This window comes from Cyprinodon tularosa, unplaced genomic scaffold (genome assembly GCF_016077235.1).
Source record: "Cyprinodon tularosa strain WSP-4 unplaced genomic scaffold, ASM1607723v1 ctg284, whole genome shotgun sequence".
Lineage (NCBI taxonomy): Eukaryota > Metazoa > Chordata > Actinopteri > Cyprinodontiformes > Cyprinodontidae > Cyprinodon > Cyprinodon tularosa.
Window position 1 is genome coordinate 304,306 of NW_024038990.1, and position 72,089 is coordinate 376,394.

Sequence of the window (72,089 nt, forward strand, 5' to 3'; positions counted from 1 at the left end):
GAACTGCATATAAATTCATTTGTTTACATCACTTTTTTTCATCACATTTTTTTATCACTGCTGCTTACCTGCACTTTAAAATATTAAATAGTCTAGAGAGCTGTACTTAATGAAATTTCTTTTTGTTTACACTTGTGTGTACAAAATGAAAAAATAAAACCTGTCTTAGTCTCTAAGTCTAATATATGTGTGTGTGAATATTGGAAAAAAAAAAGCCAGTTTAACAGGAAGGTTACTCTACTTTTGTCAAGTTGGATGAAGGTTGGACAGGACCCAAATGCAGACACTGAAGCTAAAGGTGGTTTCTTGCTGATTTATTTATCCAAAAAGGCAACAGAAGCAAAAAATTGCCCCCCACACATAAATCCTCAGGATCCACAAAAATACAGAGAACCAAAAAAACTCACCTGAAGGGGAAGAAATGAGGACAAACCTGCAACAGTGACTGAGCAGGAGGTCCATATATGGGAGAGAGAAACAAAGGCCAGGCTAATCAGTAGATTGGGAGCAGGTGTGAACAGAGGCAGACATCCCAAGTCTCCAGGAAGTTCCAGGAGTCTCCCTGATGTAGATGATGTAGATAGCATCATGCATCGTGTGCAGATAAGAACTACTGCGATTGCGCAGACAACAAAAGAGAGTGGGGAGGAGGTTACTTGTGAAACCTGCGCAGCATGTCTGTCCAAAGCGATGCTCTGTTCAACCAGCCTTCCAGGCGACTGGTTGTCAGAGATCGCTCATTGGATTGGATCGGCCCGATAAGTTTCTTTGGGTTACTCTCTGGCAGTCACCTAGTTACCACTCATAGCTGTGCATCCTGGGAGGTTGAATCCTCGAGTAAAAAACAAAACTATAGGACTAATTTTACAGCAGAATATGCTAAAGTATATCCACGTCTAGTGAAGGTGAGGAACAGTGGCAGATCTAGACCAAATGTACCAGGGGGTCAGGAGGGGGGCAGCTTGTTTTCATGGGGGCACAGAAAAGCATGAAATACATAATGCGGGCAAGAGATTCAAATATATGAAGATAGTTGCATGAAGTGAAATTTAGGTTAGAAAGTTAGGTTCAATAGAAATTCTATTTGTTATGAGGTCAATATACATTTATAATTTAGGAATTGGACATATTTTTGACTTAATTTTAGTAAAAACTACTGTTTTCTATAAAATTTGAATTAGAACTCATAGAAAAACTGTTAAATTCATCTGTAAAAATTATAGGATTTCTTTTATTTGTTGTTAAAAAAAAATGTATTTAGCAGATGAAAAATTGGATTGTATCTCAATCCCACTAAAGCTATCACCTTATTGTTTTGTGTTTTGTTTTGGCGGGGGGAGGTTTACTTCTTCATACCCCTTTTCATGCAATTTACTTAATCTATGTCCTTTCACTAGCTGTATATACCGACAAGTTTATATGTTGGAGGGTTTTGTTTCTATTTATGTTGAATTTTGTTAGTTTGGAAATTGGTGTTTGGTTTGAATGATGTTAATTTGTCTTATTTGTGTTTTTTGTTTATTCATTTATTGTTGTTTGTCAAATTGTCTGTCTGAAAATGTCTGTGCATGGTTTATAACTTATTTTTGTTACTGATTAATTCTAAAAGCTTGTTCTAATTGGATGTTATTTCAAGGTTTTGACACCTTTACATTCAGTTACTGAAAAAAAAAAAAAAAAGTGATCCATACTTTTAAACATTACTCTTTACACCTTCTATTTTATTTATACAACTCTTCCAGACAATATTTATACAACTCTTGGACCCAGGTGAGGAACAAAGGAAACACTAACCCGTCAGCTAGGCTTTCTGGCTACAGATCCTGACCAAACTTCCCTGGACTTTGGAGATGTCTCACTTTTCCAAATCAGAGCTCAACAAGTCAGGCAGAGTTAGGGAAAGAGTTTCTAGCAACACAATGTGTTTGTTTTTCATGATTTATGATCATTTTACTTGCTTTACTGTTGAGTAAAGAAGCCAGAGAAACTAGCAGCATACTGGTTGCTCACATAATGCTAATACGCTCTCATCTGTTTTTTATAATTGTAAAACAAACTATTTGGAAAGGGTTTTAAAAACCATGTTAAGGTTAATATGTTTGTGTTTCCTGGTTATTGTGTTTATGACAAAATATGACCAGAGCCTTTTAAAAGATTCCCCTAATCTCTGCTAGGTATTAGCTCCTTAAAAAAAGGTGGTTTTACCTTTAACTATTTGCTCAATTATCTAAACCTGTTTTCTGATATAGGCAAATCTTTTAATTAAACATTATTTAACCAAATGAATTGTATCTACTTCCCTGGATTTGCATTGTCAATTGGTTTGAACACATTACAGTTGCTCTAAATCAAACTCTTAAATATACCTTTTCATTCTCAAACGTGTAATCCAAGCCAAACTGTGGTATTGTTGCATTATTTTTTTATTAATTATGGCTTTCAAATTTTTTCTCTGTCTACATAACAGCTTAATTTAGTTGAGTTTCACGCCTTTAAAGAGATTCTGTATGTTTGACTTGGAGTTGAAGAATCTTTGGCAGCAGATTCTTATATTTTGAATGAACACTGTTGTAAATGTTTTCCATGTGTGCAGAGTTAGCTGTTTGAAAATGATTTAAATCACACTTTGTTTTCCTAACACACAGCCAGTTGGTTGCGTTTTCACCGAACAACATTTGGTAGTTATTTGACTGAAAATATTTTATTTAAAAATAAAGTTTTTCATCCTCATATTTTCAGGCAATCACTACATATACTGTAGATGTATAGAGAAAAGTACACTAACTCCACCAAGATGAGCACTGTGTATTCTACAGCATTCATTATAAAAGAAACTGAAGGTTAAGCAAGGTAAAACTTCACCATCAAGCAGAAATAATTAATCTCTTTAGGATATTATCAACTCTGTGTATACAGTTTTATGATATCTTTATAAATCAAATAATTAATTCATACCTTTCATAACATTCTTTATCACATCATAAAGCAGTGCAGGTATACATGAGAAAATAGCTTCTGAGCAAGGTGATTATATAAAATAGTGAGATATATTAAAAGCAGGACATAAAGTCCAGATATTAGTTTCTGTATTCCCATTTCAGTTCTTGCCCCCATCTCCCAGAGTGACTGTACATCCCAGAAGTGTAGGAATGTGTGAAGTGTGTGTTGAATGTCGATGGGCTGAGGAAGTGAAGTGTTTCCCTGCCACTCTGTGTGGCCTTGTCAGTCCGTGGCTGAGCCGAGTCCCTCTGACATGTCCTCTGGCCCTGCCCATCAATTATAGATGGAAGCAGGTGCCAAAGAGCTGCGACTCCGAACACACAGAGTATCAGTCACAGAAGGCGGAGAGGGCTGGGTGAGTACATAACAGCGCATAATACAGGATTATGGAATAAACAAAGCTCTCACCTATTTAGAGCTATAAGAGGGTTTATATTGACAGCACAAGTTGGAAAATTGGCCAGAAGAAGAGCTTTGGGCTTTACTTTGTTCCCATCAGCAGAACTAAGAGGTTTGCTCTTACTCTCATCTGTTACTGATATCAAAACTGTCTGCAAAGTGGAATAAAAAGTTTGAGTGATGTATGCGGGAAATCGTGGAAGCATCAGTCAAATGCTTTAAACGCTGAGTCTTCTGTTCACAGAGACTCGTTAATCACAGAAGAGGCTGTCTCGCTTCAGCCTCATGAAGCCCCCTCGGCGATGATGGGAAGCATAAAACTTTTCCTTTGCATTAAATTCGCATTGCGAACAAAATCTAGGTGGTAACCTTCAACACGGCAGGCTTAGTGTGTGTGTTGGTGCCATTAACGGAACAACTTCATTGTAATGAACATCACATACGCTTTAAAAGCTTTCTCCCTGCTCATCAGCAATGCTTTTATGAAGATGTGAGCATTAGACACATCCAGGGAAATCGCTGCAGCTGTGCATGTTTTTTTTTTTTTTTTTTTCTCCCAGCTGACAGTATATCGATCTGCCTCTTGTTATATTATAACATTTCTCACTGTTTTATTCACACCATTAGACAGAAAATAGCACCATTGTGAGTTCGGCATCATTTTGGTGCCTGGAGCGTTAGTGCCTGTCCAGATGGATTCCCCTAAATTAACATTTTCTTTGGTTTCTTTCATATCAGTTCCTAACGAAGAACAGCACAGGGGAAAACAACAGGGGAACATTTCTTCTGGATGGTGAAGCTCGACGTCAAAGAGCAGAACATTAATTTTAGCACAAAGACAAGACAGATACCTTAAAATCTCACCTTTAAGGATATAGAGAACATACTGTCTCATACAGAGGGGTAAGCAGATAATAAAGATAAATAATTCCTTTGTAGCATGGCCTGTAATTGTAAAGTTTTCATATTGCATAAAGGTGAACAGTTCAGCTTGGCTACATTCAAACTGCAGGCCAATGGGGCCCAAATCAGATTTGTGACCCATATCAAGCTTTTGCATGGCAGTCATAGTAGCCTAAGTATGATTTTTCTTGCCCCTAAAACAATCCAAATTATTCACCATTTGTTATTTGGTACTTAAACGGATACATATCTGATAGTATGTCATGTTGCATTTCATCAGACTCCCACATTATGATCTGGGGCAGCAGCCGCTGCTTCACAGAAACACATTGTAAATAGTTCTGCTCTCTTTTTCCTACCTTTCTTTGTCTTGTTATGATGAGATCATAAATTTGCCAGCTCCCATTGTTCAGCAACTTATAAAAACACGGAGATACTGACATCTGTTATGACTTCCATAAAGAAGTGTGTTTGCCAACTGTCCAGACTGGAGTCTGATGTTGCCTGCATTTAAATAGTAGTTTTAATGACCATGCAAAAAACTCCAAAAATTAATACCAGTAATAACTTCAAATTGAGCATCAACACCTGCAGTGTGATTGTAGCCCTTCTTTGCTGCATTTAAGTGTTTCTTTCTCCTGAATCTTTTTTTAAAATTATTATTTAGCTCCATAAATCTCCAAATCAACTTTTATCAGTTTCCATGTCCCTACTGAAAGAATTTGAAATACACATCAGGATGCTTTCATCACCATGTTTCAATGGAGGATAAAAAGTGCCAAAATTAAATAAATAAATACAGCATTAAATAAATAATTAAATGTGTCAATAATTAATTAAATGTGGAATTAAATGAATAAATGTGTCATTCATTAATTAAAACCACGTCACTAATATAAAGTGCCACAATTAAGTAAATAAATACAGTGATAAACAATTAATTAAATGTGTAATTCATTAAATAATTAAGGAATTAAATATATAAATGTGTCATTGATTTAATAAAATATGTCTTCATTTTATTAAAAAAGTATATATAATTATTTCAGTGTGCATTTAAGTATTTCATAGTCTTGTGTCGCAGTGCATCGAAACCATTAAAAGAATCTGTCAAACTCACCCATCAAAGTTAGGGGGCGGTTATCTAACACCTGATTGGTCACCCTGCACATTAAGGCAAAGCAAATCGATTACAGAGACTGTGATCCACAGGTTGTAAACAAACTCTGATACAGTAGGTGGCGACTCGATTCGCGTTAACCCCGCCCCCCTCAATGGGCACATTGTGCTTGGGGTAATGAGCAGCGTTAGTTTTCAATCACATACATATGGGCCAAAAATTTACATTTTGATCCTATTGGACCAGATCCCCTACCCCACATTGCATCAATGTCCCTTTTTCTTGTGAGATGAACTCTGAAGGTCATTAGTTGCTCTGGATGTTATTTTGCTGTTTTCAAGTAAAGGTGAATGAATGCAAATTTAACTCACACTTATCATTATCCAGCTATATATTTGTTTCCCTATTTGCCAGTTTGTAGGAAGTCAGAATCCTGCTAAAGGGCACATGCATAATAAATACTCATATGAACATCTTTATTTTAAAGCAAGCACACTTAAAGTATTCTCCACACAGATTTTGTACATTTTATGCATCCAGATTTAAAACCATGAGGCCTCCAATATCTAACAAGGATGATTCCATACTCCCTCTCTGCACTCTCCTGCTTGTTATTATGGTTGTTCTGTTTTTTTTTCTACTGTCAAATTCTGACTTTGGGTCTATCAACTGCTGGATATAAAATAAAAAAATGCCTAACAGCAGCGACAAATCTGTATTCAGATATAAATGAGTGTTTTTTCAAGCCTCCCTTTCTCAACAGGGTAGCTAACAGGTGTGTTTGATATCAGAGGCTACATCTTCCAAGGATTGCATTTGATTCAATGAGTCGATGCAATCAACAGGTTTTCCTAAGATAGACAACTTTGAATCAATTTGACTGTATGATCTGATGAACTGTTAAGTGCCTTGAGATGACATGTGTTTTGAATTGGCGCTATATAAATAAACTGAATTGAATTGAAGTTGGGGTATATGTTGGTTCTTCATGGTATTGAATCTAAAATGTTTAAAATACATGTGGAGAGTAGTTTACGTTACGCTGCTATGAGCATTTATTTTTTCATGTACTTTTTTTGGTAGAATTCTGACTCCATAAATTATGTTTATCTTTGACAATAAACTCTAACAACATCCAAAAAAGGTAATAAAGTTGCCAAATGGGAACCATATCAAGCTATGGATGGATGTCACATCTCATAACACGCAACATTACTAGGATTAAAGAAGCTGGTTATGAAAAACAATGCAGAGCTTATGGAGAAACAAGTTTAACAAAAATCTTTTGGTTTAATCCACAAAAACACCTGCCTTCATTCTCTACTACAATACCGTAAATTTTTGTCAATTTTACTAGTTTTTGCTCCATCTTTAACAAACAACTTAAAGTAATTACAAAGCATAATTGACATGCCAATGGAATTCAGCTGGTGACCCTAGTTTTCACTCCCTTTTTATGAGATCAGACTTGTCCTTCTTTCAAACTTAAAATCCAACCATCTATCATAAAACATGCAGACACAAAAGGACTAAGAAAGAAGAATACATATTTTCCTCCTGCCTTTTGATTTAATACATAGGATAATGAAACACTCTTTAAAACTGTAAAAACAACACCTCGCTGCTCCTGCAACAATACAAATCCTCCATCATACATTTAAATTAGATCTTCTTAATGCATAAGATTATAAATAATGAAGTGATTAATCCCTTTAACCAGCTAAAGTAAAATAGAAGGTTTTCGTACAGATTTTAGAAATCACCTGCAATATTAAACAATGTATATATGTGTGCATACAATTAATACATAACTAGAAAAGAGGAGGAATTAAACATTATATGCCCTGTGCGTGGAAAGGTAAATTACTCTGTCTTTAATGCACATTCGAGTTAGCATGAAGACACCATTGTTTTGATGTTCCAAAAGTCAGCTCAACAGTGCCAGTGGAGTGGTGGCCTAGTGGTTAGGGCATTGCATGTGAAATCCAGAGGTTCTGGGTTCGAGCCCCACTCCCACAGACTGCTGCTCTGGCTCCCTGAACAAAGACCCTTTATCCCATGGGTGCAGCACAATGGCCAGATGCAGAGTTAGTTTTGCTGCTCTGTACTTGTGACACTGTAATGACAATAAAAAGGAGAACATATTTTTATTTAAATGTGTGGCAGTGCAAATGGTGTGCTGTTATGCAGATTTGTTCTTTTAGTTTAGGTAAATGCTACAAATTTTGTGCAACTGCCTCGCATAGATGCCATCCAAGATATTTGGATACTTTGGTGCCCTTTAAACTTTTATAAAAAAAGAACAGCTATGACCTCCTCATGAAGAGACTGCCAACAATCTTTAATGAGCTGTAACTCATAGACTCATAGAAATATTAATGGGTAAAACACACCCATTATATTGCTCAAAGGTGCAGAACATAATGAAATAAAAACAGTCACTTGCACATTAACAGCCCAATGAGTCATGCTGGACAAACATAATCTATGATTTAATTTATTCTATGTTTTTTATGATATATAGGTGGATTTCCAGCTAAATCTGATTATTTTGTGTGAATGTGGACTTTTAGCACGTCTGTATTATTTTATATTAGGACACTGGTAGAAGAGGTCAGATGGAGGGACAAATGTCCACGACCAGCCCCATGCAATGTTTTCCACAGAAAGTTGTTGCTTTAAACAGTACAGTAGGAAAAAATATTAAGTAAAGGTAAAAATATCTTAACAGAAAATTATTTAGGTAAACGTATATCTCACTCATGACAGGCACATCTAAGCAGAAGTCAGAAAGTGTTTCTTAATAGTTGACATTTCCTTACTTGGGTAAAAACAATGTAGGTAGAATCAGTAGAAAATTCCCCTTGCGCCCTGAAAACAACATGGTATTCAAACAGTAATGTCCATAAAAACTCAGAATACCATATAATCCATCCTGTAGCCAGGGGAGAGGTGGCCTAGTGGTTAGGGCATAGAGCTTGGAATCCTGAGGTTCAAGCCCCACTCCCACAGAATTAACTCTTAGCCCCCAACACTGCACAATGGTGCCCACTGCTCCCCAAGAGGATGGGTTAAATGCAGAGTTCATTTCATTTCTCTGAATTTGTAAAAGTGTAATGACAATAAAAGCTGGAGAAAAAAAGTGTAGAATAACATGCCTCCACCACTGCCCGAGAAAACTAAAGGTGCTTTCTGCAAGAATACAATAAAATGTGTCCACTCTATCTTTGAGATAAAAAAAAACCCTAAAGTGCATTGTGTCAAAATAATTTAACAAGCAAAACACAGGAAACTTCATGTCACTTTACCAACAACAAATAAACAGTAGTTTAGTGGTAACTAGGGCTTATCAGATTTTAGGACAATATTTTGAATGAAGAATAAAGATATTAATAACTCTTAAGAGAGCAAACCACCCAATCACTGACACTCTGGACAATCAGAGGTAATAGACAACGATCATCTGACAGGAGATGGTTATCTGTGCGGGTCACTTGCCTGGTTTAACACTTCAATCCATCCTCTCAGAGAAAGGCAGGATCCAGCCAATGGACTGCGATACGAGTTGCGGCGCAGAGCCGCCCAGAGTGTCCCCGATGCAGCAACCTCAGTGAGCAGCTAGGGATCCGATCCAGGTCAGGGATACAGATCAGACAAGAAAAGTTCTGGAATCCAAGAGTCCGCAGCCCAGTCAGGTGTTCCGATCTGAACAGAAACAGACAGATCCAGGGTTCCACGAATGAACAGAGCATGAAGGCAGGTCAAAGTTCCATGAGTCCAGCAGGGAGCTCAGACAGACACGCACAGATGCAACAGGCAAGCTCAGTGGCTGAGGGAAAGAGCCAAGACATGATACCAGGATAACTGCAAAACTTTAAATTGGTCTCCACCTAGGAGCCAGGACACCATCAGGAGACAAGACAAACACAAGCGGAATATAAAGCAACAAATGCAGGTGGATGAAATGAGGAATGATTAGGAACCAGGCAGAGTTAGACAGGTGAATGAAGTGAACAACTAATGTCAGCTATCAGGGCAGATCATGACAGCTATTACTACTATGTTTTTATGGATGTAATATTAAAAAAGACAGGTTTTCTACACTTCCCAGGTCTTTATTGTTGGTTTGCTTGATGCAAACTGATAAAATTATATCTCAGAATAAAACTTAGCACAAGGAAAAGGAAGCAACACAATTAGGTTTAAATAAGTTGCATATTGAATCATAATCGTCTATAGATAAATTGTCCACCAAGTCTCTTACTTTTACCTCTTCTGTCTCAAAAGGCAGTCTATTTTTAGCACAGTTATGATGAAGAATGAGTGTTTTTCCATACCAATCGGTGGTCATAATAATATGCCGCCCTATTAAATAAATGACTAAATCAACGGAGAAGAATCCATAAATACAGCCTGCTTTATATTTACAAAGAGTTCATTAAGACGATTAGTTCTCAACATCTAAAATTTTACAAGACCAGCATAGCCCAGACAATTTTTGGGAATTATTATGCATTTCCTAAATGAGCCTGTATTAATGTTATTTCACTATCATTCTATCTATGCTCTCTGCTTTGTTGTTCTAAGCATTGTGCTGCCTGTCTTATTGCATCAGTAGGCGGAGGCTGGACGATAATTGCTGTGGACACGATGAAATGGACAACAGAGTGCTGAGTGGCTCTAAACTCATATAGACCTAAGTGGCTGTGGTGGCTTGGCAAAGTGCTTATGGAAGCACAGGGGAACCTCACCCATCTCCTGTTTCCTCTCTCCACAAATCCAGCACAGTAAATCTCCTTCATTAATTCACACACACACCGCCTCTCCTTTTTCCTTGTAATTTCCTTTTTCCATAAATTTCCCCTTCTCCTTTTCCCTTCCCTGCTTCCATTTTGCCACTGGAGGCATGCTCATCATTTCCAAACTTTGATTCATTTTCTTCTTGTCCTTTTCTCGATCTGTCTTGGCCTCTTCTCGACAAAGTGAAAGCAGACTGCTCCTGCACCTTCTCCTCTCTTATCTCCTCATTGTCCTATCAGTCTCCATCAGGGCCGACTGCTGCCACTTCAGACCTGTCTGTCCATGAATCTCCTTCCTTATTGTCTCCTTCTCCTTCCCCTAAACAGTCCCCTTAGCCCTTTCTTTGTCTTTCTGTGCTCTGATGAACAGGCATACCCCTACATTTACAAAAAATGCTGAGATTTGCCCCATTAAAGTCTTTTAATGCCCACCTATCAAGATAAGGCTTTCCAGATGTTCACATTTTCTGATCATTAAAATACTTAATGCTCAGGCATGGAAAACTGCAGACAAAATGCTCAATAGAAATGAAAAACTTTAAGACTTGCCTGGGGATCATATCCATTGGAAATATTAAGCCAAACTAAATTCAGTTTTATCATCTGTGAATGCATGCAAAGTGAATGCATATGGCACTTTCCTAGTCTCAATGACCGCTCAAGGCATTAGAGCTACATTCACTGATTGGCATTCACACATTTATACAACAATGAGCAAATAGCTAAGCAAGTCAGAGTTAACTGATAATATAAAATTAAAGGTATAGTGAAGGATTTACTCAAATTTTTGAAAAGACCCGCCCTCTCCGCTTTAAAAATGTATGCATTAGCCCAATGGGCTCTATGCACAGCTCCACTACTTCCTGAATTTAAGGCAGCTCCTTCGTTTCCTGTCTTTCATTACTGGACGAACTGATTAATCCAGGTGTGTCTGGCCAGTTACTTAGGTCATACACACTTGGATTAATGAGTGCATCCAATCATGAAAGACAGGAAACAAAGGAGCCTCCTGAAGTTCAGGAAATGGTGGAGTTGTGCATAGAGCCTATTCTCTAGGATGTGTAGGGACGCAATGATAAGACTGTTGCTTGGATGGATCTCATCTCAACCATATTTATATATAAAAAAAGTTTCAGCGCAAATAAGACTACTGGTACATAAAAAAAATCATGACATTGCATAACTACTAACCATGCAATATACAAAATGAATAAACTTATTTTCCCTGAAAAGTTACAATATAGAGGTAGGTAACTTCTACTAGCAGTGATGTGAAATGGATTTCCCCAAATACCGTGCCAAACTTTACCTGTTGAGTAGAGACTTTGCAACCGAGGCATCAGTGGGAAGCCCGACCTGTGCTTTCAGTTGTTAAAGATTTCCTCTGTGTCTACACCTTGAAGCTCTATCTCTCCAGTTTTTTTTTCTGAAAAGAGATCATTTGGGAAAGGCTCTTTCAATAACACTTCATTACTTATATGTATTAAATGAGACATGACAAAAGATTTTGACATAAATTGTAACCTTACTCAGATCAGAGAAGTTGCTTAAAGTTTACAGAAGGCAACTGCACACCTGTGGGCTCACCTCTCAGGAAGTGGCCCCGATTAACAGTTAAAAAGGCCTTTTATGCATCTCCAGTCTGCCACATCATCACATTGTTACATTATAAACTTTAGCAGATGAGCAGACATGAGTAGACACAATATTACACTTTGTTCTTAGCTGAAGGACACCACTCTCATTTCATTCCCAAATCTTTGCCTCGTACAGAATGAAGATTGTAACTGTATATCTGGACAGAGGAACTAAACTATTGGGGAAACTATTGGGTCCTGACATGCTATGCATGTCAGAACAGGCAGCTAATAATAAGATGTAATTAACTCACACATTATCAACACAGTGTATGCAATCATGTGAAAGAATCTCCCCAAAAACACTCTAGTCTTGTTTTTCTCTTCTGAGTCCTTTCTCTTCTTCTGATACACTTCGTAGACACTTTTTCTCCTACAACTCTCTGCCAACCTTAAAGAACAGCAGTGAGAAAGGAGAGCTCCAATGACCGTCTGAAACTGTAGCATTAACGTGTGCATGGGCAGAAAAAGACAGCTAAGTGAGGACCAGCACGCATTACGGTCTTATGTAAACACATCACTAGAAAGCTTGACAATTAGGGGGACCACTTGTTTTGATGATCCACCCAGAGAACATTATCAACTATATATTTAAAATCAAATAGTGAAAAACCATTTAAAGTGACAGTGAAACACCGTTTAGTCGTGACTCATCGACCTGACAGATCAGTGAAAATATTTTGACCCTGATGCTAACCGTGAACAGCCTCAGTTATAAAATTGTAAAAATAAAAAATAAAAATACCAATAAGAGAATCACTTAAGATTTTTAATACTTAGCCTATAACCAAATATTCATACACAGTGTAGTTTGTGTAACGTACAGGATATTGGACCCAGGAAACAGCTCAGACAGGTCAGTGGAATGCAACAGATTTTATTAATAATGGGAGGCGCAGGGGGCGTGCAGGCGGCTCTCAGTCAGGAAATCCCCTGTGGCGGAGACAACAGGTTAGTGATCAGCAATAAGAGAACTAGAGAGGGACTGAGGCTGAATCACTAACCTGTTACTGGGTCTTAGAGTGGTCCGGGGCAGGAGTCCGTATGATGAAGGGGCTTGTGGAAGCGGTGGCCGTTGAGTGGCGGATGGTTAGCTGAGGACTGAGGCCGACGAGCTCCAGAGACAGTTCGTTTATGGATTCAGAGATGGGATCCAAGCGAAGGTACAGAGGGGCAATCCATAAGAGAGGTCCAGGTCCGTTCGAGGGTACGTTTACTGGCAGGTTGAGAGAAGCAAAAGAGTTAGGCAGACTCGGTTACTCACTGACTGAGTGGGGTTCAGGCTCAGAGGCATTCAATCCAAGGCAGAACTGATGCAAGGGTTCAGAGGCAGGTCTGGTTTGGATTCTGGACAGGCAGTCAGGATCAGATAAGGGGTCAGACAGGCTCGGAGAAAAAAAGGCAAAAACAGGTCAGGTAACAGGTAGGCAGGCAAAATGTAGAAAAGCTGGAAGGTACTCAATAGTTGGTTTGAGACGATCTGGCAGTGGGAACAGATCCAAATGAGCTATATATAGAGGTGGGACCAATTAGTGATAATTGCAGGCAGGGTGGAGTGAGCAGGTGTGAGGAGTTGGAGATTAAGCCAGCACCAGTGCCGAGATCGTCACAGTTTGCACAGGATCCGATTTCAGTAGTTCCTTTATTAGTGCCAGTAAATCAATAATAACCTGTTCCCTGTTGGTTATGTTACCTGAACTAAATAGAATAATTAATAAACATAGTTGTGAAATTATTAATTTAAAGTATATTTAAGATGCAAGTATTTTAGTAGGGCCCCTTCTGCTTTACTTCAATTCTCTGAAAATCACCAGACTATAGAAAATAATGGATGTGAAAAATTTTCCACATAGCTATTGATCGCTTATTGTTACTCAGTAACATTTACTGCGCTATAAAAATTCAACATTTTACAACTTTGTGTTAGTTAAATCCAGTGTTGGGCACGTTACTTTGAAAAAGTAATTAGTTATAGTTACTAGTTACTTCTCCCAAAAAGTAACTGAGTTACTAACTGAGTTACTCCACAATAAAAGTAACTAGTTACTAGTAAAAGTAACTATTGCGTTACTTTTGGGTTTCTCGCCCCCGTAACCCTCACCATCCAGCCCCCACCTTCTCGCCGTGTGTTTCCAAAGCCATCTGAATAGAGTGGATGACAAAGACAAGAACCTGCAGAGAGTTTAGCATTTATTGCAACTCAACGTAAATGACATCAGGGGGGAACGCCATGTGAAGTTTTTTAACAGGACATTCAGATCTGGTGAAATTCATAACTGGGAATGTCTAATTCAGAAATCATGTGTGTTTGGGTTGTTATAGATACTGCAACATCTATCTATCTATCTATCTATCTATCTATCTATCTATCTATCTATCTATCTATCTATCTATCTATCTATCTATCTATCTATCTATCTATCTATCTATCTATCTATCTATCTATCTATCTATCTATCTATCTATCTATCTAGATCTATACTCTGTGTGTGACATAAAATATGGATCTCCATCCCTGCCACAAAGGCCATCAAATAATGTTTAAAATAAAAAATACAGTAGGTTGAAAAGGCAGAGCATCCATCCATCCATCCATCCATCCATCCATCCATCCATCCATCCATCCATCCATCCATCCATCCATCCATCCATCCATCCATCCATCCATCCATCCATCCATCCATCCATCCATCCATCCATCCATCCATCCAGATTTCTCCCTTTCTCCATATAGGCTTTCATTTTATCATTCACGCTCTCCATAGTTCTCCTGTGGCGCGAGCACAGGGCGACAGTTGCGCGCCTTTAGTGAGCATGCGCGTTTCCTGTCGCTTGTGCGGTGAATCGTGCCGCCTGCGCTGTGCGGAGGTGCAGGGGAAACCGTATCTGATGGGGAAACGCAGCTCGGCGTAACACCGGTATTTCCATGTGGAAAACGCTGTTTTGCTGCTGGAGTCATCCTCACTCTCCATCTCTCTGTGTGTGCTGTACGTTTACACCCGCCAGCAGAAACACCCACCTACCCAACTGACAGACGGAATCTCACTATACATCAGCCATTCTCATCCACCCCTCTCTCATGACAAGGCGCGCACGAGTCCTATCATGAAAAATGGTTAATTGTGCGACCTGAGTAACGTGCAGTAACGGGGTGTCTGCAATGGTAACTGCGTTATAGTTACAGTCAAAGTAATTAGTTAGATTACTCGTTAAAACAAGGTAACAGCGTAAACCTACGCTGTAAACCTACGCTGTAAACCTACAACCTACTGTATAGCTGCACCTATCCTCATCCAACCCTGACAAGGGATGCATGTTCAAATTCTTTCAAAATCTCACTCCAAGGTTTGGTGAAAAGTTGGCAGCCCTGAGGTCATCATGCATTCTTACGCATCATCATAAAGTTTTTGCTTTAGTATTGTTCTACCCTAAACTTTGAGTGTAAAAGCTGATTTATACTCAGAAACCAGGTCGTCTGCGTGTGTGTCGCAAGTGAACGCAAATGTGCCCCCACCCTTTCCACAGACACTCTGCTGCACCCCTCCAAAATTGTAGGTGACCGCAGACAGGAGGCCTCTGATTGGTCACATCTACATCTGCTTTAGTGTTATTCTTCCCAATGGTTGACCTCAACCTGCTCTCTGTAACCAGGTAACAGCAGATAGAGGAGTACAAAATACCATTTATGTATTTAAAAACAAGCTCCGGCTTTGCCACCCTACCTAGCCATTCTGTACCTCCTTTGCACCTCCTCCCACCCCCCATTTAAAAAGCTCTAAATCCACCACTGTGGAGAGATGGTTCTCTTTTTACCTCCACTCCAGTTTCTCCAAGCCCTGTTATTCTGTGAATGCTGGGATCCTTTTCCAGTCTTTGATTCATTGGTTTGTGGACATTATTCATCTAAGGGAAAATAAATAGGAGGCCCTTTCTGAAGTAAATTGCGTGAAAATAGAGAAGATTTAGATGTCCGATATCTTGTCTTCATATCATAAGTCAGATTCACACATCCAGTTTGCACAGTAGGGATTTTTAAATAATTTTTTTGAGGTAGCCAGCAGCACTTCCTGCATGAATGCCGCCCTCTTGATCTTTGTCTCCCAATAGGAAAACAAAAAGTTACAATCCAAACTTTAGTAAATTTCCATAAATATGCACATATTACAGTGGTGTCTTTAATTTTATCTTACATGCACACATTGAAAGTTTAAAAGGAAATTCTCCACAAGTTCATCTCTTTTTACCTCTTTTCAGTATAGCTGGGAAAGAGTTATGGTGCATTGAAAAAAATAAAAGGAATGAAGAAAAAATAATTAAAGTAGACAGCTAAAAAGTGAAATGGGATATTGGTGAATGAGAATTATTAATCAAGAGAAGCAAGTAAAGAGGGCATTATTCGTACCGAGATAAAAGACATCTGACACAGAAGCACAGGTGGACGCACATGAACAGGAGGAATCAGTGAATTACGAACCATCAAGCCTTCGCTGCAGAAAGCTCATGCTATAAATCATGAATCATTTACAGTCTCTTTCCCTCAGGAGCCTGTGTTTAAATATTAATGCTCTCCATTCAGATCACAGCCACCCTGACCTGCATAGCTAGGTCTGCTCCCCAAGGACGTGATATACGCATCATTCCTATTCACACACACAAACTTCCAAGCACACAAGTACTTCCACTGATCATCAATAGGAGCTGACAGAACACCAAAGGGTTAAAACGCAGCTCTTTTCCAGGTGTGTAAACTTCCTGAATACTTCTAATGTTTTTTAAATTCCAGCAAAGCCTCTCTTTCTGGAAACATTAATTGTTGTAAAGAAAGCTCGACGTCTGTCCAGAGTTTTATTTTTATTTTATTTTGTTCTTTAGTGTTTTTTTTTTACTGAAAGGTTTAGTATAAGGGAGGGAGAGACAGTGAAGCTTTGCAGTAAGTGACCAAGATACCAATGATGAGGAAAGTAAAGCTGCTTTTCCAATGACAGTTTCAGCCCTGCACATCTCCATTCTACACAGAACTCTTCCTAAATGGAAGAGCTCTACCAATTGCTGCAGAGCTTCAATAATAAAAAGAAAAATGATAAAAAAAAAAAGTTAAACCTTAAAGCGACAGTGAGTCAAAATTTCACCAATTTAGAGGTGTACTGAACGAATTACAAAAAAAATTTGATAAAACGCTAGTTAGAACTTCCGTAAAAGTTCAAAAAACTCCACTGGACTTGGTTTCCAAGATTTGAAGACGTTTCGCCACCTCTCCAGGAAGCTTTTTCAAATCAAATTGGATTCTCAGTGAGTTTCAGTCTTATGTAGACAAGGCCTTGTATCACTTGGAAACATGTAAATGGTAACCGATGAATGGGTTGTTTGGTTCCATTTTTAGCCTGTAATATCTGAAACCTGTCTATGATTCTGAAGGTGTCATGATCTGGCCTGTTTGCTCTCCCTTAATTAGTAATTCCTCTCACCTGCTGTTTTCCCTCCCTGCCTCAATCATAATTTATTCCCCTCACCTGTTTACTCTTGGTTATATTCAGTTCAGCCTGAGCATTCAGTGCCAGATCATTTTTTTGTCTTTTTGTCAGTCTTTCTGTTCAGTTTTATTTTATGGTTCGTGTCCTGGATCCTAGCAGCCTATCGAAAGAGGGTTTTAGTGTTTGTCTCGTCTCCTGATCATCCACTGTTCCTCCCTCGCGGAGTCCTCTGGGTTTTTGGTTCATTATGGGGGAAGGTTCAGCTTTTATCCAGTAAGCCTGGCTCCAGGGAGGAGACCAGTTTAAAGTCCTGCTTCAAGTTTCGGTTCCTATGTCCTGTGTCGGTTACGCTCTTCCACTGAGGCTGCGTGTCTACTGTACACCTGATCCTGTCTCCTCCTGTGCCTGACCACCTGGTCATGCTTCTGGTCCCAGTCAGACTCTGAACCCTCCTGGGAGCCTGTGGATGCCTGGAAGTCTGGATCCTGCCACCTGTTTCTGTTCCTGCCTGATCTGGATCCTGCCTGTTTCTGTCTGTTCCTGTCTGTTCTGGATCCCTCACCAGGATCGGCTTCCAGCATTAACCTCTGGGACTGCAGCACTGGGGACATTCGTGGTCTGGACTGTTAAACCAGGTAAGTGACCAACACAAATAATCTATATCAGTTTATTGTGGTCACTTACCTGTGTTTCCTCCCTAGAGTGTCTGAGATTGGGCGGTGCCCCGCCCCCCCGCCTGCAGTGTCCGCGAGCCACAGCTCCGCTTTTGTTTTGTTTTATTTAATAAATGTTTGAACTTTCCTACTGACTGTCTCTCCTTGAATACTGGGTCCATCTGTCCTCGTTTCATGACAGAAGGTTGGTTGTTAAAGGGCGGGATTGTCGTTAAAGGGGGGGATCGTCTCCTGGACACTCATCGGTTTTCCATTTGCATGTTTCCAACCAATACAAGGCCTTGTCTATATAAAGACTCAAACTCACTGCGGATCCAGACATTTGAATTGAGAAAGCTTTCTGGAGAGGTGGCGATGTCAGGATTTGGTGTGGATTGAGGACCCAAAAGCAGAGGCAAGTTGGCAGAGGTGAATTTTGGTGGGTTTAATGAGGTTTACAGGTACGGAGGCAGGAATCAAAGATCCAACAAAAATAACAACGAACCAGAACCAAGGAGACATCAGGGGAACCAAACTCTAGGAGCCAGGGAGAGACGAGGTAAGCAGACAGATGTTAGACAAGGATCCAGCAAACAGGAACTGAAGAGGGAGGCTTTTAAAGGGGACAGAGACAAAGAGAGGGCTAACAAGAGGATTAAAAACAGGTGAGGACAGAGCAGAAAACAGAGCTTGGGAAAGAGGACACAAGAGGGCAGCAGAGGACAACAAATGGAAAACCAAGACTGTGACAGGCGAAACGTCTTCAAATCTTAGAAACCAAGTTCAGTGGATTTTTTTGAACTTTTACGGAATGACTATGACCTGGATGACTGAGAATCTTCATCAGCAGCTTGTTAGAACTACTACGGACCCGTAGAGTGACATTCTCCATCCCCTTGTCCAATCAGCTAAAATGAAACAATACAATAAATCTTTGAAAACAGGCTTGGAATATGCCATCGACAGGGCTGTCAACTCTCACCCATTGGGTGTGAGACATCTCAGTGTCTTCACACACTCTCACTCCATATTCCCAAATTTTCATGCTAAGAAATTACGGACATAAAAACTCAACTCGATTCCACTTATTTATATATAGAAATATCATGGCGATAAAATCCAGTCCTTGTTTTCAACACAACCTTAGTGCAAACACAATGACATGCCAGGTTCATATACAGCCTGTATTTTTGCACCAGCACACCTGTTCACCGTGGGGACAGCAGCAGAGGTCAGGGACCTGCGCCAGATATTGAAAAAATACCAGGATTTCTGAGCAGTTATTATAAAGTACGTCATTTTAATTTGATCTTATTTTATCTGGACTGAGTTAATTCACTTTGTAAATTAATGAAGATTTTAAGCAGTCTAGCACTTGAGTAAATATGAATAAAATATACAGCATTTAACTAAAATGATTAATATGGAGACTGAAGTGTAGGATTAAATCAAAAGGTTTGTTTTCTCTATACCATGTGCTTTTTTTTTTACTGAGCTTTACTACTTGTTTGCTCTATTTTTAGTCCCAGTTTGAGTCTATGTTTTGCTCACAAGTTAAATTATTATTGCTCAGTTTAGTTTAATAATCTCCTCTTGGATTTTAGGACTAATTAAACCAATAATAAACTAAAACCTTCCAGTTATGCCTCAAAAATCAATAGGAGGTCCACAAACAGAAATGCCTGAGTCCTTCCATCAACTCCTCAGCTTGATCACAAGCAGTTCCTGGATTCTCTGGCTGGCAGTTGGATCACTCCTTTTTCCTCCTCCACGCCTGAGTTAACCTGTCCGCCCTCCACAGCAGTCTTCACAATCTTCAACCTGATCTCATTCAGTTGAAACCTCTCTCTGGAACCTGGATTACTCCGAACATACCCACAAAGGAACCAAGACAACTCACATCAACCTCCCTTCTGAGTGAAGGAAAGCTTCAATTCAATGTGTAGACGACTCCGTGTGCCCTCCCCCTAAGGACTCGTACCACTTTTTGAACTATTAATACTGTTTAAATGAACTTGATTTATCAGATTTCCTGTTCTCCTGTGGTTCTGCATGTAGGTTAGGAAACTGGAAACCAACATGACAGGCTGAGCTGCTGGACGTACCTATAGAATCCTTTAGTCATTCTGATTTAGCTGGTATACCGTCCATTTCTTTTTTCAAAAGAAAAAAAAAAAAGGATGCCCGTTCCTCAAGATAACATCTGGAAAGAGTTTGATTTATTACTTAACTGCTCTTGTTGTGAAAAAAATCAAGAAGCTCCAGGCGGATCCTATTGTTTTAATAATTTTAATTCAGTTGATTGCATTGAATCATTGACTCGAAGGCAATCTGTCACACCCAGCATGCTTGTAGCGACAGTAGAGAGGAAAAACACCCTTTTAACAGGAAGAAACCTCCAGCAGAACCAGGCTCAGTGTGAGTGGCGATCTGCCGAGGCCGACTGGGGTTCAAGGAGACAGAAGCAGACATACAGATATGAGCAAAGATACAACAGGAAGTTATCAACCAGCTCCACAGGCAGCCACGTTCAGGACAGACACAGTCAGGCAGACGAGCTCCAGGCCAGCTCCCATGTCAGAGGATGAAGAGAGCACATCCTGTTAGTGACAGTCAGAGAAACAAGACTACACTGAAAAATTGGACGAGCTCAAACACCTATAAAAAAAGGTGTTGATGGCAGCAGCACAGCTGATATTTTTCTCCAGGATGGAGTCACAGCCAAACAGGAGCAGACCAGATAAAGCTAATATGAATAAAAGGAGAGAGATCATTATGGAAGTAAATATGTGCCATCAGAATTTGAATAAAAAATACCTCTGAAATTTGAATGTTGTATATTAGTGCTTACTTTTTCAGTATAAAAATAAATTCAGAATATATTTTTAACCTAAAAAAAATTCAATGTCATTATTTGTACATTAAAAAAAATTTCAGTGTAATTTTTTTTACATGGTTGCAATTTTCAGTTATTAAAAAAATTCACATTCCTGTTTCAAAGTGATCAAATTTTCAATATACATATTTTTCACAGTTTAAAATTTCAGTGTTAAAAAATTCAGCATATAAAAAATTCAACTTTTCAAAATTCAAATGCAATATTTCCGTTGTCCTCCAATTCAACTTGCTCAAATTCACTGTCTCAAATTCAGCGTCTAAAAATTCGCTGTAAAAATGGCCAAGGTTACTTCAGGTCACAGACATTAGCAATGGATGTCCGATTCCAACATCCACCTAATCACGTGACACAACCGTCATATCGAAGAAGTACCAGTATCACCCAGGCTGGCGACCATGGAGGCGAACTCAAACCCAACGGTGAGTTTAATGCTTTCATATTTCTGTAGTATATTTTATTTTGCACATGAAGTTTGATACATTATCTTAAAGCCTGATTTAAAACACTGGTTTGGGCCGTTGTTAATGTTACACCGTGTAGTGCCGGCATATTACTTCTCGCTACCTCCGAGCTACCCCCCCCCCCCCACCCCGACCCAATTTCGCCCGTTTTATTTCAAAAAGAAGTAACATTTCTGGAGATGCTACCGCTAATGTAGTAGGGGAGAGTGGGGTAAGATGAGCCATTTTTTACTTATGTTGTTCTGGACGTAAGGGAAAATGACACAGAAATAGAATGAAAACGTATTATTTTATTTTAGGATGTCTCCTATCAAAAGAAATTATCAGAATGCATCTCTGACAAAGCTGCCCAAAATAATGACTTCTCAAAAAAAAGTTCTCCTGTGGCTCAACTTGCCCCAGGTAAGGGGTAAGTTGAACCAAGTAAGTGGGCAAATTGAGCCATCTTGGGGTAAAATGACCCTCTAGATTTTAAAATGTAAACATGGGCATATTGTGCTAACAAACAGTTTGAAAAGTTTTGAACAAACCACCGGTTAGTTTCAAAACCATTTACGGTAATCAAAAGAACTATTCAATATTCCAACTGTCAAGGTTGCGGAGGAACATGAACTGTTGCTCCCTCCTTGCAGTCCCTCTAACCTTTTGAGGTTGAGTTAGCTTCTTCAGCACATCACTCCGTGGGAAAGATGCCTCATCATTTTCCTTGAATGCAAAGGTGGGTTTCTTACTGCCAGTGATCCCTCGGATTCTTCTCAGAAATCTGGCACTCACTTCGTTTCCTGCAAGGCTGTCAACCAAGTCAATGTAATGGTGGCTTCTGCATTTGGATGCAAATTTTACGATGACAAAGTCACCAACTACCAGATCTGAGACATCTGGTTCACTTCTTTCATCGCTGGAACTCTTGTGCTCAGAAGTGTCTCCAAATGGGATGGCAACATCACTCTCCTCAGAGTTATTTTCTACTGCGATTTTCTTCTGGGTTTGTTTCCTCTTCAGCATTCCTTTCTCTGTTATGGTTCTTTCTGTTTTGCCTTTCTGTTTATTTTGCCTTTATTTATGGGCACTTTTGATTGCCTGCTTTTCAGGTGTATCAGTCAGGATTCTTGTCTTCACACGCTTTCGGTTTGTTTGTTTCCGGGGGTTCTGACTTCTGGGTAAGGGTAGAATGTCATTAGGAGACACATAACCAGCATGGTTGGGGTGTGAAATTGTGTCACTTGGTGAAGCACATGCATGTGCAGGGCCTGGTGAAGGTAGCTCAGCAGAAAGGGAAGTGAAACCACAGGTGCATCACCTGCAGTTGCAGGCTGCTGCTCCAGGTTCGGCCTGTCTGACACCATGGATGGCTCAAACTCTGCATCAGAAAAGATATCTCTGTTGTAAGGGAAAATCCCAGTGGATCTGAATCCAGAGGAGATATTTCGTGGTGCCATTGCTGACAGGAAAGCATCGCTCACACAGCCAGGGATTTGGTATATGCTGGCTGTTTTTCCTGGGTTGGACCTCATCCAACCATCGAGAGATCTGCTGTAATAGGTCTTAAATGGACCATACACGCACTTATCCAGAGGCTGCATGCAATGGGATGTGTGAGGTGGAATTGTGAGCATAACAATACCACCTGTTTTTGCTATCTTCAAAGCCTTCAGAGAAATGTGGGCTTCATGGTTATCCAAGATCAGCAGCAGTGGCAGGTCAGGGGAACACTTGGTCTGCTGAACCAGATGTTCAAGGAACTCAACGAAGGTGTCTTCATTGATCCAGCCTGATCTGGTGGAGGTACCAATTGACCCTGGTGGTGCTCCTGTAATGAAGTGGTCTTTGTATCTAACCCTTGGGAAGATAAACGTGGGTGGGACTGCATTACCAGTCGCATTGACTGCACAGACCACAGTCACTAGTTCGCCTCTTTCTGCAGATGTGATGGCACCCACTTGTTTCTTTCCTTTTTCGGTCACAACCTGCTTTGGTGTCTATACTGTTGTTACTCCTGTTTCGTCAACATTATATATCATGTTTGGAGGGAATTTATGCCTGTAAATGCTTCTTTATGTATCTCCTCAATGTTGACCTGTCAATATTTCTCTCTTTTGCCACTGATCTGATGGACTTTCCAGCCTTGACATCATTGGCTGCTCTTTCCAGCGCTTCAAGGGGTGTTGAGCCCCAGTTTGTTTTTCTCTTGTAGGTTCTTGGCATGATCCCTGTTCTACAATAGGAAACATTTGACAAATCAGTTGAGTATACTCAAAGAAATACTATTTTATAGTAGTAAAGAGTGCTTGCCTTGTGGTGGGGTAAGTTGAACCATTTGCTCAATTTACCCCATAGCCTTTGGCTCACTTTGCCCCATAGCCACCATTTTGGAAAAAATGTGCTAGCTTAGAAATTCAGGCTAATCTTTAGTGAAGTTATTCACATGATTTTATACGTAAGAAAATCAGCAACAAGTATAATATATAATTTTAGACCCAGATAAATTTGCTTTGATATAACAGTCATTTTACCTGATATGCTGTAAATTTACTTAAACAAGCAAAAAACAGTTTCTTGTGTAAAAAAGTACTTACCCCTTCTCCCATGTGCTTGTCTTTATCGCAGCAAGATGGAAATGATTGGTGCTTCCTGAATTTATGGTCACATGACAAAACATGTGAACGGTTATCTAGATACAAGGGGTGGGTCAACTTACCCACTGGCTCATCTTACCCCACTCTCCCCTAAGCTAATATGGCTGCCTTGTGTGCTTCAAAGAGGGGCTGTGAACAGTTCCGACCCCACTCTGATCAGCTACTGTATTGTTAGCTCGGAGGTAGCTAGGTATTGTTAGCTAGGAGGTACTGGTACTTCTTCAATATGACGGTTGTGTCATGTGATTAGGTGGATGTTGGAATCGGACATCCATTGCTAATGTCTGTGACCTGAAGTAACCTTGGCCATTTTTACAGCGAATTTTTAGACGCTGAATTTGAGACAGTGAATTTGAGCAAGTTGAATTGGAGGACAACAAAAATATTGCATTTGAATTTTGAAAAGTTGAATTTTTTATATGCTGAATTTTTTAACACTGAAAATTTAAACAGTGAAAAATATGTATATTGAAAATTTGATCACTTTGAAATAGGAATGTGAATTTTTTTAATAACTGAAAATTGCAACCATGTAAAAAAAATTACACTGAATTTTTTTTTTATGTACAAATAATGACATTGAATTTTTTTTTAGGTTAAAAATATATTCTGAATTTATTTTAATACTGAAAAAGTAAGCACTAATATACAACAGTCAAATTTCAGAGGTATTTTTTATTCAAATTCTGATGGCACATATTTACTTCCATAGATCATAATGTTAGATATTGAATTAACAAATTATGCAGAGTGAGAGAGTAGAGATAGAATAAACTATGGCTCCTTTAGTTGCTTTCATGGAGGACAAAGTGGTTGAGGCTAAGAAACAGGGTATTACTGCAGCGAACTTTGGTGAAAATGATTAAAAAGTCTGCAGCTGATATTTGGGAGCCGGGAGTCAAGCTGCTCCACGCTAAATGTAGAGACATGCTTTCTTTGGACGTGTAACTTCTGATCAGTTTGAAGAATTGAACTGAATGTCCTCCCTTTTGCAAACACTACTTAAAGGAACCTTTCCTGCTTGATACTGTCTAGAACTGAAAATTAACTACATGTATCAATTATCTTATTCCTGGTTACTTTGCTCCTGCTTAGCATGAACAACACCTCCTTTTCATCTGGGATTTGTGTTTGCAGTTGATGTATTAATTAAGCTTTTGCAATGTTAATCAGGCAAGGTAAAAAAATCAAGATGCTGCTACAGCTACACAAAACAAAAATATGTCCAGAAGTGAAACATATCTGCAAAAATCTTCCAACTGCACAGCATCCAAAACCAGAAAAAAACATTTTCTAGGAAAATATCTGCCAGAAAAGGACAAATTAATGAGAGCAAAAGACCTTCGCTAACCTTGAACGGTGCAATTCTAAAACACATAGTCGTTGTAAAATGAGTAAAACATTTTCAGCAGGTTGCTCGACTGTTACATCGAGCAAACTGACAAGCTCAAGTTGTAAATAAACTGTGGAGCTTGCTAGGTTGACAGATAAAACAGAGCAGACTGGCAGCCAGATAAAACAGGCTAACTGAGCTGACTCAGTGAGTGATAAGACAGCCATGGCAGACAGATAAGTAAAGACAAATTTCCTGAAATTAGAGGCAAATGGGTTAGTCAGACGGCGCAGTCTTAAAGCAAAATGTTATTTCTCCTTAGGTAGAAGCCACAGCCTGGAAAAGTTTTAATAAACTAGTACTAACAAAAAAAAAATTGTGGGCAAGAAAAATAAAAAAACAAGCACTGATAAGCAACAGCCTAATGAGAAAATGGAACGCAGGTGAGAAGGTGGTGGAACCTACAACTGGTGCACACAACCCTTCATAAAAAGAGGATGGAGGGGAATCATTTTAGGCCTCAGAGGTTTGTAGGATAATATTAGTGAACAAACCAGACAGGTCAGGGATGAAGCTACAGGGAATAGATATTTGGTCCAAGAATAACTAAATTAAAATGGGGTTGACATTTCTTCTCCTGTTGTTGATCCTGTGTGTTTTGGAAGTCCAGAAGGCAAAGCAAGTTTATTTCTATTGCACATTAAAATAGCAAGACAATTCAAATGGCTGTACATGAACAGAGCATAAGAAAATAACACACAGAGGAAGTGCATTGAACAGATATAGTAGAGGCAGATAAAGTAAAGTTGTATTAAAACTTAAACGTATAGGTTTACGAGTTGCCAGGTTAAATAAAAAAAAAACATCACTTAAAAAAACACTTAAATTGTTTTAAAATTGATAAAAAAAATAAAAAAATGTAAAATCTTCTGGAAATATGGTCTGGACAAGTAGAGCATAAGAACTAAAAGCTGCTTCTTCATCTATGGTTCTGGCTCTGGGTATGCAAAGTAGATTAGATCCAGAAGATCTGATAGGTCTGAGACATATTTAAAACAAATATATATTATATTTTGGTGCAAATGTATTCATATTTTTTTTTAGACTAAACTATTTTAAAGTCTATTATACATGGTGCCTATGATAGACTGGGCAGCATTATTATGGATCTATTGCAGCTGTGTACCAATATTTGATCTCTCCTTTAGTCCAAAATCCTTATTTTATATTTGCTTTAATTCAGCTAAAGAAGATTTCAATCTGAAAAACTCAGAGAGAGAGAAAGATGCAATTAGAAGAGTTTTATTGATACAATAGTTTGAACTTTGGCGCTCAGGCCTCGACCGGAAACATTAACGCTGATTTATACTTTAATGCAGATAAACTGATGTATGAGAATAAGGATATTTCCCCTGGGCCTGAAACTGGTGGTGGAGTTTAGATAGATGAAGTTTGGTTAATCCATAGAGGCTGGTATACAGGGTGATGCTTGAGTTAGATGTCACTGAATGAACAAGTTTGCATAAACTGTCCATGAACTGTCCATGAAGAGCAAGCATGAAGTGACTGTGGAGAGAAAAAACTCCCCTTTGGGAAGAAATCTCTGGCAGAACCAGGCTCAACGTGGCGGTCTTCTGCCGGACCGTTTAAAGTGACAGGGAACTCCATGAAAGTCTGGAGGGACTACATGCTGGGGGTGAGGTTGAAGGAGCATCGAGGAGGAGTCGGATGAGCTTACTACAATGGTGGAGAAGGGGATGGAGGTGGGTTGTCTGAATCAAAGTCCGACATAGGAGCGACGGTTCTTGCGCTTGTTGAAGAGCAGGCCGAGAGATGATTTGGAGTTGCTTTTAAGGTGAATGCTGGATGATGATTGGGCATCGAGGATATGTAGCTAATATTTACAGGCACCTACATTTCTGAAGCAGACCCATAACATTATGGTCTGATTGTAAGGGCATTCACAAAGGTCATTGCTATGGTAACAAAGCAAACTATTTTTATTTTGTTTGTTTTAATGCTGCATATGTGTAAGATTCCATCCTGTTGTCCAAAAAGACAAACATCAGTTTTGTTGTAGTTCATGCAGGGTTCATGCACACCTCAGCTGTCAGCCTTAGCCACCGACTCACATTCCATGTCTTTGCTGTCTTTATACAATCAGCTTGCCTCATATTAAGCTATTTCATATGCAGGTTTGCTCAGATCAGTCTGATTTGAAATAGTAAGTCTTATAAGGAGTTCAGAAATACGTTCTGATCTCCACAATATCAATATCATTGTAGCTCTCTGATTATAAAGTGTTTCAAGTATTGCCGTTATGTTGGAAGGCAAAACTTTTACATTCTTTCTATTAAGGATTATCCTGTATTTTTCCATCTTCAAATCTACTCTGACCAGCTTTGCTATCCCTGCTGCTGAGAGGCAGCCCTACATACTGATGCTACTAGCAACATGTTTCACTATGGGGATGTGTTATACATGCTAAATCCAGAGTTAGTTCGCTGCCAGACAGCAATTTGCAGAGAGATTCAGTGTTGTTCTCGTCTGAGCAGAGCACCCTCTTCCACAATGCCCTAACACGGTTTGTGGACTTTTTTGGTTTTTCGTTCAAAAGTGATGTTCTTGACTTCATTCAGCTATAAAGTCCACATTTTTAAACAAAAAAAGTTGTTTTTTCACCTCAGCTGTAGATCTCTCCAGAGTAAACATATGTGCATTATGTGCATTAATAAAGTCCAAAAACCATTTGATCATGATAAAATAAGTTTATATAAACCTGATAGTGATTAGATCAGGGGTCTCCAACACTGGTTCTCAAGATCCTGAAGGTCTTAGATGCATCCCTGCTCCAACACAGCTGAATCAAAGAAAGGCTCATCACCAAGTCTTTGCCAAACTTGATGGCATGCAGAAGAGGAAATTCACTTATGTGAATTAGCTGTTGGAGCAGGAAGGCATTGGGAATCAGCAGCAAAGTAGATATTGAGGAGACCAGCAGTCCTCGTTGAAAATTTCACCATCACAATGAGGACCACTTGTTGCAAAGTGAAAACATTTTGCATGTCCTCAAATGGTATTTGGCTAATGGTTAGGTTTTGTCAATTGGGTTCGGGTTGGGGTGAGCTATGCATTAAAACGGGTTAGGTTTAGAGTTAGTTTTAGGGTTAGGGCAAAGAAAGGGTTGAAAAGGACTGAAAATCTGTGACAGTCGATGGAATTCAACACATGGTCCTCACTACATATAGCAGGACAAACATGCGTGTGTAGGTGTGTGTGTGTTTGGTATGGGGTGGGGGGTGCCCCCTTTATTGCCCAATTGCTGAATTACTTATGCTAAAGTTGCCTCTCGGGAGCCAGAACACATGCTAAAGGTTCCCTCTAAAGGGTTAGGACCTGCTATATGTGCCCTCTTTTTCCTTTCTGCCCTTCCTTTTTTTCCCTCCCCTTCAAAAAGTCTGTGCACTCCCATTCCTATTGAGCTTAAATAGAATTCCAGCTCAGGGCATGAGGAGTGGGCATAAACGGATGTGACGCCATCTACTGTACTGGCAGTACCACAGATTTATCAGAAAACCAGATGGCATCCACTAAATAGAGAGACTGACGGTCCTGCAAGGCCTCGCTGTAAAACAGCAGCTGGGTATTAGCCAATCTACCAATCAATATATGTATAATGTTGTTTGCATTTAAACAACATTATACGACGTCGAGAATCAAGAATCCACCTTTCGTATTCCATTTTCAGAGTTTTTTTAAAGTGTTTAACAGAGACGTTAGCACCTCGACGTCGGAGTACACAGAGTGAAGCGAAAAGACTACAACTGTGTAAACAGGCCCCATTTCCGTTTCCGGTGGCAGCGGAATATTGACTATTCCAACAGAACTCAATGGGATTTACAAAATGCTAAATAAAACACTACAGGAACGTTTTTTCTTTACGAAACTTTTTTGGGAACGTCATTGAACAGCGCTGACGACACGGTGAGTAGCATATTTTAAAAAAAGAACGTTTAAGGTTGTTTTAAGGACATTATCGGACATGCTCTATGCAAGCCATTCTAAAGCAGCCAGGGGGTGATTCTAAATGAGCCAAAAAGCAGAGACAGGAGCAATTGTCAAACTTTTGGTGTCGATCATTCGATTTCATCCTGGACACTACAGAAAATGGGCTTAAAGTGTAAAAAACCGAACTTCTCCTTTAAGACTGTAGAGATTAAGAACAGCATCAATATTAGTGTTATCACAGTAATGATAAGGAGTGTTTACTTACTGCAGCTTTTTCAAATTGGATCTCTCACTTTTTGTCATTGTTTTAGGTTTTAGAAGACACTGTTTCCAAACTTTGTTTTGAAGTTCTGACCAGTCTGACCAGTCATTAGCTGCTTCCTTGTTTACCCCCTGCACACATGCACAGTATTGTACCTAAATTGCTTTTGTAAATATACATAAATGGATTTATTCACTAAGCAAAAACAAGTGTAAAACAGAAAGATTACCAAATATTATACCAGCAGGACATACATTTCGTATGCAACCAGAGTGAGTTACTGGTGTATAAAATAAAAAAGTTCAATAATGTGTATTATGTAGCTTTTGAGTCTAATTCAAAAGTCTTAAAAGCCTGCAAAAAGATGTAAACAGGCAAAGTGTTTGCAACAGATGTGCAACGTCTGAGCACACAGTGCAGCACTTTTCCTTGATAAAGAGCAAGAAACCAGTCAAACTATTAGATTTTGATGGAGTGTTGTGCTGCTTCAGGTCCTCCTAAACCACTGCTTGTTCTGTTCCTCCTGCTGGTCTATCGATGCTGGTTGCTTCCTTTACTGCTGAAACATTGCTTTGATTGTACAAAGCTGTGATCTAAGTTGAAGTTCTTTTTATAAAGATTGGTGAAATGTTCCTTCCTGGCAAACCAGCCAACAGCTAAAAAAAACAACAACCCTGAATTAATTAAATAAAATGAATAAAATCCAAATAAAATAGTCATAAAATAGACATCATTAAACAAGTGAAATTCATTTCTAGGTTAAACTGACTGATCAGTGCTTGGTTGTCTTCTAAAAGTAAGTGCTTTAGATTTTATTGAAGATATCAGAGAAAACAGCTTCCTTTCTCTTTCTCCTTATTCTTTACACGTACTGTATTTAAATTGCTTTTTAAAAAAATAAAATCCCAAAAAATGAGATGTCAAATGCAAGTATAAAGGTTTTAACAAGATGCCTTAATTATCAAGGGCTGTAAAAATGTTTGCAAAAAAATGTAAAAACTGACAAATCAGGAGATTTTTTACCAAGATTTCATTTTGTGTCCTTACTCCACCTTTTCTCTATTCCCGTTCTTGTTCACACGGAAAGCCAAGAGAGAAGGGCAGAAATTGACACCAAAACAAACATTCCTGACATCTCGCCACCGTGCGACTGCTTCCACCATCCAGCTCTGCAGATGTATGGGAATTCATGTAGAGCTTCCAGCACCAGCTCTTCCAATTACTGTCACCCTGAGTGTGAAGCATCCCTCCCAACGCCTCGTTCTCTCCCTCCTCTTTGGTCTTCCTCTTTAATTTCCATCTTTTTAGCCTCAGGCGCATTCGCAGGTATCTACTGTTGGTTCTCACTCTCTTATTTTTTCCCCCCACCTCATCTTCGGTGGACCTTTTTTTTGAGACAATGTGCTTCGCTGATTCTCTTTCAGTGTTCATTTAATAGGGCCTCTGTTTAGATCAATCTTACCGAATCAATACTTAATATCAGACAGAAGCACTGGCCTTTTATTGTATGTACTCTGGCGTATCGTCAAGACACACCGACCATCGTCTCCATTCAACCTATTCACACCAAAAGTAATGAGATATTGAATTGGACTCACACAAACTCAGGTGCATCCAATACTGTATGATCCAGAATAGGTGCATTTTTCTTCCAAACCAAAAATCTTGTGCTAAGGTAAAGCACCTGATAATATTTGACATAAGAGTCTCATTTTTCTTCATTTGTTCTGCTTTGAACAATTTCGCGAGAGGACCCAGCAATCCTCCAGGAGTGAACGAAGTGGTGCAAATTGACATTTTTTGCCGTGATAAATGAACCCTGTGCTGATGACCTCTGCAAGAGAAAAAGCACAAATTTGGCTCTTTTTTCAGGCCCCTCTTCTTCCTCTTGCAATATTCCCAGTCGTCCCATTAACCATGCATTATGGGCCTAAGTGTGTTGGCCACAACGAAGGGCACCAAGCAGAATTTAAGTATGTCTTTCAAGCTGTGTATAATTTATCATATTCAGAGCCTTGAGCTGTTTTAATGGTCTCTCCTCTCATTATGCACTCTTGTTTTTCTTGGCATGCCTTTCGAGACATACTCCCTTTCCTAATGGAAGGACAAATAGATTCATATAATCATAATTACACCGTTTTAAAGCAGTAAGTGAAAGAATCAGATGCAGATAGCAAAAAGGGGAAGGGCGCAGACACAGCTGTAACTAAGAGAAGAGGAGCAGGAGGAGGGCATCCCAACCAGACAGTGTCAACTTACCCATTTCTGTCATTCGCCTCCGCTGCCATCTTGCTTCCTGTTTCTCTCTGCTTCCTGTCGCCAAGGTGACTGATTGAGCCTTTGGAGGAGATGAACATCACGTCAGAGTCAGCTGGTTCTTCTGTCAGCATTCCTGCCCCGATTAGACCGCCTTGATTGAAAGGAAGCCGACTTCATGAGCAACTGAACGATTTCAATGAGAACCAAACCAGATATTTATATATGATATGTACATCTGTCTGACATTAAATCTGAATAAATAAATAAATGAATAAATAAATACGGGTAAGTAAGGATTGCAAAACGTTTTTTTTCTTAATTTCCCACAGACAAAAAATCACATATTAATAATTGCAACCTGGAAGGACTCACACAGAGAAAAAATGCAATTAGAAAAGTGTTGTTTAATTTAGTTATACAGGTAACAATTATATTCTTAAAAATATTTCCATCTAAGGAAACACAGCTCATTGTGAGGACTCTGAAATCTCAAGGATGTAGTGACAGTGGAGAGAAAACTGTAAGGACTCCAGTTTGTTTGGGTTGTGTTTTTGTGTTGTTCTCTCCTTCCACCACCAGGTGGCACCCTGTTCTCGTTGGTCCTCCCACACACCTGTGGCTGGTTGGCTCATTACTGGAGACTATTTGAGCGGTGGACTGTCACTACCTCGACACCAGAGTGTTTGCCAGTTTTGGGTACTCTAGCCAAGCTGAGTTTAGCTGAGACTAACTTAGTCTTTGTTTTCACTGCGCCTAACCTTGTCTTTGTCTTTTTGGCAGGAAGCCTTCCTGCAAGCTGGATGTTTGGCCTTCTTCCCCTGGAAGGATTGTTTTGAGTCTCACACTCAGCAGGGGATTAACCTCCATAAGTTCCGTTCAAGTCCTTCTGGATTCCCAAGTGATAGTCCGCTCAATAGCTCCTCAGGATCCAACCAAGTCTTAACCTGTCCTCCCTCCAACGAGTCTCTACCTAAATCCACATTAACTGGATTCTGGGAGAAAAGCTCTTCTCAATCAACGTGAATCCCGTTTTCTCTGTCTCTCTAACCTTCACTTAAAGTTTCCACGGATCCTGAACTAACCGCTGATACTTCCCTTGCCTCTTCCAGTTCCGGTTCACCAGAACACAGAGTTTCCTGAATCCAACCCCCGCTGACCTTATCAATAAACCTGTTCAAACTTTTACCCTGGTTCTCTGAGTGGTTTACTGCATGTGGGTCAGATCTCTAAAGAAAATCATGACAAAAAAATCCCTTTTAACATAAACAGCTGAATGGTTTTCATATCATGTCTGGCTCCCTTTGTTTTACTTTATTTTGTTTTACTTTTTCTTTTTATCTTTCATGACACCTGAGCAGGATCGTAATGTTGATGAACTTACTGCACAGACAATGTTTTGAGGTGGACTTTCTCAGTTAAAAAACACATTAAAACCCCTTTTTTATCCACTAATCACAGCAAATATAGCCAAGCTCCCCTCTGCCGTTGAACACAGGAGCCGCAGAAGCATCAGGCACATCTGGACACACTTTACACAACTTGTATAAGCATAAAAAATTAAGCAGCAGGCGCTTTCTTGATGCTCATATCATGGTGTGAACGTAGCATAACATTTTCTGATTGTTTAAATTATCCTATGAAACATAATATTGAACCTAAAAATTATCTCATGTCTTTCTTATGAAATTTCCACCTCTAGTGAAGCACACATACTTCCCGTAATCAGGACAAAAGTAGTGTTGTAACTAAGACAGAAAGTTGGCTACATTCCACCTCAAAATGCAGGAAATAGCATTTCAGATAGTCTGAATTTCAACATTTCCTGGACCCCCCTATTCTGTACAAAGCCTAAAGATGTTATACACCAAGGTGTACACCCTATGAAACATTCCTAGCTAAAAGCTTGATACTAATAAATGGAAAATACAACGTTATTCAAAATAAAACACATATATAACATTTTATCTATGCAGTATCAATAATTTAAATAATAACTATAACAGGATAAAGTATGAGGATCTAGTAAAGATGGAGGATGATGCTGTTAAAATAAGCTTTTCTAAGATTTGTTTAAGCTTATTTTTGGCTTCTTTTTTTATATTGAATATACCAATCTATTATAGCTTGAGATTGGTTATTACGTCATATTTATATTACTAACATGTTTAAACATTGGACCCTCCTTGGCCCCCCTAACTCCTCATTCTCTGGTGCTGCTACTGACGCCGGCGATTAAATAAGGGATAACGGATCATAGGAGTGATGCTGCAATTTGGCTTTTGGTGTTAAGAATGAAGATGAAAACAGCTTCTCTGCTCTCTCCGCTTTGTGACATTAAAGTAGACAGATCTACTGTCCCAGAAATACAGACAAGTACTGAAAGAAAAGCATCAGAGACAAGCAGGAAACAAACACAATTTGGAAAGTGACAGCTTTATACAAACGGATAGCTCATGTCTAACGGTATCTGGAAAAACTCCAGGTGTTGTCGAAGCACTGGTGTTGCATATATTCACCTCCTGGCATAAAGGCGGGAGCTCATGCATAAACAACGCTGTCATATTTATATGGGAATTCCTGTGGAGTCCGACCGGGATTGTGCTGTAACACTAACTACCGCTTCCCAGGGAACATGACAGTATCGCAGCAACACATGTTCGGAAGTGATTAGAATTCATCCTGCTCTTATGGGCCCTCTTTCTTATCGGTGTGTATTTTTCATGTTTCTCTGCCAAACAGAGGGTCAATAGGGGCAGCTGTAAGACAGAGATAAAAATTGTATTTTTCGTTCTCATTGACTTGACAGTCTGGAGCCATTGGGAATGTTGCTGTGGATGTCCTCTGGAGCGTTGCGTTGATAAAAAACAGATTCCCTTCGTAGCACTTGAGTATTATTCTCTCTTCTTTTCCCTCCTATCTGAGGCTTATTGTTGGAACACTGCGTATTGGGATTGTCAAACAGGCGATGGATAAATAGAAGATTGAGACAGGCTTCATGCCTCCATTCTTTGCTCTGGTGTTATGGAGCAAAGCAATCCAATATATATATATATATATTTTTGTGGTAGACCAACAAAACATAGAAATATATACATAGTTAAAAGTCATTGAATTTTTCAATAATAAAAAACTATATATACTAATACTCTGATTAAAAAAACTATATTCCTTAAAAAGTCAGTGCAGACATGAGCAGCACCCTCTTTAATCTGGTACTGAGAGCTGCACTCTGAAGGTTGTCGGCTGGAAAAAGTAACCACTGATCAGAAAATTCAGTTCCATTCAATTATTTCTATAGTTTTACAACACATGTCATCTCGAGGCACTTTAGAATTCACCAGATCATACAGTCAGATTGATTAAAAGTTATCTAAGGAAAACCAGTTGATTGCATCGACTCATTGACTCGAAGATAATACCTCAAACTAAGCATGCTTGTAGCGACAGTGGAGAAGAAAAACTCCCTTTTAATAGGAAGAAACCTCCCGCTGAACCAGGCAGCCAAGTGTCACATGCTATTTCAAGATGAGATACAGAGATCCACACCTCAGGTCAGACAATCTGCTAACAAGCTTCAGTCTCAAAATCTAGTGGAAAGGAAAAAGAGAAAGGGTTTGCAGTTTCCCACTCATCATCTTGGAGACACAACAGTCCTGAGGAAGAAGGGGCTCTCATCTGAAGGGACCAAAATCCAAAGTGAGGAGTAAAATAACATATAACCTTGAACACATCCTCTCCATGGCGAGCCATGAGGCTGTGCTTTGAAAATCCTTTTTTTTAGCTGGTTAGAGTTACTTATTATTTTGACATTAGTCAAACCAATTCCCAATATTTGGGGGATGATTTAAAAGGGATTATCTTCCTTTATTTACATGATTCAAATAACACAATAATAAATATTTCTCAAATTCCGATTCAAACAAAAACAAGCACTTAAAGAGGCATAGTCATTTTGTTTTTGTTTTTGATGGATCACCGCATCCAGCTGGATTATTATTTATAATTTTTCCATTTTACACTTTGTTTTTGCTCAGTTTGTTAATAAATAAAGCCCTTTGTTTAAATTTAGCCCTTTGTTTAAACAACAGCGGTACGATACTGCACATATTCACAGAGCGTAACCAAGGACGTAGCATCTCACCATGAAGTGTGGAAATAATACAGAAATGTCCTTTATCAAGTGTGAAAAAAATGCACACAAATTAAATGGTGTCCAAGAGTAATAAGAGTCAAAACCACTCAGAGTATGAGGCAGAAACTAAAGCTGCTAAGGTGTTTGGATACGGCTGCTAAGTTGATAGATCGGAGTAAACGTCAATGTTAACACTAATGCTTGTTAAAGCAATGCTATTCTCGGTCTCTGCCTTCCAAGTGCAATTGATATTATACATAAATAGATCATTTAATTGGTTCTTACATTGAAGCAGTGCTTGCATTTATTTTGATGTTTTTTTTTGTTTTAATAGGGGGTCTGGGGAGAATTGACTAGAACTTATAGCTGCTGTAGATTGGTTTATTTAAAGATGGGATGAAAAGTTAGTAAATAAATGGAATGGAGCTTTCATTTTTTTTTTTTTACAGTGAATACTGGACAGTTATTATTATGAAAAGCACAAAAATGTAATCAGATCTTTCAGCCAAATACAAGAATGCAACGTAGCAACAGCCTTAACAACGGAAAGCTTTGGGTGGGTCTACAAAACCAGTGACATCACACCGGATGATCGGCTCTTGTCTGAAAAGAGCTGAAGAGATTGTGTTTTGGAAAGAAAATCCCACCAATATCAACTGAAAATATCGGCCTGGCTTTTAAATCAAAGCATGATTGTATGCTAGACTGACGAGTGCTTAGGCGAGATTTCCTTTCCTGATCAATTCTTTCAAACCATTGTTATTGAGATTACGCTTGTTAGGAATGAAAAATTAGCCACAATTTCACTTTCAAAACATGCAAAGCTGGAATAAACATACGAAAGAAGATTTATGGCTGCAACTGCACTGAAATATTGTAGTTTATAGTGTAAACTCTGGGATTCAGAATATGAACAAATATCCTAATTTGATAGAATAAACTTCCTTGTCATGTTTAAAAAGTTAAACATTTCCACTTGCAGCTTAAATTTAGCTGCTCTCCGAAAAAACTAACTGGAGAAAAAATGAAATGTAATTTTCAACCCAAGTTCTATGATTAAAACTAGAGAATCTTTTTTTTTTTTGGCAAAAACTAACATAAACTGTCAACACCTGTAAATCTTGCACCCAAAAGTATTAAAGTCAAGAAATAGTAGCCTCTGTGAAGATCTGTGCTAACTGCTGGTGAACTGAGACTCACAGTTGGATCACTCTGCAAGGTACTTAGAAATCAAGAAACACTTTTTAAAAAGTTGAGAATTTAAAAGGGTATTATAGTTCAGATTTAGTTAACCTCACACTGGCTTACAGGTCAAATATCGATTTCAGGCTACGCTCTTGCAGATTGGATATGTTTCTTCCCAGTTATTCCACAGATGGTGCTCTCAAAAGCGGAAGAGATAATCTGAAATTCATATGCCCTATGATGGCGCTTGACCTTGTAAACTTCTCCATCTCTACAGCCAAGTAAGTTTCACTTCTTCGCCCAGCCTCAGCGATCTAATGAGGGTTTGTGGAGAGAAAGAGAGATGAGTCTGCTATCTGCAGGGCCTTGTTGTGAAATTAAAGGTCATTCTCGCTGGATGAACAACCCTGATACCTCCTATCTCTCCCCTTTCTGGCCAACGGGGAAATCAAACACTATTAGACTGCAGAAGCGTCTTTTATCACCACGGTCATTATCGTCAGAATCATCACCCCGGCCATGGAGCATCGTTTAGCCTACCCATTTAACTTCTCACCAGCCATGTGTCATGCATATCCACTGGTGACAATGTGTCCGGCAATATTGGGAGCTGCAGGGAATTATTCAGAAACGGAAAGCAATTAATGGGCCACTAAAGGTTGGAGATCCATAGGCAGAGTACAGTGATAGAACAAGTCGAAAAGGAAAGCCAAGTGAGAGAGCTGAATTACTTATTAATGCCACTAATGAGGGCAATGCAATGAGCTTAAAAAGGATCTACATAATGTAGCTGCTGCTGTATAATGGAGCTAAATGGTCTATCCCCACTCATGCAGGAGAGCATCCACAAATGCAAAACAGTGAGCCCTGTGTATCTTGCAGAAGATTCCAATCTGTGGTTGAGTCTTTGTGTATTGAAGTAACAGCAAAAAGATTTACGATTTAATAAACCAAATGCTCTTGAAAACATTGTTTTTCTTGTCAAACCCAAACACATTTACAATAATACATTTATATATGCCATGGATAAACTCCCTATACTGCATCCTTACATCTCTTAGTGTGTTTTCAGCCCTTAAACTCTCTCTCCCATGCTGTGGAAACAAAGTTTAAATTAGGAGGCAAGGTGAGTAGCAGAGCAATATCACAGTTTTAATGTTTATGAGCTTTGTTGGACTTAGACTGCCCTGTTAAGGGTCAGTTTTCACTCCATACCAGTAGCCTCCATCATAGGTGAATTGTAGGATTAGCAAAAGGATTTAATCTAATTTATTACTCTCATCTGGTGCTGATCAGACTCTTATTTAGCCCTTTTCATCCCACTAGAGAAACATTTTACTTATTTTCTCTGTGGAGTCTGTGACGGGGTTTGAAGTGGCTGCTACTTGGGGATCCATCTTCAAAAACAGTCGTTTGTTTTCTCTGCCGAAAACGTCAATGGTGGGGGACCCTTAGTGAAGAAGCCATGTGAGCGAGAAAGTAGCTCTTGACACACTGCCGAGAATCTGATCCAAATCACTCTCTCATGAACTTACTAATGGGACCTACAGAGGCAATTCGGGTAATTAGAGGAAAGCTCATTTTACAGACCAGACAATTATGAGATGGCTGCACAGTGGAGCAGTTAGTGGCACTGTTGCCTTGCAGCAAGAAAGCTCTTGGTTGGATTCCCAGTCATGGGTCTTTCTGCAAGGAGTTTGCATGTTCTCCCTGTGCATGCATGGGTTCTCTCCGGGTACTCCGGCTTCCCCCCACAGTCCAAAACCATGTTAGGTTAATAGGCATCTCTAAATTGTCTTTAGGTGTGAGTGTGGGTGTGTTTTCATGGTTGTGTGTCTCTATGTTGCCCTGTGACAGACTGGCGACCTGTCCAGGGTACCCCCCTCCTCTCGCCCATAGACTGTCGGAGATAGGTACCGGCCCCACCGCGACCCTGAAATGGACTAAGCGGGAGAAAATTGATGGATGGACAATTATGAGGGCATTTATGGAAAAAAAATCTAATATTTATATCTAAACTTGCGCAATCTTTAAAACAGTGGTTTCATAACAGTGGTTTTATTAAAAGTATACATTTTCTCAATATTGGTGCACCTCATTAAGATACAATGGTGTGCACCAGTTTTTGGAATAAAGATGCTGTATAATAATGGCGTAAGTAAATTAATTAGTTTTTCATTGAAAAAGTAACTCAACTACTTTTAGCTTATTAGTAACGTCGTTGTGTTACTTGCACTCTAACGCAGCATGATACTATGACTCAAACAATCACAGCTACTTCTTCAGCGCTAATTGGCAGAGGAGCACTGAGAGGAAACAAAGTGCCAGTTGTTCATTTGCAGCGCTCCTAAAAAAGGTGTTCCCTGAAGTCAAATGCTTAATGTTAATTGCGATTTGCTCTTTATCTACAGGAACAGTTTATATAAGTTGGTCAGAAGCAGCTCTGATCTAAAGAAGTGCCTCTCATTATCTCAACATTTTTTTCAGTTTTATTCACTTGCATGCTTCACTGTTTCTTCATACCAATTTATATGATTATACAGTCCTGCTTACCCCTGTTTAATTGCATTGCCAAGTATATTTGTTTTTTCTTAAATCGTTGGAAAAGCATGATTTACCTATACCCATACTTATCTTGTAGCCAGTTCAATCTGTCAAGGTATAAAATAAAAACATCTTATTTGCTTTATTCATATATAATCTCCAATAGTCTCCTGCTAAAATTGCATGACATAGGGTAGGATACCATTTCCAGGAGCGATCTGGCATGAATGTATGGAAGTAAAACAGTATCATTGGAATTAGACCTGCAATCATGTATTTTTTTTTTTTTTTACTTTAAAACCCACAAAAAAAAAAAAAAAGTTCTGTCGAAATCCAACTGCAGAAATTAATATTTTGAAAAAAAATATCTGCCAGCAAAAGTTCCCCAGCTAAAATTCAAATGCAAAAATTCAGATGCCAATATGTGTTGACCTTTTGATGACTCAAGCCAAGGCAATCAAGATGAGGTCAAGTGACTTTTAGCAAATAAAATTACACTAAGTAACACACTAGTATGAGTTAGCTCGTGATGGATCATGTAGTAGCTGTCTTCAGATATATCTTAGAGTCTGCATTTTCTTTTTTGGGGTTTGGCATATCTGGTAAAAACTGGCGAAGCAGCTATTATGATGAAAATTAAGAAAGAATTGTGAAGAAAACTCTGCATTTAGTTTAACTCCAGGCAGATTAATTTAGTAGTTTACTACCAAAAGAAAAGGACGTCCAACAGCTGCAAACTGGAAAACTCCCCGCTGCGATCAACCCTATCGTCTGCTGACGACAGTAAATGTAACACAGGCCACAGGACATTCATTATTTATTTATCCAGTGTTAAACTATGCAGATACTTGCTCTATATTGTTTTTCTTCATGTAGCTTTTAGAGGCAAAGTGTATTAAAAATTATGGTGTGGGTGTTTTTTTTTTTTTTTTTTTTTTTACAAATTCAGATATCTATGGATTGTTAAAGCAGATAAAATGTTAACCTAGACATGCAGTGAATATATATGTAAGAGTTTGCATAGCCTGTTATTTATATTAAATGTCTTAATGCATGTATAAATTCCTTAATGGTGAAATCTGTAATGCACTTAAATATACTGATTACAGTAAATAATGTTCTGCACTGTGTTGCACAGTTGTTGTGCTGTTCATTGCTGTATTTTATTGTTTTCCACTTCACGTCTGACGACCTTGGTTCTGTTTTCTTTTGAGTATTCAGTTTTACTTTGCTCCATGTTTTATTGGTTTAATTCCTATTGTGTTGTGTTTTCTGAATATATTTGAGTTCTTAGGTTTTTCTTTGCTTTCCTTCTTGTGTTTGTCTCCTTTTCTCAAGCTCCCTTCTAGAATCCTCTCTTCACACCTGCTCCCAATCAGCTCATTAGTCCTGTCTTTTTTCAGTCTCCCATATAAACTCTCCCTGTGCAGTTCCTCAGGGCTGGTTCATCTTCTTTCCTCGTCTTTCCCTGACTTGTGCTTGTTTTCCCTGATGTCTCCATGGTTCTAGTTTGTTTTGCATTTTGTGTTGGATTTTTGGATTCCTGCCTCTGTTACCAGTTGAGAACTCCATTGAAACTCAAAGAGCTTACCTCTGCCTCACAGCCTCTGCATTTGGGTCCTACAAACCTCAACCAAACCCTAACACCAGGGTCTTTAAGGCGCACTCTTCTGCATGTTTCGAAAGCTCTGGACACTTAATATTAACTGATTAACATGTTTTATTAACCTGATAACATTTCATTCTGAGGTGTTAAATCCAGGGTTTTATCAGTTCCAGTCCTGGTAGGCCAGTGTCCTCCACCTTTTAAATACATCTCTGCTTTCTGGCCATTGATAAGCAGATCTCTGGAGGAATTGACCTCATACAAAGGAGGTCCTTCAGCCATACAAGTCAAGTGTAAGGAAGAAGAAGCATCTTAAAACAGTGCAGGACACCAGATGTTTGTTTGCTGCTGATATTCTAAAACAGGCAGTGTTCCTCAGAGAGCCAGCTAAATATTAATGTTGTAATAAAACAGCTGTTTCCTTTGGAAAAGAGGCAAAACATCATGGAGCACTTTAAAATTTTCTCTGCCAGGCCTGAGCAGAGAGAGGACAGGATGATGGAGCACCGGGAGCATCATCATTAGACACATTTTTGGTGTCTATAAGCAGACGTTTCCAAATTCAGATTTTGTTTTCCTAATGTAAATAAGCTCATCCTCTTTATTCACAAACCTATGTCCAAATGACTCCCTCTATAAAAAAAAAAAAAACATTTAAAGTCTGTCAGGAAAACGAATACATGCTTTGTAGAAATATATTTCAGTTTTGGTTTTATATTAGTAAATGCCATGTAAAAATAGGTAACCATGTCAGGACTCAGAACATAATGACCCAGGTCAGGCAAATGGATCAGAACAGGAACAGTCAGGCTTAGAGATCCAGGAGTTCAAAGACAGTTCAGGTAAACCGTTCAGATAGGAACAGGCCGGCCCACTGGTTGAGATGCAGAACGGGTCAGAATCAGGAAATCAGAAACACCAAAGTACTCTACAATCACTACCACTTCTGGCTAGAGAGAAAAAAGATAATCTGGCCCTGAAGACTGGATGTAAGCAGCTTAAATAGAGGCAGGAGCAGGTGGATCAGATGAGCAGTGATGAGACACAGGGCAGAGTTAGACAGGGAATGAGTAATTAATCCAGTCATCAGTGCCAAGATCATGACAATTAATGCTGGTTTTTCTTATGTGTTAATTAATATTGACTGTAAAACTATTGTTTTTACTTTTAAAAATTTAAAAAACATTTTCTAACTTAAACAGCAATATATATATATATATATATATATATATATATATATATATATATATATATATATATATATATATATATATATATTGTTTCTGCATTTTTTTTTTTTTCTTCTAATTGCTCTGATTCTGTTTTATTTTCCTATATTTTAATCATTTAAAGCACTTTGCATTGTCTTTGTACTGAATTGTGTTATACAAATAAATTTGCCTTGCCTTGCCTATATTAAATGCAGTGTTTGTCAGATCCATCAGCTTGATCTAGGCCGGGGTCGTTTCCTGGTTCTTCTGCAGATCACTGATGTCATCGGGGATTAGCTAAAGAGCACAATGAAGGTAAATGAAGACAAAAGGATGATCTTTAGCCAATATTGAACTTATATTAGGCTACAACCAGTTCTGGCCCTGCTGCTTCCAAGCACACAATCCCAAATTCTGGTAATCCTCCATGTTCGCTCGGAAATAGAAGACCCTGGAAAACTATATATATATATACCTATTTACATTTTGTAGTATAGATAAAAAAATTCCTTGAGGCTTTAAGTCCTTGTGCCTGATCTTCAAATGTTTGGGCATTAAAACATGCACAAACTTCTTTGCACGCTCAGAGCAGACAGCCATAGAAGCTGCACAAAGATTAGTGTTCACAATTAAGCAAACACTGTGTACACCTTTATTTGTGTGTCTTCATAAATATGTAGATCATATTCTAAATACCAAACATCTATTGTATATTTAGCATGTTTGAAAGTCAGCTGCAAACTGGTGTGGCCATTGTGGCCACAAAGGGTAGAATGTCAGACCATAGAGGGTAAATCTGTCTGCAGATTAACATGTTTGACATGTATGACTGCATAGCCCGGCGTAAATTAAAGGAGTGAGAACCAGTTATCTATAAGAAACAATATGAATGAACCTAACTTTTGTGTCAGATTCATTAAAACTGAGTATCAGCAGCCACCATTGAACAACCATCACTGAGCCAGGCACGGCAGTTTGCATCTCTAACTTGTGTCAGTAGAGATTTTTTTTTTCCTCTAACAGCCTCCGCATGAAGCAAAGTAATTTTTTCTTAATAGTGACTTACCTTGCTTTGCAATATACTGTATATGGTCAAGCAGTTTTGAGATGAGTTGGTGGTTGTAAATCCACCTGTGTTGAAACAACTGTAATCTGACCCTTTCACTGGAAGGGATTAGGGGATTAATGTGCAGAGAAAGATGACTTTCCCATGTTTTATATTTATCTTTCTTTTTAAGTTAGCACTTTGAGATACTTATGTAAAGTCCACAATAATATGAATAACTTTTTTTTTGTAATTTTATTAATTATGTGAACTTAGTTTTGTAAAACAGACCTAATCTGTTGATTTTATTAGTGGAACTGAACTGGTTTGCATTTCTAATCGTTAATAGAAGAAGTCTTTCTAGATCATCAGTAACGGCAACGCAAATTACTGCTCCCTATTTGAAATTTTTGATTATTGTGCCCTTTCAGCCCCAAATTTATTTATAAAAGAGAAGAAAAATTTGAATATTCTGTATTTTAATTTTTCTTTCCATGAATTTGCATCCAATATAACCCACACTAGGCTAATAAACAGGAAATAAAATTTACATAAATAACATGTATTTTATCGGAAGTCTTCAATAGATACATTTTCTAACTCTAGCCTGTTCTGGTAATTCTAATAATACCAGATGGAAACAAATTGTTTTTTCCAAGATTTGCATTAATTCTAAATAATGCCCAAGTAAAATTTGATTCACATCCACTCTAAACCGGTGAACTGTGTTCATTTGCTCCTGTGTCTGAACTGGCATAGTAGCTCTTTCAGACCTACCATGGATAAGGAGTTAACCTGGAAGAAATACAAACATTATTTGTACTGAATGCTCTGCTCTATTTTTAAGTAATTCTGTCAGCTGTGATTTCATAGTGTTTGCTGCCAACAAACAATGGACAGTGAAAGCTTTAATTATGCATAGGACAAAAACAAGATAAGATAGACTACTGATATCAGAATGGAGAAATTCCCTGGTTACATTGGCTAAATAGTCAAAAGAAGATACCAAAAGGAGGAAAAGGTGCATATATACATATACATATTTAAGGAAGAGTCTGGTCATATTCAGAATTAAAATTTCTGGAAGTACATTAAATATGAAATTATGACATACTTTTCAATAAATGATCAGTGTTTTTAATTAAGAGTAATTTTCATTTGAATATGCTTTACTGAAAACATCCATGTTTGTCAAAAAATACTACTGCCACCTACTGGTTTGTGACGTCTCGGTGCGGTATCGGCTGTTGATCAAGTCCCAGTGCTGCATCTGGTGTTTGTCACAACGGGCTATTATCCAAGTCATCTTGAAAACATTCTTCCTTGAAATGTTGGTCTCATATTACATGTTTTTTCTCTGGCAACAAGTTTGATGGCAACTCGTACAACTTCAAGTTGGCAATTCAACAACGAATCCGTGGAGGATCATGAATCAGAAAGGCGAAATAACTAACTTATTTTTTTCACTTTTAGCTGGTGTATTACAACATCGAACTGCCATGCATGTGGGCATTGTGAGTTTAACTATAGCTCTGGTGAATTTCAGTGGTGAAGTCCTCTGGAAATCTTCAATAATTGTTGTTTATTGCAGATGTGTCTAGTAGTTACTATTGATTTTGCTTGTAAAGCGCGGAGAATGGCGCTAGGCTTATCGCACCATGACGTCACTGTCGGAAGATGTCAGGAGTGAGGTGTTTCCATTTTTGAGCCAATTCGGCTGCTCCCATTAAGTAGTAATTGCACATCAGTTATTTGCCAAGTAGTTGTGGCAAATATTTTAGATGCAAAACTTATGAGGATTTATGAGCTCTTTGGATGAAAATAAATATACAAATTCATCTTACTTCTCTTGGTAAGTGCTGCCTACCGTAACTCCTTTTAATAAAATTTTATCGGGATCCAGGCATAGTGATGGTAATATAATGATTCCAGCCTCCAGCAGCTATCTGAAGCAGCCTTAACAGCTGCAGCCCAGCCATGTAAAGTTGTCCTAAACACAGCTGAGTAAAATGCTCCTGAAAGTAAACATGTTTCCCTGTCGTGTTAAAAATCAAATAAATATTTTGTATTCCAACTCTTCACATTCCCATCTCTGTCAATTGTAGAACATCAAGCCACAGTTGCGCCAATACTTAGACAACTTTAATTGTCATTTTATATACACAGAGTGTATGCAATACAAAATTTTGTTTTGTACAGCTATGATGAACTTTCCATTTCTTAAAGTGTAGCAGTGATCAAATGTTGAAATAAGTTGAAATAAGACAATGCAATTGTTTTTTCTCATCTTAAATGTAAATTGTCTTGTTCTATTGGCAAAGTGTCTCACTCCCCCCCATCAATTCAATAAAAAATGCACTTATTTTTGGAACAAATCGCTTATTTAGATTACCATTTTTTGCAGTGTATTACTTTTGAAAAGTGCTTGTAGATCATTTTTAGAGCTCCACATAATCAGAAAACAAGTTTACTTTTAAGTTGTCTTAATAAAAATTTACATAATTTATTTAAGCAATATCTCTTTGGAGTTTGGTGCATTTACACTATATTATTTATTTTTTTGAGTTTCTTTTCTATCTCAGAAAATGATAGCAGGACATCTGGTAGACGAGAGCGAAGTAAACATAGCAAAGCTTCACTGCAGTTCAAGTGCATCTCACAAAACTTTTAAAGGATACGCTTCCCTTAATTAAAAAAAAAAGGGTATGGCTTTGCTAAAGAGTTTTGTGACATGTCTTATCTTCTTTTTCATCGGAGACAGAAAAAAAACACAAAAAAAACGCTGTGCCTCCTTCACAGCATGGTTGGTGCTAATTAGCTTTGCACACATAATATTCCCAGGGTTTTCAAAACCCCTGCCTCCCACCAGCGCAAAGTTGACAAAACATGAAAAGAGAAAGAGCAATCCTTTATATGTGTAGGAGATGGAAGCGAAGGAAAAGATAAATATAGCCACATCTAAGTAAATCATAAGGCTTTACAGGAAAAAGGTGCAAGACGTTTTCCGCTTATCATTAAGGTCTTAAATGCCTCTCCTCTTTGTTCTTTGTGTGAAGAACAATGAGTTGAAAACACAAACAGGATTATTGGTATGTTTGACTTTTTTAACCCTACTTTCATTTTCTTAGTAGAAAAAATGAAATTTTCATATGAAGAACTAAAACCTTCCTTTGCCTTCCTCCATCCATGGAGCCAATTTCCTGCTTTTGTCCAATCCTGTTATCCTGAATATTTAAATGCCGATGCCTCTAAGGAGAAGAGACACTCTTGAGTCCGTCTGATCTTCATCTTAAGTGCAAGGCCAAAGTTCTTCCTGTCAGCTCCAATCGCCCAGGTTTGTATACCAACATCACTAACGTCTTCTTTCTCATGTTCACATCAAGGACTTTTTTTTCCCCCCTTGCAATTTACCTTAGGGAAAATATGCTAACAGTGGTGGTGGGGGTTGGACATGGAGGCAAATACAAAATAACTCCCTTGGAAATGCCAGAATTAATTAGAGTCGGCTCTGGATGTGAGTTAACAAGCCATCAAGCATCAGGCATTCTCAGCTGCCGAGAGGCCGAGCTTAATAAAAAGGATGGATGGAGAAGCAAAGGGTAGGGGAAGCTCCGACATTTTCAGGTCAGCTAGAAGAACAAGGCAGAGATGTAAGGGTCTGTTTGCAGGAGAGGGTCACTTTGTAATTGGGGTAGAGAAATACTTAAATAGATGGGCCGCCTGTGTAGGCCAGAGGGGGACAGTCAGAGGACATAAGGGTAAAGGTACCAAGAAGAAGGGTATTGATGAAGGAAGAGTAAGAAATGCATGTTGTGGACGGAGGTATACTGGTACAGAGATATGTCGCGATTGACTTGATAGAAAAATGAAGGTAAAGGTCCGCAGGAGGAGAGAGTTACACCGGGAATGACTCTGGAGGAGCAATTTCATTCTGGTGTCCTGGGATGAGAGAGCAGATAGCAGTTTATCTCCATCTAAAGGGTTGTCTCTGTAGCAGCAGATAAAGGAGGTTCTGAAGAGGTCAGATGTTTGAATAGGAATGGTTAGGTCAGGCAAAAATACCTGCTAGGGTCATCTAGTAAATAAAAAGCTAGAAGGTGAGATAGATTGCTGATGGGAAGTCAATTGCTGATTTCTGAAGCAGGAAAAGTTGAGGTGATGTTGAATGAAATGAAGTCAGAATTCTGCCAAAAGTTAATGTGCACAATAAATACTGATATCAGCTGTTATATTTCAAAATAAATGGACGTAAACCACTCCTAACGTGCATTTTGAAATTCCAAAGTGTGCAGATTCAATACATTAAGGCCCCGATTATATGAAAATCATGAGTGCATATGCGCATGTAGATTCTCTTCTAGTCCCTTGAGGATCTGTTTCTGTGGCCTTTGAGGTCACTTTGAGGTGGGAATGAACTCAAGAAAGTAAACTGCCTGTGACTGGATAGTTTTCAGGAGTTTCCCCCTCTATTTTCTTCCTGGTTGGGGAAACTCTTTTAATGGTGGAGTATACTAGAAACCAAAGCTGTGTTCACACTGAACGCATCTGTGCAGCAAAGAAACGTCTGCTGCTTCATGTTTCATGTTTGATGCTTGTCCACGCTGGGGTCATACAAGGATGCTATTGATGCACATGTCAGGACCCCAGTTTTTGTGTTTGTCTGTTTGTCTTGTCTTTTGTGTTTCTCCCTTCCACCACCAGGAGGCGCCTGGCTCCGGTTCGCCTCCTCACACACCTGCAAGCTGTTGCCTCATCACCGGACTGCTCTTAAGCTGCTGGTTGCCACTACTTCGACGCCAGAGTGTTTGCCAGTTTGGGGTACTCTAGCTAAGCCTTGTTATTCTGAGTCGATCTGAGTTTTGTATTTTTTTGAATTTTTGTTCTCTAGCCAAGCTGAGATCACATTGAGTTTCTCCCTGAGTCTCAAATTTGTTTCTTCTTTGTCTTTCGGCAGGAAGCCTTCCTGCAAACTGGACCTTTTCGGACCGCCTTCTCCCAAGTGGGATCAACTGAGTCTCACACTGAGCGACGGATTCCAAACAGAAGGTTTGGATCCAGCCCCTTTGAGCACGCTGAGATCACTCTCTGAGTAAGAAAGTCATCTTCACCACGACCCGTTCAAGTACCACAGGAAAACTGAGTTGCAACCATCGGCTGCATCATTCCACTCCGACGAAGTTCTGGGTAAACCCTGTTCCGCCCTCCACCGGATCAAACAAACTCTGGAAGACCATCACACAGACTGGAGTCTACGTGTCTCCTCTTCTCAGGAAACTTTTCCGGCTGAGTAGTGTTCGGAGGAACTCTGCACCGAACTCTAAATACCTTTCAATAAAACCCGTTAAAACTTTTACTCTGTGTCTCTCTGTTCGGCTTCACTTCATGTGGGTCCGAGCCTTAGATAAAATCATGACAGCACATCAGCTAAGTGTGCCCCAAAGGGTCTGAAGATCTTTTGGAGGAGCTACCGTCCTCTTATTACTCATATGTTATTCAATAGTGGATAAAAATGAAAGAGTGGTTTGGCTTTTCTTATTTAAAAAAGCCAGAAAACGCTCCTGTCTGCTGCCTTGGTGATGCCATCCAGATACGCCCGAGATGGAGAGTTTTACTAATGGTGGTCATCTCCCACACCTTTTTCAACTCATCCAAGCCCAGTTTGAGGACCTCCTTAACCGTAGAGTCAGGGAAGTGTTTACGTGTTTTAATGTTTTTAAAAGAACAGAAATGTATTTTTAGATAAGGTCTAGTTAAAACCGAAAGAGAAACAGGAGATAGAGGAGAAAAAATCATACACATTTTTAAGGACGCTTTTATAAAACAAGCATAAACCTTTTAAGGGAAATGAAAACTGGAAGAGGTTATCCGTTTAAAAAGACCTTTATAGATTGGAGACTTCCTGCTGGGCTGTGGTCTAGGAAAAAATATATGATTGGAAGAGGAGATGGATTAAAATTTCTGATTCCTGACTGTAGAAAGCTGAGGTGGTGGTGAAAGAAATCCTACTTTAAATGTGTTTTGGTTGATGGGAGCCCTCCTGAAATAGTAAAGGACAAGGGCAACTAATAACAGCTGCAAGGGACTGAAAAAAAGACTGATTATACAAGCAGAAGGGGATTCAGGGACGCTTGGGAATGCAAGACTTCCAGTCAAAGCTGAGGAGGCAATATGCTTCCATCCTTCATACTAAATCACAGGTGGATTTAAATTTAAATAAAATATTCCTTTGCTCTCAAGAACCTCAGACGTCCTTGATCAGGGGAAAAGAAAATGTGAAGCACGGGCTTGTTAATTAACCAAAGATTATCCATTTAACACTAGCTGTGTAAGCCACAAGGATGCTTATCTCTGGAAAATGCCAGAGGAGGCAAGCGGTCCACCCCATTACACCCTCACACACGCTAGGCCTGTTAACATTGTCCTCCAAAAGCGTATTACTACTCCTTCACCAGCAGCTTATCCCTCAGTAATGGCAGGAGAGAATCTGGCTGAGTAAACCTGAATGGATTCCTTGCTTTGGAAAAACGAGAGACGCTAAATCCACAAACCACAACCCAGTTCTTGCCTGATGCACAATAGAAAGCCTCAGAGGAAATGACTCTAAATAGCTTGAGGAAGTTTCAACATCCCCTCCTGCGGAAACTAACACCCTTGTGAGAATATTTGCTTGACAGTACAACAGCTATGGATGTGATGGGAGGTGTTTGGTTAGAGGGAGTTTCAACAGCTTAGAGGAGATGCTGTTATTTCTTGTAAAAGGAAGGAGACAGATGCCTTTTGATATTTGTCTGCATGCAAAAGAAGAAACCAAGTGCCTGGCATATGCTCCACAATGGCTGCTTTATCATCTCTGCTTTTCTGTTTGCCTGTTTCTGATTATCCTCAATGTCATGTTTTCATTTCATATAAATTCATCACCAAATGTTCCCATTAAAAAACGGAATCAGGATTGAATCAAAACAAATCCAAATAGCTATTTATATAAAGAGACTTATGTTCATCCTTTGGCACTTAGGGTATCTGTCTTCATGCACTGTTTCGATACACATTATATATTATGTAAATGAATAAATATTGAAATAAAAAAATTATGAATAAAGCTCTAAATAACACTCAATTGATATGAAATAACAAAACTTTCACAAATATAAATTAAAGTGTCAAAAATGGACTCAGTAATGATGAGCTCCACTAGTAATTGTTGATCACTTTAGAAAAATTGTTATGGAATGCTTGATAGAATAGTATAGTATATTATGGTATAGTATGGTATGGTATGGTATGGTATGGTATGGTATGGTATGGTATGGTATGGTATGGTATGGTATGGTATGGTATGGTATGGTATGGTATAGTATAGTATATATATATATATATATATATATATATATATATATATATATATATATATATATATATATATATATATATATATATATATATATATATATATATATATTAGAGGGGTTGTAATAAAGGATAAATAATGAAAGATAATAGCAGATAAAAGATTTACAGATTATATACAGCTATAGTTGAGAAGTACGTCAGTAAGTGGTGTTGGATCTGTAGGTTGTGTGTGTGTGTGTGTGTTGATGCAAGTGTTTCCAAAAGACTAGTAGATTGATGATGTCCATTTCTCTAAACCGTCCGTACCATCCATCCCATAATGCTCTCCTTTGGATTAGGATCAAGGAAACACTCAGGATGGTCCAAAAGAGAGATATTATAAAAATATGTTTAGACAGGCCTTGTGCGTTGTAGGACCGTCCTTCTGAGAAACCAGTCATTACCACATAGATGTGGGCCCTCAGTCATGAGGGACGCTTGCTGCAACATCTCCACATAGCCATTTGCTGTTTGAAACTCCTGGACAAACTTAACTCCACTGTTCCATTAAAAGTAAAAGCACCCCCGATCATAATGTCAGCCTCTCTGCTGTTCCGCGTTAATAACGTCTTAGGTGGCATCTCTTTGTCATTACAATAATGTTGGGAGCTATCATGACCATCAAGGTACATTTTTTGCTAATCAGAAAATCAAACTTTCTTCCACCTGTGAGAGTCCCATGTTTGAAGCTTCCAAGCAATAAACATTCAAAAGGGCAATTTTGTGACATTGAAGGAGGCGTGGCCTCTTTTGTTTAGGAAGCCCTTCCTTTTTTGCTGTCGTTGTATGTTACTGGGCACCAGATGCTTTTAATTTATTTGGGTCTACCACATAATTTTTTGTTAAAGGATCTTTTAAGAAATGCAAAATTACTGTCTTACTGTATCCAACCACAGCAGTAATGCCACATCTATCCATCCATTTTCTAACACGCTTAATCCCAAGTGGGGTCTCGAGGGGTGCTGGGGCCTATCTCCAGCTGACAATGGGCGAGAAACGGGGTCCACCCTTGACAAGTCGTCAGTCTATTGCAGGGCAACACAGAGACAAACAGGACAAACAATCATTCACACAAACACTCACACCTAAGGGGACTGTAGAGAAGCCAGTTTACCTAACAGTCATGATTTGGACTGTGGGAGGAAGCCAGAGTACCCAGAGAGAACCTACGCATGCTCAGGGAGAACATGCAAACTCCATGCAGAAAGACCCCGGGATTATTGTTAGAGGTATTATTTATGCAGCTCAACTATCCTACCACATTCAAAGGCAGTTAGCTTTTTTTTCCTTTGCCATGATGAGGTGTCCACAGTGTGATTACTTGACAGACTGTGGTTGTTAAAGGCTGTGGGCTTTAATTTTATGATTAGTGGAAGAACAACCTATTTGAGCTCATAGTTTTTTTGTCTGCTTACAACGTTGGGTCTCATGATTGTCTTCACAGACCTTTGCTGTTAACTTATTTCAATGAGGATTCATTTAGTTTGAAATATACACATAGCAAGTTAGTGGAGAGGCAAGGTACATCCTAGATATGTAGGCCACCAGTCCAAGACATTAAAATAGAGCGACCATTCAATCCCTTCAGCCTAAGACCAGCAAAGAATAGCAAGTAAACTGTCATATTTTTACTAATAGATGGATGTCAATTTTCAACATTTTAGGAAGTTTACAACATATTCTCTTTTTGAACCCCTTATTTTACCCCCATTTCACTTTCTGTAAATATTTTCTACATTTACCCTGAGTCTGAGTTAGATCCTCTAACTAAAAAATGTATGATGGAGGAGATTCATCCATGACCTCAGACACAAAACTCTCCTCCTCTTGCATGTTTCTGCTGTCCATAGCGTTCCTTGACAGTGTCGTTTCTAAGTCACCAATTTAGTGCTACTTGGTCCCAATGGAATTTCCCATTGGGAACCTACTAGCACTAAGTTGCTAACTGGTTAGCAAGATGCTTCAAAGAAACTGGCTACAATCAAACTTGCTTGCGAACCTTTCACCACAACAATCCTGCGCTCTTGATAAACGACCAATCACGTTCACTTTATTCACTCGTGTAAAGTCGTGCACCACTCAGGAGAATTTGCAAATGCAACGGTTGGAACCGCCGCTTCCCTATGACTTTAAAATTTTATTCCTTTATGAGCCGAGATGATAATACTGAAATTAACTGATTCTCGACAGATGTTGAATTCTACGCTCTTAATTTCAATGTATCAGGATTTAAGTTATACAAAATGTTCTTAAATTTGTCATGTTTACATTCAGGTTATAGTCATTGTTTAAAACTTTCACATATGCGGGGAGACAGGAAAAAATAATGGAGCAGCAGTTTTGGAGGAGAAAAACGTTAAGTAGGAATTTAAGTTCAGAAGTTTTGTAAGTAGGAGAGAAAACCTTCTTTCAACACAAATAGAAAGAAAAACTGTTTTCAGAGACCAAGATAAACTTTTATCATCCAATCAGCATCTTCACAGAACACAGAAGCAGTTAACAAAGTCATCCTCCTCAAGCTCCACATAAGCCAAGACCTGGTCTGTCAGCAGGACAGGCGTAGCCCAAAGAGGTCCTAAGAGGCTTCATTTCCTGAGGAGCCTGAAGAAAGCACAACCCCTGCAACAGCTGCAGAGCTACTTTTACAGCTGTGCCATGGAGCGCATCGCCACTAACTACATCACTCTGGCTGCACCTCTTAGAGCAGGAAGGCTCTCCAGCGCATCATTAAAACGACTCAGAGGATGATTGGCTCATAGCTTATAGCTACAGCTGCAAAGTCATGAACATCTGCATCCTTCCTTGGTGTCTTCATCCTCTTCCTGTCTGTAAGGTGCTTTTCTACGACCGTGCTGAGAATCAGCTTTTAAAACACCTATCTCTATGTCGTAAACAACCTGAGATACGGCACAGTAGATACACACTTAATACATGCTGACCTTTTTGCTTTTCACTGGTGGCTGCCTGCATATACTGTATTTTAACCATTATGACTGGTTTTATTACATGGCCTGGCCCATCTCAAGTGCAATAATTACATATCCGACACTGTGTGTGGTCCCTTTATTTATTATTCCCACCTCTCGAGTGCAATCATTTATAATTTATCCTCTGCCCTGAGCGCAATAATCTGTTTGTGCAATATCCCTCCTCTTCCCAGTAGGCCCAGATCTTGAAACTGTGCTGAAACAAAATATATATTTTTCTGTCCTGGATAGTTACCAGTTATCTGTTCTTTTCTAAAATATGAATTTTTTTATGTGAATAAAGGCTCTGCTATTCTTTATTTATTTATTTTTACCCACACCCCCACCAACCAAGAGGAAAAATATTTAATTTTTCCTTTTGATTCAGAGTGGGCATACGTTTCCTAGATTTACTCATATGACTTCTCCCATGTCGACGCTCACATCTTGTCGCGGCTGTGGTTGTCTAGGGCTTTATGTGCCCCTTTAACTTGGAGAGGGCAAGCCCCCATTTTTTGGGGAGTCGATCTTCATCCTTCATTTCACCAGGCTGCAAACCACCCCCAGGGTATTGCTGCAGGCCAGAGGGATCCAGCAAAACTATGTCAGCCTCAAAGAGCAAATACTAAATCTGCTGGTGACTGGATTTCCTCTCCATAATAGCAATGTTCTAAATAAATTGAATTCAATTAGAAAATATTCATCCCAAAGGCAAAATTAAATGTAATAGCTCATGTTTTACTAATGAATTGTAGGATCTTCTGAAGCCGTCTATAACAGAGGATGAAAATGATGCTTACTGTTGTCAATAATGTCTTTAATTATATAAAAAAGTCTTCTTTGTGAAATAATCTCCAGAGCTCATAAAGGACTTCCAAGAACAGGTTATAAAGTTGTTGAGCTCCTTTAAGTAATTTGCTTTAATGGTTTTACCTCAGCAGATGACGGCAGAAGAGATCACACTCTCCACATTAGACTAATAGAACATATGCAGCATCTTGCACCCAACGAATGAAGAGGAATGAAGAGTCATCAACCCAGAGTCATCGGTTATCATAGAGCAGTAGTTTTTGTGAAAATGTGTGTTGAAGAAATATGACCTGATTTGATCTGTAGATAAGTAATTACCACTTTATAGGGCAAGTTAGCATTTTTGATCACTTGTATACCCCTTACAAATAGAGTCCTCCCCCCTCCGTCCCTCATTGAGGCCTAGAAGCACAAGATCTATATCCAGCCATTGAGCAAACATACTGCTACATGGCTGCACATCTTATTTTGGCATTTGACCAATTAGATGAGCCCTAGAATGATATCTTACTTACTGTAAATTAAGTTGAAAAAAAAGTTAACAAGTCAAGAAAAAAGGTAAAAAGCTAATAGAAAAATTAAAAAGTAAAGTTAAAAAGTTAATAAGCGTAGTGTCATGGTCTTGGTTCTGTTAGCTGGTTAGTCCTGCCTTTGTTCAGTACATAAATACTCTCCCTGTGCAGTTCCTCAGTGCTGGTTCCTCATCTTTCCCTGGCTCCTCATGTATGTTTTTCCCTGATGTCTCCATGGTTCTGGTTTTATTTACATTTTTAAGTTGGGTTTTTGGATTCCTGCCTCTGTTACCTGAGAACACTCAATTATAATTACAAGAACTCACATCTGCCTCCCTGCCTCTGCCTCTGGGTCCTCAAGACCTCCACTCAACGTGACACCTAAATAACAATTATATTTAGGTTACTAAAAAGATTTGAGTGCCAGTATTAGCATTAATGCCTCTAAGGTTATGTTTTACCAAAAAAAAAAAAGTTTCTTTCACTCTCAGAGTGTTTTTCATGAATTTCTTATAGAGGAACTTTTGTTATTTTTCCTAATATATTCAGGCAAGTTGGCGTTTCTTGTTTTTACATTGACATTCATTTTGCCATCAGAATATCCATATTTTTTCATTGTTACAAAGGTTATAAGGTCTTGTCGTGGATTTCAAAAACACTATTGGCCTTACATTTTGATCAGCAAAGTATTTCACTGAGTGCCCTATAAAGAGTTTAGGTTCTACATCACATTTTCAAACATCTGATACTGTTCTGCTGCTTTAGATTTGCCCATTTTCTTAGTTTCTTTCTTTCTTATCAGTGCTTCCATAATTCAAGTCCACTGTGAGCATCGTCTGCTGTGAGGTCCTGTTCAAATATTGCAGTAGAATGTTAAATACAAATTTAATACTGTATATCAGGAATATAAGCTCATGAATTAGCTTGAACACATTGATCCTCTGGTTGCAGACAAGCCTACTTATCAATACGGTTCACATAATTAGGAAATATTTGTTAACAGATAAGACATTTTTGTTGCTTAGGATGTTTTTGTTTCAGTGATTTACTAGGAAGGAAACACTATCTGACAGGATGTGAGTCCAGTTAGTTTAAAATCACTATCACCCAACAGATAGAGGCTTTTTGGGACTTTGGACTCTGTGCATGTTGTATCAATCTATAAGAGCCTCAGTGATGGTTTGTGTACTAATTTGCTCTACCTTGCTATCATTCAAATCTGTTTCTATTCTTACGTGTTTTTCAGATTGTTTTATTGTGGATCTGCTGTAGGAATTTAAGCACCGGGGAAGAGTTTAGGAAACATGAAGGGTGTAAAAACAAGTACAAAACCAACTCTGCCCTGAAAGACTATCAGACTGTAAATTTTGAACTATTCACCCCAAAACATGAATTACGCAAGATAATTTACGATTAGAAAGTAGGAAAAAGGAAAACAAGTTACACCTTTCTATCCAAATGCAACATAACTAAGGCTCAAAACTGGTCTACATTTAATCTACATCTTTATTCACTGTTAGAGTTTTTAACAGCAAGGCACAGTGGGTAGCACTGCTGCCTTGCAGCAAGAAGGTTAAATTCCTGTCCGGGTGTCTTTCTGCATTGTCATGATTTTTAGAGCTCGGACCCACATGCAGATAAACCAGTCCAGAGATAAGGAAAAAAGTTTAACAGGTTTATTGAGACGTTTTTTGAAGATTCCAGTGTTTCTCTGAACACTGCTCAACCGTAACTGAAAGGGGAGGGGAAGACACTGCGGTTAGTTTAGGTTCAGTGGGAGAATTGATTCTCGAACTTGAAGAGGAGAAAAGGTTGGCAGACTCACGTTTCCAGAGATTACGTTTACTCTTAGACTCCAGTAGGTGAGGAACGTGTTCCGGTGTTTGTCTCATATGAAGGAGGGCGGACAGGGTTACCCAGAATGTGGTTGCTTGTAGATGAACGGAGAAAGATTGACTGCCACTCACATTTCCTGCGGTACTTGAACGGAATGTTGTGCAGATGAATCTGTTGCTCAGTGTGAAGCTCAAACATTTCCTCGGGGCAGGGCCGGCGATTGCTATAGGCCAGCTAGGCAATTGCCTAGGGCGACAAATGTGTTGGGGGCGCCCTCTAGCGTCGCCCTTAGGCTTACTTCCCATTAATCATAGAATTAGAAAAAAAAGCGAATTAAACCGGTTATGAAGCGTCCGTCAGTTTGACTTAACCTTACGTATATATAAATAGCAAAATATGAACAAATAAATATACCACCGTTTTTTTTATTTATTTTTTCACATTTAAGAGAAAATCGGAAAAGATTCTGATTACTTTTCAAGCGCCCTCCAACCCGGAAGTCGTGACGTCAATCACTGCAGCATGTACACCAATATTTTGGAATGAAATTGTAAGCAAACAGATATTAAAAGTAAAACAAGTGAAGTCTTGCACTTAACTTAGCTCGCGACTCGAGAATGGCTGAACGGAAAAGACTCCTCCTCCTCCTCCTGCCACCGCAGTCGGGCCCGTCTTCATCATCCACTCAGAGTACCACTGGTAAGCGCGCACACAGACTTTGTAGCTTGTCCGGTCAGTTAAAAATAGTAATTTTGAAATACGTCTTGTAATCGAAAGCAAAGAAGCTAGTTAGCTTGAAAAGTAAATAAAGTTTCAGACGTGCTGCGTGATGATGTGTTCAGATTGGCTCAGTAAAATGACAATTAGGTTATCATGATGCGTTCAAGTGTAACGTAAAGAAAACGGGAAATTTTGTTTTTGGCGAGAAACGAGTAATACAGTTGTATATTGCTCTATATATAATTAAACTACTGATGCCAACATTTATTAAAAATTACATTTAATTTAAAATACAATTATTTATTTGTTAAATATTTTCCTAATCACTAAAAACATGATGAAAAGTGACAGTAGACAATACATTAACAAACAATTGTGAAAATATATTCTAGTTAGTTTTATGTCATTTCAAAGTGGCCTATTACATTAGCCATGTTTATTGAAGGCTAGAAACGTTTTTGTTATGCTCACGTGTTAAGCAATAGAAGCAATACCAGTTCTGTTAAAAAAATTTTGTTGCATCGTCTTTCCACCAAATAACAGAAAAGTATCGATAGTGGTATAAATAATAATAATAAAGACTCGGATCGATAAGGAGTATCGATAAAGGTATCGATATCAATAAATATTAACGATCCCCATCCCTAATGTTGACATAATTTTTTTCCTCAGTATATATGCAGCAGAATTATGTGCTATATTATTAGCTTGAGAATGGGTAGAAGATACTAATATAAATAAAATATTTTGTAGTGATTATCTGCATTGAGTATTCAAAAGGGATGTACAAATAATCATCAAAATATATGAAGTTATGGCTGTTCATCATAGAATATGTGAACAACAAAAAAAACAACAACTTCAAACATTTAATTTTGTAATGGTATTCATAAAAGCACTTTTGTTTGTAGAGGGTTAATCTTTTCTTTAATCACTAATCAATGTCAGAAATCATGGTAAATATACCTGATATATTTTATTTAGAGGAAAATTTTGTTTATCTCATTTCTATTTATGTTCAAATTATTTAATTGAACTGGAACAGAAAATTTAATTTAATATTTATCAATTACTTTTTTATGTAGTCCTTGGTTGAAGAATTTCTTAAATTTATTATTTTTTATTGTTATTTGGTAATTTCTGAAATTGATTTATTTAATATTTGTTTAATGTGTGTTAAATTTGTTAATTGTCTGAAATAAATTCATTCAATGATTCAATCCAGTTTTTTAGTTATACTTTACCTAAGTGTCCTTACAGATGGTTAAAAGTGTTTTTGCACAGTCCTAACTTTGAGTGTGTAATAAATTATTTAAAATAATAAAAAAGAAAAGGTACTGAAACCTATTCTGGTATTTGTCTATGCATCACTCCATGCTAAGTTACAGTTTTTTCTGAATGCTTAAACACAACCTTGATTCTTATAGCACAATTTCTAAAACTATTAATACTTATAGCAAATCCACTCAATGAGTTCACAAAACTAAAAGAACAAACACTGCTTTGCACTCAATTTGCAATTTTGTAACACACACTTTGCACAACTGTAGGCGCAATTCACCGCACAGCACTCTTTGTGGAACTGTAAACACAACTCAATGAAGCACTAAACAGATGCTGAAAACAGTACTGGTATTTCGCACGGCAAAAGTGAGGGGGGGGGGCGCAAAACTCAATCTCGCCTAGGGCAACCAAAGGGCTAGAACCGGCCCTGCCTCGGGGAAAAGTGGATCCAAACCTTCGGTTTGTTTCCTCAGCTCAGTTTGAGGCTCAGTTGATCCTTCCAGGGAGAGAAGGTCCGAAAAATCCAGTTTGCACAATGACTTCCTGCCGAGAGGCAAAGACAAACTAACAATGTTAAGACTGAGGTTGACAAAAACTCAGCTCAGCAAAAACTCAGTAGAACTCAGGTTGGCTAGAGTACCCGAAACTGGCAAACACTCTGGCGACGAGGTAGTGGCAGTCAGCAGCTTAAGAACACTCTGTTAACGAGGTAACCCCTAGCAGGTGTGTGAGGAGGAGAATCAGAACCAGGCGCCGCCTGGTGGGGGAAGGAAGACAAACACACAAAAACACAGACCACACAGACTGGAGTCCTAACATGCATGGAGTTTGCATGTTCTCCTTGTGCATGCATGGGTTCTCTCCAGGTACTCCGGCTTCATCCAACAGTCCCAAAACACAACTGTTAGGTTAATTAGTGTGTCTACATTCTCCTTAGGTGTAAGTGTGTGTGTGAATGGTTGTTTGTCCTATTTGACTCTGTGTTTCCCTGCTATAGACTGGCAACCTGTCCAGGGTGTAGCCCACCTCTCACCCACTGACAGCTGGAGTTAGGCACCATCACCCCTCGCGATCCCAGCAGGAATAAGCGTGACGGACAATTGATGGATGGATGTAAGGTTTCGTTGAAATTCAATATTTTTGGAGTAAATTCTCTCATTGTATGATATGACGAAGAATGTGGAGGAAGAGTTCGAAAATATTCAGCCTAGGTCTGGGATAGAGAAAAAATGTATATAGTATAATACAGTATAGGTATATTGTAATCATTAAGAATTTTATTTTGTTATTATTATAAATGAGAAGTAACTTGGTTGTTTCTAAATGCTTCTGGGTCTTTTTTGTTGGCTACTGATTTTTTATTAATATTAATATTTTTTTTTACTTTCCTGTTTATCTAAATGAACATGACAAATGACTGACATATTGCTCGTATGCATCTTTTTCCTGCTTTGGTTTCCTCCCTTCTTTAAGATGGAGTATCTTTTTTAGCATGTCAGGATTCTGTGCTCCTTTTAGCCCAGTTTGGAGTCAATACAATTTTTTTCCATCTATTTTTAAAGCAGCTGGCGCCTTCTCAAACTCGAAGGAAATCCTTATAACATATCAAATCAAAGCACTTCGAATGGAATGATCCGTGCATTTATCTCCCCAGGCTTGTGTTGTTGTTTGTCCCAGAAACTGAAATCCCCCAAAAACACAATCCAAGCTAATAAGTATGCCAATATAACTTGTTGGTCCTACATCCGACCCAGTCTGTGTGTGTTTGTGGGTGGCTGTGTGTAAAAGAGGCAGAGAAAATGTCAGGTTTATTTATGGGTTTGGCAGGCTTCATACAGTTGCATGTCTGAATGTTTGCCTGTTGCTGGATTGTCTTTATTTTTGTTTTCTTCATTTTTTTTATATATAGGAGTGTGTGTGTTTGTGGATCTTTGCATGTTTGTTACAAAGCAGATGCAATCAGCTGAATGACTATGCATCTATTCGTCGACTGTCAGAAAGTAGTGGTGGTGGAGGGGCTGGTTTGGCTTTCATTCGGGTATTTTGCTTTGCGTGTGTCTTAAGGGAGAGAGGCTGGAAGGGATGTAGATGTGTGCTCAACTCGACAAACATCAATTATTAAGAATCGGCTCAGAATGCTGATTTACAGAGGAGCAGCCGGCGTGTGTGTGCGAATGGGCTCAGCTGCTGTTTTCGCTTTGAAGTTGTCTTATAAAGATTTGAAGGTTCCCGGCTGGATTTATTCACTCCCAGCACTTGAAACTTAATTTTGCTGCTCGCTGTCAGTCTGTCAGTTTGTCAGCTCCCGGGAACCGCTCTTATTTCCAATCACATCAATGCTGGAATTAACACAAGGGAGCCAGCAGCAATAATCAATTCTTTGTTATAAATTATTAATCTAACGTACGGTTAAATATTCTGTATCAAGTACAGAAGTAAAATGTAGATTTCTACCCGAATCACGGAAACCAAACTATATTCTTCTATTTATCCTACTTATCATTTGTCTTCAAAAGATTTCAAACTGGGTTCATTTTTTTGCTGAAGCTTTAAAGGCGTTCAGATTTACTGTCTGCTCTGTAGGATTCTGATCAATACTTTGTAAAGATTAGAAATAAGGATGCAGACAGACCTGGAGAGGAGAAATGAGATATTAAAATTGGTGTGGAGATTGACCCAAACACATACCCTCAGGCCTGTAATCATGTCCCCACAACACAATCGACACTCACATATTTTTTAGCTTTAAAAGCACCAAATTAACCTTTCACTTATGAATTATGATCCACCCTGACTTTCCTCTCCATTTTTCCCCATCACACAGCTTAAAACATTCGTTTTTCTTCAGCTGAACTGTTCTTGTCATTATTCTATTTTCTCTTCAGTTTGATCAGGGGCAGATTCAGGACATTTGGGATTCAGGGAAAGACAGGCATGGGGTTCTATGAATTGAAAAGATAACACATAAAACAAACCCATTATACAGATACAGAAATTTTAATAGAATACATTATTACATACCAGAGGTGGGGACTCAAGTTTGTGACTCGTACTCGAGTCGCACTTAAGTCGCATATTTAATGACTTCAGACTCGACTTAGACTTGCATTTGAAGGACTTCAGACTCGACTGAGACTCGCGATTTCCAACTTGTGAACAATATATATTTTTTAAGCGTTTTTTGTTTTACTAACTTGACTGATCGCCGCTCGCCTTACCCAGCAGAGGTAAAAAACAAACAAAAAAAAAAACGGCAGAGGGGCTGTCAAACAGTCATGTAGCACTGACATCACTGACCAGTTCAAGATAATGATAATTCCATAGATATAATAGTGACCTTTAAGCTATACCGTCTCAGTGAAGGAGATGAAAACACAAGGAGAAACAAGCAAGCACGCAAATAGACTTGAGACTTGACTTGGACTTGAGCTCTCAAGACTTGAGACTTGACTTGGACTTGCAAAAAATGACTTGTGAACATGTCTGTTACATACATTATTTGTTCTATGTTTTGTCTCTCTCTTCTTGTCCCTTTCCTTGTTCTTTTCCCTTCTGTTTTGTACTCAGCTGACTTTTCATGCTGTCTCAAAAGGATTGAAAGGTTTTTTCCAAGCACTAAGCTCACTTAGCTGATTGCTCCTTCCTGTGTTTTCAAAAAGGCAACGGCAAAAGTAAATAACCCAGTCCTTCTTTTCACTGTAGACGAGCCATGATCTGCTTCTCTGTTCTCCATTTTTCATTTGGATTAAATACCAGTCTACTTGCTCTGGAGAGCAGAGTTTGCTGCTTTTTATATGTTGTTGCCAAAGTCTCCAGTTGCGGAAAAAACTCACTACATTCGCAACTAGGCACTTTTTTGAAATAAAAATGCTAGATGGGTCTGAAAAGTTGCTAAATATAGCGACAAAAGCGCTAAGTTGGCAACACTGCTCTCGCATCGTTTGTTTTCAAATGGCTTGCTGCTGTCTGTTTGAACCTTTCTGAACATCTGCAGAAAATGGATGGATCCAATGTGACAGATACTGAAGAGGGGGGCTGAGACACACTTAATATTAAAAGCGTACTGATGGCACTTTAGGAAAATAATATTGTGCACAAATAAGGAATAATTGTATTAACTATACATAAAAACAGAGTTTTATGGGGCCCCCAAGAACTTGGGGCCCTAGGCAACTGCCTAGTATTGCCTAATGGTAAACTCCCCCCTGAGTCTTATATAAGTGTTCTTGTTTAGGTTCCCTTTAGATCATTACAATTATCTTAATGCTACACATTATTTTAAATTTTTTATATGTATAAAGGAACTCAACTCTGCTAACCTAAAATGTTTTTATGACAAATTCTGGCATCCCTCTGGTGTAGCATTTGTTTTTTATGCTCAATCTATTGTAAGTAAAGGCCTTTCTGTGTATGTTTACCATAACAACATCCTGTGACCAGAATCCTGTCCCTCTGCATGTCCACAATTGACAAAAAGCTACTAGTGCTACTTGTGTTAGCAATGCTTTTAAACCATATGCTCCGAGTTGTCTGTTTTCTGCGAGGCAGTACTGCATCTTTGGGATGGTCTGGACTTAATTACTAGCTGTTTCTATGGTCACCATCTGGTTTTCTGGTACTTTAGCAATTCTGCTAGTACAGTAGCAGCCATTCAAAATGGCCCTTCCCAGTCAAACGCAAGCCGAATGGCAGCCCACTTCCCTGCAACTCCAGCAAAGTCCCCTTCAACTTCCAGCCACTTGCCTTCTCCTTGGAGTGTATTTTCTTACTCTGACTCCACCCTTTCACTGAATTACAAGGTCTGACTAGGAGATGACGCTTCTCTTTAGATCTTAATATCCACAAATCATGACAGAAAGAATATTTTAGTACAAAGATTTATATTTAAAAAGGAATTGCAGGGGACCTGCCAAGGGCCCAACAAGGAAAGTGGGGAAATTTTGAATGGCTATACTGTAGATGGCACCACATCTGTTTATATCAGCTCCTCGTGCCCAGTGCTGTGGTTCTATTTAGGTTCAAAAAGCTAGCTTTATGTTTTCATAAGCAGCTGGATGTTGGTCTTTTAGGTAACTTTTAAGTTCATTCACTGCCAGAATCCTAGAGATGATAGTTCTAAAAATAAAAAAAATTACATATACACTAAAATATTTCACCCTTAAACATCTACTGAAAGCTTAGGATGGTGTCATGGAACTGGGAGCTTCTGATTTATACTCAGAAACCAGGTTGTCTGGTTTGAGTGAATGCAAATGTGCCTCCACCCCTTCTGCAGACACTCTGGTGCACCTCTCCAAAATTGTAGGTGACTGTAGACAGTGCCGCAGACAGGAGGTCTCTGATTGGTCAAATCTACATCCGCTCTACACTTTACTTACTCTTTGGTACCTTACCAGCTTGTTTTGCTTGTATGACCGAAATTGTGGAAAAAAACGACTCTTGAAGTTGGACCAGCTAGAACAGCGAGGTGCGTGAGAACGCTGGGACCCTTTTTCCACGTGGATCTCCGCTCTTTTTTGCCCTCATGGCCCTCTGATGTCGCACATACTTGCCCCCACTTCCTCACCGCCTCTGCAGTATCTTAAACCCACTGCTAGTTTGTAATTGTCCCTCTTGCCTTGTGGCGTGGAATAACATAGCTCAGACCACGCATCAAAATTGGACATGTAATTTAAAAATATCTGCGACAGCCTCACTGCACGCACTGCTGCGGCATTATAACCAGCCTTTTTAAATGGCGATATACCTGAAACATCATTGAAAAATACAATGGTATTAAAAGAACTTCAAACCATAAGCTTTGTTCTCATTCAGGGTTTTGCTGTTAATATAATATCATTTGCAGCTGTATAGAGGGGAGACAGACCTAAAAATGCTGAGTTTTTTTTTTTTTTATCCCAGAGAGAGAAGCGTGCAAGTTTAACCCAGAAAACACAGTGGTTCTGATTTGGTATCAGGTTTGTTAAAAAATCCGGTTACGTGATGTCTGTAGCAATTATAACACATTAAAGTGAATGGAGCTGACAATCTGTGTGAGTGCACATCGGACTGTCCGCCCAAGATAAACCAAGAGTCTCTTTTCTTGCAATGTCAATATTTGATTTAATTTGCCCTTTAAACACAGACGACAAATTTCCCCTCCAGAACAGGTACTCTGTTCATTTTCCATCAATTCTCTTTGGGACTAAAGTAAAGGATTTATCTTCTTCCTACTCTGAAAAGGTTTTTTTTTCTGTTTTGGCTGATGGCAGTGCATCCACATCAAACCCATTTTCAAAATGATTTGTTTTGCATTTTGGATGAATACTGGGCATATTCAAATTCATAAAAAAGAATTAAATTGTTTACCAGTTTTTACTTAAAATAAATCTGTATATAAAAATGTGTTTTTCTCCAGCCTTTTACTCTTAATCTCAGCTATGTTTTCCATTCTTCTATCCATCTTGAGACTCAGGCTCTCTCCAAATGCTGTGCATCATATTAGTAAGGACACATCTTGTATATTTGTGAGTGGTCACCATGATTAGTGCAATGTGTATTAGAGCTGGGCAGTGAATTGCATTTGCAGTATAATCATAATTTAGCAAAACAGAATGTTCAAATTGCAAAGCCACTCAATTTTGGGCACATAAATTTAACATAGTTAAGACAAGGGAAGAAAGAGTCCCAGCTAGCACGCAGATCCATGCATACAAGTAGAAAGAAGAACTTTTTCACACAGAAGTTACAGGAAAATCCTGCAACAATGAACTCATGGTCATGAAAATAAAAACAGAAATCCTGGAATAAAAATATACATGATTTTGTTTAATGCAAAAGGAAATTGTAATAAAACCACAATTGCAATATTGGTTAAATTAATTACCATTTTCATTTTTGGCTAAATCGTTCCACCCCACTCTGTATAATGCTGTCATAAAGGGAGCCTGTATGCGTCCTTTCATTGCTTATTTAGCAAAAGGACCTCCTGATGTCTCTATCTGATGCATAGGATCTATGCAGGATCATTTTATCCTTTGTGTGACTGGATGTATTGACACCAGCAAAAATAAATGCTTGCTTTCCGTGTACTGTGTTTGATACATGCAACGGTATGCCCCTTCGTACGATATTTTTTTTTTTATAATAAAGAGCTTTAGTCATTTGCAACTTTTGTTTAACTTGCACAAGTCGTCAGTTAGAAATCTCTGGAGGGCTGAAGTCAATCTGAATTCAGCAGAGGAGTTTAGAGTTCCTTTCCTACCCAAGATAGTGTCCTTACTGTGGATCGCAAAAAAGATGATGTAGGAGGAATTGGAGGCTCCGAATTAGTGTATTTGATTCTATTGTTTCAATAAGACAGGAGGTTAAAGCTCGGTCACACATTAGTCTTCCCAAGCATACGTCTTAATTAGTCACAATGTGACATAACAGAGACAAATTGATTATTAGGTTTGGTCATCAAAAATCTCAGATATCAGTCCTGTAGATTATTACTTGTAAAACATTCCCTTAAAAGGAAAAAGGGAACAAAGGCCAATATTCAAGCAGTCAGATGTAAGACGGTTGTTGAAGGAGACCAAAGGATGTTTGACCAAGGTCATTTACCAAATGATGAGGGAATCAATGCTGTGTGTAAGAGGAAGAGGCGGTAATCAGTGTGTTTTTCTGGCATTTAGCAAAAGTAGAACATTTAGGTAATACTAACTGATCTAATCACTGACCTTATTGTTTGGTTTGATTTAATATCAAAATAAAATGCATTAATAGGCTTACACCTAAATTTTTTTTTTCATAACAAAAAACAAAGTTGTTAAGTGTCAAACCTTGGTTTACTCGATAAATTTACTAATTTTAAGATGAATACAGAGCATTATTTTGAGCTTCACCACCTTACTGGCAGGTATTTCTGTCATGCTTGCACAGGCACAGGCTTACAAAATAAAAGAACCCTTACATTAAACCACACAATCGAACTATCTATCCAAAAACAGTTGACTTATCCCTTTCTTTTTCTATTTATTTTTTTTATTTTTTACAGTGTCCTGTCTGGCAATGTGGCAATAAGAATCATTGTCTTGATGCCAAACACAGCCCAACAGATTTTACTTTCATGCATATAAATTGCTTTATTATAATTATGCAGGGAGTTTTACAGTTTATATGGACACTGCAATGTAAATAGAGCAGAAAAACAGAAGAAGAAAAGGAAAAAAAGAGAAAAAGAGAGAGAAAAGATGAAAGAGAGAAGAGATAGAAAGGAGATAATGACAAAGCATTTTCAGTCTGCTTCATCAACTTAACAAGATGAAAAAAGAACAGCACAACCGAAAGACATGGTACGAGATATACAATAAAGCAACACCTTGAAACTATCGCTAAAGTAATATTATTAAGTCTGACATGTACTCTGTGTTACCTGAAGACTTATCCCTTTCTTTACCAGTCAGTCCATGGAGAGCGCTTGAGTCCATCACAGGCAAACACGAAGACAAATTTACTGCAGTGCAGGAAAATGTAAATTCTGTCAAATATACCAATATTTCATGAGATGATCTTTGTATAGGATCAAAATACGAATATCATAATAATTAATTAGACAATAATGGTGTTGATTTTAAATATGGCAGAATGGAAGTTAAATGTAGAAAATATGACTTACACTGACTTACTTTTGTGTAACTCTTAAACCTTCAACCTCTAGTTGCTCGTGAGATTATCCAGATCTATATTGATATAAAAATCAAAATATCTCATCTTTTTAAATATATCAGGATATAACGGAATAAATTGTGTTGTTGCACATGTTTCTGAGCTGGAGAATAAAATAAGCTAAAACAAAGCCACTGCTGCATGCTTTCCACTTCAGTGGACAGATCATTTACTGCAGTTTCTACTTGCAAAAATTTGTAAAACCAAAAATTATGTTGGTATTTATTTTATCTGTACTGCTCTCATTCTTAATAAGGACCAGACCAATATAAAATATTTTCTTTGTGCCATAATTTCTTTGCTGATTGGCCAGACATGCAAGTTAAACAACAATGTTGCCACTAGTTGGCCAGCAGATGGCCAATGAATTGGCTTATAATGCATGTATGGACTTATTCTCACACAAACAGGGAACATGCCTTTTAAATATCTGACCACTTAAGTATCCATTGCATATTAGAACACCAGAGCTGAGAATTAATTTTATCCATAAGAGAGAGGGCTGTGTTCAATTGCAGAAACGTCTTCCAGTTCTATGATGGGAGGGGTATGGGATCACCTTCATTAGAGCAGCATACAGTATCCCCCTCTTGTGCGGGCATCAAGGTTAAGACAGCTCGTTACTTTTTATGGTCTCCCTTAAAGACTCCCTGTGCTCATGGGGCAGATGGGATGTTCAATGTCTTTTCAGTCTGTGACTCAGAAAAAGCCATTCATTTTAGAACCATTTTAAGATCCGACCCTATTCTGTGATCAAATGCACACAGTGCTCAAGGTAATTTCCTTACAAAAACTGCTGAATTCAATCAATTTTTGCAAATGCAAAACTTTATGTATGTACAGGTGCTGGTCATAAAATTAGAATATCATGAAAAAGTAGATTGATTTCAGTAATTTCATTTAAAAAGTGAAACTTGTATATTATATTCATACATTACATAAAAACTCATATATTTCAGATGTTTATTTTGTTTAATTTTGATGATTACAAATGACAACAAATGAAAATCTCAAATTCATCATATCAGAAAATTAGAATATTACTGAAGACCAATAAAAACAAAGGATTTATAGAAATGTTGGCCAACTGAAAAGTATGAACATGAAAAGTATGAGCATGTACAGCACTCAGTATTTAGTTGGGCCTCCTTTGGCCTGTATTACTGCAGCAATGCGGCGTGGCATGGAGTCGATCAGTCTGTGGCACTGCTCAGGTGTTATGATAGCCCAGGTTGCTCTAATAGTGGCTTTTAGCTCTTCTGAATTGTTGGGTCTGGTGTATTGCATCTTCTTCTTCACAATACCCCATAGATTTTCTATGGGGTTAAGGTCAGGGGAGTTTGCTGGCCAATTAAGAACAGGGATACCATGGTCCTTCAACCAGGTACTGGTAGCTTTGGCACTGTGTGCAGGTGCCAAGTCCTTTTGGAAAGTGAAATCTGCATCTCCAAAAAGTTGGTCAGCTGCAGGAAGCATGAAGTGCTCTAAAACTTCCTGGTATGTGGCTGCGTTGACCCTGGACCTCAGAAAACACAATGGACCAACACCAGCAGATGACATGGCACCCCAAACCATCACTGACTGTGGAAACTTTACACTGGACTTCAAGCAATGTGGATGAAGTGCCTCTCTTCTTTTCCTCCAGACTCTGGGACCTTGATTTCCAAAGGAAATGCAAAATTTACTTTCATCAGAGAACATGACTTTGGACCACTCACCAGCAGTCCAGTCCTGTTTCTCTTTAGCCCAGGCAAGACGCTTCTGACGCTGTCTGTGGTTCAAGAGTGGCTTGACACAAGGAATGCGACAGCAGAAACCCATGTCTTTCATACGTCTGTGTGTGGTGGTTCTTGAAGCACTCATTCCAGCTGCAGTCCACTCTTTGTGAATCTCCCCCACATTTTTGAATGGGTTTTGTTTCACAATCCTCTCCAGGGTGCGGTTATCTCTCTTGCTTGTACACTTTTTTCGACCACATCTTTTCCTTCCCTTCGCCTCTCTATTAATGTGCTTGGACACTGAGCTCTGTGAACAGCCAGCCTCTTTAGCGATGACCTTTTGTGTCTTGCCCTCCTTGTGCAAGGTGTCGATGGTCGTCTTTTGGACAACTGTCAAGTCAGCAGTCTTCCCCATGATTGTGTAGCCTATAGAACTAGACTGAAAGACCATTTAAAGGCTTTTGCAGGTGGTTTGAGTTAATTAGCTGATTAGAGTGTGGCACCAGGGGCCATCAATTTTGAACCTTTTCACAATATTCTAATTTTCTGATATGATGAATTTGAGATTTTCATTTGTTGTCATTTGTAATCATCAAAATTAAACAAAATAAACATCTGAAATATATGAGTTTGTATGTAATGTATGAATATAATATACAAGTTTCACTTTTTAAATGGAATTACTGAAATCAATCTACTTTTTCATGATATTCTAATTTTATGACCAGCACCTGTACTCAGAGAACTGAAGATAATCTGTTTAAATACAGGCTTGTTATTCTGATTGCCCCCGTCCCGTACCCCCCCACCCCCCCACCCAACCGCCTTTTTTAGTGCTGTTACTGTTCTGTCTGGAATCCTACAGAGGATGACACTGACACATAACCTCCTGGATGTGTTTTTGTTTACCTTTTCTCAGTGAAGTGTATACCGCACTGTTAGCAGGTGCAGAAAGATAGCAGCTCTAGTGTGTTCACTCAATTTATTTTGCCTCCTCTTCAGGGTATTATTCATTATCACAGAGTGGTTCTTATTCAAGGGTGTTATTTAGAGATGAAAAGTCTGCATGGACTTTAAGCCAATTTGGACCTGCCAACAAAGGCTGACAATCACAGCAGCGAGTCATGGACTACCTACCGTACTGCATTTGAAATTTAAAGTCCTGTCCCGCTTCACAAGTCAGATAATTAAATAGCATTTTGTATTCATGCTTTACTGATGAAGACGGGTGTCAAAACAAAGAACGCTTTCAAATCACTGGAGGCTTTGGAAGCCCTATTACTTTGGATTTTGCGACTTTTTTTCAGGAAAATGCTCTAACTTGCAACGGTCTATAACTGCATACCTTTCTATGGCCACAGTAGAGTCGTAGTCTCAGTTAGAGGTTAATTTAGAGGCTGAAGATGAACTTTATTGGACCTAGGTCAGAGTACCCTGAAAGAACAAGGAGAACATGCAAAGTCTATACCCCTCTCTCCACTGGCCACTAAACTTTTTCAAATGATATAAGACTTACAGTAATTAAATTTAATTCAATTCAGTTTATTTATATAGCGCCAAATTCACAACACATGTCATCTCAAGGCACTTTACAGTTCAACCAGATCATACAGTCAAATTGATACAAAGTTTTCTATCTAAGGAAAACCAGTTGATTGCATCGACTCATTGACTCAAATGCAATCCCTCACACTAAGCATGCTTGTAGCGACAGTGGAGTGGAAAAACTCCCTTTTAACAGGAAGAAACCTCCAGCAGAACCAGGATCAGTGTGAGCGGCCATCTGCTGAGGCCGACTGGGGTTCAAGGAGACAGAAGCAGAGATACAAAAAGCAGCTGTAAAAGGCGTCCCATCCAGGAAACACACAGCCAGGCAGACGAGCTCCGAGCCAGCTCCCATGCCAGAGGACGAAGAGAGCACATCCACCCAGTAATGTTTTCAGTAGCGACTTTGAGTTGCTTAGCAAGATAGGGGAAAAGTAATGAATGGACAGCTCTGAAACTTTGACCCCAAGAGTATCTCTGTAATTATCCCAGTCTGTTCCTGCCTGTGAAGCTGCTGTGGTCAGTCCCATGACATTGCTACCTGTTCCCTCTGCGCTCGCAATCAGAACTGAGCAGTTACACCGGTGGCCACTTTAAAGGCACACTATGCAACATTTTTCAGTTAATTAATGTGTTCCATAACGTTTTGGATGATTAAATGAGTCATTTCAGGTTGAACAAAGGTATTCTCGGCCGCCCTGGTGGTCTGTGGGGGAAATACCGCACTTGCAATTGCAGGAGCACCGACCCGCACCCACAGGCTCAGAAGTCTCGCGAGAGTTGGTCTTGCTTTACGGCGAGAACTGCTACACGCCCCCAGTTAAAAGCATGCTCGTTGCTAGCACAGTGGAGATCTTTGTGCAGCGCTGCTTTCACACCGGACGCAGCAAAAGCAGCAAAATCGCGTCTACTGCTTCATTTTTACTGCTTGTACCAGTTAGTTCTGACGCGCGGCTGAAGCAGCTTTGCTGCCCTGGCTGCGCGCGGTGCAAAAGTGTGTCTGACGCGCGTTGGGAGGAGCTTCACTATCCTTTCTCTGCCTTGCAGCTATATTT

At 38.8% G+C, this 72,089-nt stretch overlaps 1 long non-coding RNA gene across 1 annotated transcript; it reads right to left on the reverse strand.

Moving 5' to 3' along the window:
• Positions 1 to 9,029: 9,029 nt before the first annotated feature.
• Positions 9,030 to 31,974, reverse strand: LOC119786971. The gene is made up of 3 exons (XR_005281267.1): positions 31,841 to 31,974; positions 11,531 to 11,647; positions 9,030 to 9,127 (listed from the first exon to the last, which is right to left on the reverse strand). It is a non-coding gene; the product is annotated as an uncharacterized LOC119786971 (long non-coding RNA).
• Between the last annotated feature and the right edge of the window lie 40,115 nt (positions 31,975 to 72,089).